The 72089-nt window shown below is 38.0% G+C and overlaps 3 protein-coding genes across 6 annotated transcripts; all 3 read right to left on the bottom strand.

Annotated features, from left to right (window-relative positions):
* Positions 1 to 26455: 26455 nt before the first annotated feature.
* LOC103999654 (nuclear pore complex protein NUP62-like) lies at positions 26456 to 33615 on the bottom strand. Its single transcript, XM_018819056.2, has 9 exons — positions 32476 to 33615; positions 30727 to 30904; positions 30532 to 30607; positions 30182 to 30304; positions 29377 to 29454; positions 29067 to 29170; positions 27532 to 27619; positions 27315 to 27413; positions 26456 to 26806 (listed from the first exon to the last, which is right to left on the bottom strand). Exons 1-9 carry the CDS (start codon positions 33587 to 33589, stop codon positions 26714 to 26716), a joined length of 1953 nt encoding a protein of 650 aa, XP_018674601.2. The 5' UTR covers positions 33590 to 33615; the 3' UTR covers positions 26456 to 26713.
* A 5155-nt stretch (positions 33616 to 38770) lies between these two features.
* LOC103999653 (RNA polymerase II C-terminal domain phosphatase-like 2) lies at positions 38771 to 47798 on the bottom strand. Its single transcript, XM_009421460.3, has 12 exons — positions 47192 to 47798; positions 46626 to 47096; positions 45708 to 45918; positions 43575 to 43732; positions 43420 to 43490; positions 43192 to 43297; positions 43032 to 43121; positions 42064 to 42124; positions 41028 to 41161; positions 40896 to 40949; positions 40376 to 40472; positions 38771 to 39571 (listed from the first exon to the last, which is right to left on the bottom strand). The coding sequence occupies exons 1-12, from the start codon at positions 47486 to 47488 to the stop codon at positions 39402 to 39404; spliced, it is 1920 nt and encodes a 639-aa protein (XP_009419735.2). The 5' UTR covers positions 47489 to 47798; the 3' UTR covers positions 38771 to 39401.
* A 959-nt stretch (positions 47799 to 48757) lies between these two features.
* Positions 48758 to 54935, bottom strand: LOC103999652 (protein yippee-like). Of its 4 annotated transcripts, none has more exons than XM_009421458.3 (6): positions 54607 to 54748; positions 53230 to 53410; positions 52798 to 52841; positions 49319 to 49427; positions 49179 to 49234; positions 48758 to 49001 (listed from the first exon to the last, which is right to left on the bottom strand). In XM_009421458.3, exons 2-6 carry the CDS (start codon positions 53278 to 53280, stop codon positions 48917 to 48919), a joined length of 345 nt encoding a protein of 114 aa, XP_009419733.1. In that variant the 5' UTR covers positions 53281 to 53410; positions 54607 to 54748; the 3' UTR covers positions 48758 to 48916. The 4 variants fall into 4 exon arrangements, with proteins under 4 accessions (XP_009419733.1, XP_018675524.1, XP_009419734.1 ...); XM_018819979.2 differs by having other exon boundaries at positions 53230 to 53405; XM_009421459.3 differs by having other exon boundaries at positions 53230 to 53402.
* Positions 54936 to 72089: the final 17154 nt, after the last annotated feature.

Here is a 72089-nt window from a genome sequence, read left to right as displayed (position 1 = left end):
CGCGGAAAAGACTCTTGGATATCTCATATCGTTGAGTCCTTCCCTGTTCCTCAAACAATTTGCGGACATGTAGGAGAATGGATCTGGCATCCATCTTTTCATGTTGTCTCTGTAACTCTGGAGTCATAGAGCCCAACATATAGCACTGAGCAAGAGTGGAGTCATCAATGTACTTCACGTAGCGAGCGATCTCATCCTCGTTTGCCTCTTCTTCGGGCGTAGGTATCACTGTATCAAGGACGTACACGAATTTCTCCGCTGTGAGAACAATTCTCAAGTTACGGAGCCAATCCGTATAATTTGGACCAGTGAGGCGGTTGACATCAAGTATGCCACGTAAGGGATTTGAAAGCGACATTTTCTGGAAATAAAGATGCAGCAGAAATGAATAACATGCAGATTTTGCAAAAAATAAACTATCAAGATATGGACTTCTATCTTAATATGCTCCCACTATTTTACTAACGAGTCACGCGACACCCTCAGCACGTGAAACGGAAGTCTCCGGCAGACTTCTAATGGGGATCAGGATTTAATCAGCGTCTTAGTGTAACCTCGAGGGACTCGACCAATCACACTAAGCCTAAAAGGTAGGCAACTCTTACCAATCACAAATCCTTGTGATTCCCGTCCTGTTCGGCCTCCGAATCACCATGGCCTCGAGGGACTCGACCAACCATGATGCTCGGTTAAGTCAACACCTTCGTTACAAGATGAGTCTGGTTTGATGATATACCCTCGAGGGACTCGACCAAGCATACTATGCCCTCAGGTCACCGGTGACATCTCTATGTCGTAAGCAAGATAGCGAATCGCGATATAGGTGAGTCTCGAGGGACTCGACCAACTCAACCTACACCGGGAATCGGTTCCTACTCATAACGATAGAAGGCCACGTGGGTCAATCTAATTGCCTCACGTTTACCGACTTAATATTATCGAGAGATGTTTCTATAATTTGGTCTCCTAATATGACATGTCACACATATACATATTTAATATATATCTACATCGCATGCAAATATATATACATATCTAGTATGTGTGCAATCACATCAGATGATCATGGACCACAACCTAATATGATTAGGCCCGAGCCAATAGGCCTAATCACTCACATCAAGATCTATGTGTGCAACGGTGCATCTCCATGCCCTGTGATCGTTCATCTCGTCCTCGTCGGTTCCGTCGACATCTTGATGCATCTCCATGCATCACGATCGTCCGTCTCGTGGGTCCCGCTATCGCATCCACGCTCCCGCTGCGCCTCCTCATGTGATTACAACTTAATCATAGGCACGCAGGCCCGACAATAAACGAGAAATATAATGGAGGTTCGCAGACCTCAATAATAATAATCACAAGTACACACATCACACAGTCCATGATCATCCGTCCATACATCATACATCACATGTATAAATAATCATCATCATGTAGGACTACTAGATAATAATAAAAATAATAATCAACTAAACCTTTTAATTAATTAATATTTTTCTGAAATCAGGGACATGTAGGGAATTTCTCAATTCCTAAGGGTAATTTCATAATTTGGACAAAAGACAGAAACTGGAATTTCTCAAATTCCGAGGGGCAAAACTGTCTTTTTCCCAGAAAACCCTAATGCCCTTTCCCCTTTTCGCTGCTGCCGCCGCCGCCACCCTGCAGGTGGCTGCCTGTGCGGCGGGGCGAGGGCACTGCCCTCGCCTGCAGGCGGCACGCCCGCTGGCGGCGCTGCCGCTGCAGGTGGGCTCCCCTTTCGGGCGTCGCTGCCTCCGCAGGCGGTGCTGTCCCACCGGGTGGCCGCCCCTGTGGGGGGGGTTTCGCCCGCGGGAGCAGCGGCGGCAGGCGCCGCTGCCCTGCGGTGCCTCTGCCCGTGGGCTGCCAGCCCCGCCAGCAGCAAGCCTGCTGCAAGCAGACCGCCGGCCGGCTGCTGCAGGCACAGCGCTTGCGCATGCGCCGGCGCTGTGCTGCCTGGCTGCGGCTGCGGCTACCGCTGCAGGTGGCTGCAGGCATGCAGATCGAGGGCAGCAACTGTTGCTGCCCTTCCTCGCTTTTGCTCTGATACTACTATTGGGAAATCATTGGGGGCGACATCATATGCGCAGCGGAAGAACAAGAAAACAAAAATCCCCGATTCCCAAAAAGATGTTCATCGTCGTGCGAAGATTGATGCGCAAAAATCCGCAAAACACAAAAACTGCGTATAGAGATTGTGTTACCTAGGGAGATCGTATATCCCTGTTTCCTTACAGATCCTTAGGAGAGGGTGAAGGAGGTCAAGCGTCCTCCTCTTTAGTGGTGATCCACACAGTAGGGTTGCGACGACGCTCCTCAAAACTCCAGGCCTACTCTGAGGTGGAGAGGGAGAGCGACGACACTCCTCAAAACTCCAGGCCTACTCTAAGGTGGAGAGGGAGAGGAGAATAGGAAAGGCAAGCAAAGACTCTAGCCTATGAGGCTGTGAATCCCTCCTATTTATAGAGATCTCGTGTCAAACCCTAATGGGTCCTTCCCTAGTGGGTATTGAATCTGCATCCAATAAGACAAGGGCTCCGTCGGATATCTCATATCCGAACCTCTACTCATCGCAATGCCTACCATATGTGTGTGACCCTTTAGGCCCAATATCGAGCTGGCCGTGAGTCATACCTGTCAGAACTCCTTCTGACTGAGTGAATTATTATCTCTGTAATAATTCACTTGACTCATCGACTACGGACGTACTAGGCCACTACGCTGTAGTCCCTAGACGATATAGGGGAATCCAATCCATTGGACCTGTCTGTCCTCAGTTACCATGTACCTATAGTCCCTCATCCATCTAATATCCCAGAGACCGTATATCGAGCATGGTGTTGTCAGACCCATACGGTTTCTACTCGAGTCTCGCTCTAATCGGATTCTCCCGGAGAACTCTTTCTCTCTCAACCCGAATGACCCTGGCCAGGGATTTGTCTGAGCAAGAACACATAGGATATTCCTCTCATGACGCCGAGAGTGGATGATCCTCTATTGACACTCAATAGCCCTCGTAAGGTCGACTACCACTCCCAATGACCAGCTGTACTAGATCTGGGGACAGCCAAACCTATAAGTCTGGTATCAAAGAGTGGAGCACTCATACAGGACATCCTTGGTGTCTCAAGTCTAAGGACCAGATACACCACTAGGACTACGGAATCGCTGTCTGACAATAAGGCATCATCAACCATCCAGCATTCCGTAAGCGGATCAATCAGTGAACTCATTCTCCAATGAGCACCTGTACTATATCCCTAGTGTCCCTACACGAGCAGCTATGAGACCAGCTGCATCCATCATATGGACGGGTATACAGCACACCAGTCTATCCGGTTATCACGATGTCCCTCTCGAGTAACCTATGACCGGGATTATTTAGGATATGTGTTTAAAGGTGAATCGATCTCATTATCGTGATCTCATCACGATCCAATTCCCATTGCACAAATCCAAGGACATCACAATATGTATATGCATTTATGCAATAGTTATAAAGTGATATACGCCAAAATATAATAAGCAAAAAGATTCTGTTTCAAGTCACACGTGTCATCACTCACGTGATTGGCTTGTTGGGCACCTATGACTAGCAATTAGTACTGCCCATGTCGATGAGAACAGTGATCGATTGTTTTTTTATAAGGTCTCCAACTTTCATCGTTTGCGGGTTTGAGTAGCCGGCTAGTGCGTATACCGTAACGTCGGTCGGTTATGGCTCTTCTTTCGCATCTTCTTCTTCATGTTCAAGACTCTCTTCTAAATGTTCAATGACCTCTTCTACTATTGGTTCAATCATAAGACATCTCCCTTTTCTACAATGATGCTCGCGGCTCCACGGCTCGTCATAGTGCCAACATAACCCTTTCGCATATCGCTCCCAAAGCTCTTCTCTTGTCAACTTTTTTGGTGCAGGGACTCGATCGATAGTAGGGGGGCTGAGGGCTTCAATATTGCTGGTTGAAGAGCGACCCTAGTCCTCCAGGCTTCATGGTTCAATCGCTCCTCTTGAAATCGTGCGAAAGATATGGCTGCCATAAGCGTGTACGGTTGTTGAGCTTTAACTTCTCCCTAGATCTCCGGCTTTAAGCCCTCAATGAAGGTCCCCAATGGCTGTTTTTTAGACCAATCACGAGTTTGATTAGATAACCTTTCAAACCTGGTTTGGTACTCCTGAATGGTGGAGGTTTGTCAGATCTTTACTAGTTGTCCATCAATGTTCTCGTAATCGGTTAGTTCGAAGCGGATCAGTAGTCCTTCTTTGAATTGTCGCCATGAGAGGATTCCATGAGTGTGTTCAAACTAGTCAAACCACTATATGGCATCCCCTTCAAGATTTATAGTCATAATTTTCACCATAAATGCATCCGCGGTTTTGTGGTACCGAAAATATCGCTACGAGCGCGAGATCCAACAAATCGGGTCTCCTTCTTCCCATCTAGGGAAGTCCACCCTTATACGTGGATAGTTGAGATCAATTATAGAACCTCCCCTCTCTTGGAAGTCATCTCTTCAGGCTTGGTGCGATTGGTTAGATCTCTCCCCTTCATGTGATTTCTTCGGGCTTGGTGTTCAGCCCAAACTAAGTTTGGTAAAGAGAGTTTGAATCTTATCTTTCATTCGTGCCTCGAAGGCTTCGAATTTAGCATTGATTGCCTCCTTAGATGTCATAGTATATGCCTCTAAATCTGTGATGTTAAGAGCTCCCTTTTGTTATCGGGTTAAAGGTATGTATAGGTTGAGAGAAGTGATGGTCGAAAGAGTTGCTAGATTGATGGATGTAGGCTACGGTTTAGGCTTGTTTTATAGCTATTTTGGGTGCAGTTTGAGGGTGTGGTTTGGTGGAGTTTTAGGGCTGTTGATGATAGTTTTAGATCTGTGGTAGATGGCAGCAAAGGTTCAATAGAAGTTGCTGCAGGTATGTGTTGTCTTGTAAGAGTAGAATTGTCGTCGAAGAAACAGCGGTTTCTCAACGAAATTTCCAGCAAAAACCAAGAGATTTGAGGAGAGAATTAACAGAAAAATCTCAGTTTATATGACAGCAAGGATGACCAATTTAATCAAGAAAATTTTGGCAGTATAATAGCAAGGAAATTGGTGCAAATTGCGATAGCAGAATTCTTGTCGAAAAATTTCAACGGTTTACGACAAAAATTTACAGCAATACAAGAACATTTTTAGAGATGAATTCCTTAATAGATCAGTCTTAGTTGAAAGCCAAGATAATCTATAAAGTGTATAAAAAATTTCATTCAAAAAGAATTGTAAATAGATCGGTTAAGGCAACAATATGTGGTTGTAATTTTTTACAGCACAGATGTTCAAGTGTAGCAGATTGGATATAAAAGATCAGTAGTTTATATTGAGATTTTTTTGATGAAACCAAAGGAAAATCTACTGTTAGGAAGTGTTAAAGCTGTTATAAAAATTTTGTAGAGATTTGGACAGAAAAAACACAATAGCAAGATTAAACAAACTGTGCTTTGCGGTTGGAATTATGCAATGTATCTTTCATCGTAGAGATGAAAACTTTGTGATAAAAAGTTTATGCAGCAATATAGGAATAATTTTTTTTTAGATTTTCGAATAAGGATAACTAAATTGCAATAGCAGTAAGGTAAGAAACCAGAACCTATTATAATTCATGGGAAGATCAAAGGATGATCCGCGCTGGTAGAGATGACGGGGAATTTGGCGATGATCTTTCAAGCAATTGTGGGAATTACTTTGGACGACCGTGGAGGGCTGATGGATAGCTGTGGAAGGGCAACGAGACACCAAGAACGCTGCTATGATATCAGGTGTTAGAACTCTTGTAGATTTTAAGCTTGGGGTTGATCTCTTTAGGGGATCGGCCTCCTTGGAACTCTATAGGGGTTCCTTCCTCTAAATTGCTGCTCAAAGGCTGCAGAAAATATTCTTCTATTGCTTATCAAAAGAGGAGAAATATATGGCTATTTATAGGGCTTCTAAACTCTAAATCCTAATAGGACTCCTACTCAAGACTCCTATTCCTTTACAACTCCTAATATGACTCATACTCAAGTCTCCTATTCCTTTACAACTCCTAATTCTTCACCAAGAAACAACCTCCTAACCCTAGCCGACCTCTTCACCTCTTTAATAGGGGTCGGCTTAGGTAGGTTTTACATGAATACTCTTCTCAATTAGGACTCTCCTAGCTGGAGTCCTAACACACTGCTGCCTCTCAACCCCGGCAGCAACCTTCCCTTCTCGCAGCAACAGAAACGGAGCATTGTTTCCTATTTCGAACCATTCCACCACCGCTTCCTTTGCTTTCGGCTAGCGACCACCATCGCCACTATACTTCGGCCAGTGACCACCGCTGCCGCAACCGCCTCCAGTCGTACACACTGCAACCGCAGCAAGTTCTTATGCGGCCCTGCCTCAAACCCGGCAACACACACACCGACTCCTCTTTTCAACCTTGACCGCTTCAACGCCGCCCTCCCTCGTCGCTGTTTCTCGACCAGCAGACCAAACCCCTCATTGCTTCTACCGTCGACGACACTGCCCCCAGCCACGCCACCATCGCTGCCTCCCCTTGGGTCATAGCTGCAGTTGCTCGACCATCCCTCCTCACGGCGATCAAAACAAGGCAACCACGACCGTCGTAGCCACCGTCATTTTTTCAACCGCACGCGATCCCTCAACGTCACTAGCGCCTCCTTCTGCAGTGCGATAGAGATAAAGCAATGCTGCCTTCCATCTGCACCATTGTAGCCACCGGTGGTCTCACCCCACACAATTGCAACCACACCGACGCAGTCGCCTTCCAGTCCTCAATGCTCATACCCTACACAATGACAGAAATAGGGCAGCAACTCTTCCTCCAACACCGTGACCGCAGCACTGCCCTCGATGTTCGCTTCCTCGATAGCTTCGCATCGACAATTTTGATGCCCTTGACCAGACATCAGAAACAAGAACTGGGGATTACAGATTTGCAGTCTTACGTAATGGCCACCGATAACTCAGTGAAAACACAAATGAAAGCATTGAAAATCAGAATTAAGAATCGGCTGCAAGAAACACTTAATGATTTTAAAAAGAGCTTACTGGAGAGCCTCAGCAAATTTCAATAAGATGGGGGCTCAAGTTCTATGTTGCACAGATTTAAAAATACAAGAAAAGGGCCCCAAGATTATGACACAAACTACTCACAAATGAAGGTGGAATTTTTGAGATAGGAAGATGGAGATTCGACCAGTTGGATCTCTAGGGCAGAATTTTTTTTTCATTTTCATAAAACCCCAGAAGAATCCAAGGTAGAAGTGGCCTCAATCCAGCTCAATGGAGATGCAATCCGATGGTACGATTAGTATGAAACTTGCAACGGAGTTCCTTCGTGGGAGCAGTTCAAAAGAGGGCTTCTTGTTTACTTTGCCCATCTGAATATGAAAATGTTGATTGCTAGCTCACCAAAATTCGTTAGACTTCTACAGTGTTGGAATATCAGAGTAGGTTTGAAAGATTGTCAAATCAAGCTAGAGATTGGTCAAAGCGATAACTTCTGGGTACATTTATTGAAAGACTTATTCCAGAGATCCGGTGTGAAGTTAAGGCTCATTAACCTCGCACTATGATAGCTGCGATCTCATTTGTACATCTACATGAGAAAAAAATTAGCAAGGAAAGATCAGCAAGGGGTTTATACTATGATGAAAAGTGAAGTATGGAGCACCGATGTAAACAAGGGCAACTTCTAATGATTGAACCAATTGGAGAGGAACTGAAAGCTACTAATATGGACTCCGAACATAAAGGTATAAATTCTAATAAAGATGTTGGACCTACCATACATACAATACATGTATTAGCCGACTTCTCTAACCCGTAAACTATGGAAGTTGGTAGAACCCTAGAACATCAGCCTGTTATAGTTTTGATTGATATTAGTAGCATTAATAATTTTATGGAAAGGAAAGTTGTAGCTCGATTAGCTTACCACATTGAAAGCTGTGACAAATTCAAAGTAAAAATCGTTGATGGACAGATTTTAACTTGTGATAGCAAAAATTCAAAGATAAAATTAATTATATAGGGCCAGAAGTTTCTTGCAACGATTACTACAATGAAAGATCGACTTGTTGCTTACACAATCAAAAAGTGGAGACCATACTTACTTGATCAACGGATTGTGATACGTTGCAAATAGTCTATGACTGAAGTGCTGAAAGAGAAGCTTCCCGAGTTTGATACTGCTCAGCCTTGAGGACAAGGCTGATTTGAAGAGGGAGGAATTATTAAGACTCTTTTTCTGAACTTTTGAATAATGTTTATTGAGTCGGTTTAGTTCAGTTGTTTATTGAGTCTGTTTAGTTTAGTTAGAGTTAGGTAGAAGTTTATTTAATATTTAATTATTATTAAGAGTCTAAGTCCTGGTGGACTCTAAGGTGGAACTTTATAAATAGTGATGTAACCCTTTCTTTAAATCAAACAATCAATCAATGAAATATTATTTCAATCTGATGATAAACCCTAGGAGGTCGATCTCCTCAAAGTGATCAAGGAGGCCGATCCCCTCGAGGCCAATCCCCTCGAAGTGATCAAGGAGGCCGATCCCCTCAAAATGATCGTCCTCTTTTCTTTTATTTTTTTTACGATAAAACCTTAGAGTTCTATCAAGGTTCTTTCTCGGGAGGTGGTAGAGTTCGGTAAAGAGCGATCGTTGGCCAATGAGAATGGAGCTTACTCTAGGCAAGAGGCTCTGAGCCTGACAATGGATTTGACAATAGCTCCGGAGTTGAATTCATTGGAAGAGTGGCTTGGAGGAAGGAGCAACGGTCAGTGAGGAATGATAAACCTTGCTCTCAGACAAGAGGCTTTGATAAGTTGAATTATAATGATAAAAGTACACACTAAATAAGTGAATACAATATCTTATTTATATATAAGGGAAGAGAAGATTTTCCTCAACTGTCCAGCGAAATTTTATAATGCAGTTGAGGAAATATTAACTGTCTATCACCAGAGAGCGTTGCAGCTGGTGGAGGTTCGAGGAACTATCCCTGGAGCTCCAACGGCAACGAGAAGATGGCAGCGAGGACCCGGTGACAGGTTGCGAGTCGAGGAGGAGCGAAGGAGCTAGGTGATGCAGTGGTTTCCTGTTCGTCGTTTTGCTCCGATTCAAGCTTGGCGCCTTCTCCTCTGCCCTTGTCGGGGAAGCAAGAGCCGCCGTGGCTCCCCATCCAGCCGGAGCCGCCGCTGGTCTGGCTCGACCAGATCGTGCCGGCGAGCGTGGAGCTGCCGCTCTCGCTGCGTATCATAAAGCGGAAGAAGCGGTGGGAGGACGGGTGGCTCCCGGATGCGCGCGAGTTGGCCTGCTGCTCCGTGAAGCGGGCCTTCTCGTCCATGGTTTTCATGATCCGCGAGCTCCAGAGCTAAACACTCCAGATGCGGGAGGTGCTCTTCAGAGAGGACCTCCAGGGGATTCTATCACCGGTAACGTGGGAGATGAACTCCTCCTCCGTCTGGCTCTTCCAGCAGGTTTTCTCCTGCACCCCGACGCTCATGCTCGTGCTGGGCAACTTCACCGTCTTCTCCATGGGTCACCTCGACGCCGCCGCCCTGGCCGCACCAAACCCACCGACCCAGTCGATGGTCGATACGGTATTCGTGGTGGAAGACCGTCACCAGAACCATCACGATCTCTCCTCCATCAAGAAGTTGTCCTCGATCAACACCGTCCACGCCGCCAGCTAGGCCCATTTCTTGTGGAGCACCGGCGTGGAGGACACCTGCTATCGACGAGATCTATGGCCCGCCCGAGTAACCGGTCTACCAGCCATGTCACACGGACCACGTGAACTTGATCCGAGCAAAAGAGGTGAACCGGCCCGGTCCGGTTTGAATTTTGTTTTGTGTTTTGGCTCGAAGCAAAACGAGTGAGACATTTCGTAATTGGAATACGTCGCCTCCCACCTTAAAGCCACCAAAACCTCAAAACAGACACGAGGATATAGGTGCCGGTGATGATAACATTTGGAGAATCTTTAGAATCGGAATTAGATTTGGCAATCATTAATCATCCAATTTAATGACCATTAATAACAAGGATTAATCTACGTACTTGCTGGAGAACTTCGAGGAGGAGGGGCATTCTGGAAATACACGTAATGTGAGTCGACAGATATGAGAGAGGAGCTGAAGCGTTACGAGCCATGGCGCCTCCACAGCCGTCCGATGCGTGCTGGATCGACGGCCGTGTTCGGCTCATTACTGCTGCTAATGGTTACTTATGGTGGCAATGGCCCAAAGGCAATGAATCCTCGTTTCTTGCGTAACTGTAGCCTTCCCCATTGTCTTCCTCCCTCCTCCCCCGTTCCCACCCCGATGTCTTCCACAAACCCTTTCTTTCTCTCCCTCTTCCTTGACATGGAAGCAGCAGCTGGTGGTCGAGATGGCTTTGGAGGGAAGTCTTGGCCGCCGCCTCCTTTGATGCCTTTGGGAAACGTTCTTTCTGGTTCTTATCGAGAGGAGCCATGGGCACACCATCATGCGGACGGTGCAATAGGTACTCTTCCTGACGGTATTCTACTGAATGATTCCAGCTTTTATGCCGATCTTGGCAGTGGTAGCTGCGAGAATAAGGTGGTGAAAAGAGAGGCATGTAGAGAACGACAGCAGGCGCGAAGCAGCTCATCGTCTTCCAATGGTGACGCTGCGGCGGCAAACGTCGTTAAAGGGCAGTGGACAGCTGAGGAGGATAGGTAATGAGATTTATATTGATCCATTGGTTTAGAGCAGTATATGAGATCATCGAACGGACTTCCAGGCTCTGTTTGTTTGTGTCGCAGTTTGCTGGTTGGATTGGTGAAGCAACATGGCGTCAGGAAATGGTCTTATATCGCTAAGAACTTGGTTGGTAGGATTGGCAAGCAGTGTAGAGAAAGATGGCATAATCATCTGCGCCCTGACATCAAGGTTCTCCCTCTCTCTCTCTCTCTCTCTCTCTCTCTCTCTCTCGGAGCCTCTGCGGGTGTCTCATGCTTATTCTTTTCGCTGCCACTACAAAGTTTTGGGAACATCTCGTCTCTCTGAGGTCGTAAATGCATGATAACATCTCGTCTGTCTTCTTCATCATGTTAGGTGTTTGCCGATGTTGTGTCTGCAGAAGGATATGTGGACGGAGGAAGAGGAGCGGCGACTTGTAGAAGCTCACATGAAGTATGGAAACAGATGGGCTGAGATCGCAAAGCACATGCCAGGCAGATCCGAGAACTCCATTAAGAACCACTGGAACGCCACCAAAAGGAGGCTAAACGCCAAGAGGAGCAAACGGAAGACACCAAAGGGTGGAAGATGTCCTCCCTCCATTCTGCAAGACTACATCCGGAGTAAGACCTTCGACTTGAGCAAAACATGCAGCACCAAGACATCACCATCGACCATGTCAAACCAGTTAGATCATGTCGCTTATCCGGGGACGCAGAACCCCTCATCGGCTCACAACTCCACAAGCAGTGTGGTGGAGGATATCTTCCCGTACATGCAGAAAATTCCGGATCAGGGAGGGGAAGAAACCCATGATCCTTGCATGCATGACTCGCTCCATGTTCTGATCTTTAACGACGACGACGACTTCGACTTCCTTCCCATTCGCGATCCTCCAGCTCAAGTATTCGGCAGCAGCGGCAACCTCAGCGACTCCAATGGCAGCAGTCATCTACATCCGCCCTATCTCCTAAACGGAGCTCCAGCTTCGTCAACTGGCGTGCTGGTCGGCATGGATGATCTGAAAGCTCAGGCTTCTTGGAGTAGCAAGAGGGATTTGGATCTGGTGGAGATGTTGTCCCTACAGTTCTCTTCCTCCCGTAGCAGCAGCAGCAGCAGCAGCAACAGCACACCTCTGAACACCAATCCGAGCTCTGCTTTTGAATGCCGAGTCGGTCAAGTCTTCTCCACTCATCCTTGAGATGCCACACAACAGGTGGAGTTACGTGCATGCAGGGAGCGTGCGCCAGCAGTACAGACGTGACATAACCTTCCAAAACAAGACAGTACGAGTCGGTCGATTCGTCATGTAAATTCCGCACAGGACAAAGACTGTTAGAGAGCATTTCTTTGGTGTTTTATGCACGCCGTTGTCTCGACTCACAGCACTTTAATTATGATTAGTGTGACCTTATCATTTTTATGCTCTCTAATTTTTATTTCTTAAAAATTAATATTAGTTTTACTATTTAATTTTTATTTCCATTACATATATATATACATATTATTCAATAAAATCTACCTACGATGGTATAATTCTCAATCCACCTAATTATTTAAAATTATACATCAATTAATCAAATCGAATTAAATCGATTCAGTTAGATAAGGCCAAACGATCTCAATTGGAACCTATTTTACTCTAATCAAATCTAATAAAACATCCTAATACATACAACATATAATATATGATATCAGTAATTATAGGATGTTAGGAATTAAGTGGAAGATATTATGATATGACAGAACCTAAGGGATCCAAAACTACATTTTGATTAGCATATGAAGCAAGCTAATATTCTGATCTCCTGAGCTCCTCTATGCATTCGATGTTGAACGGTGACACAAAATGCATACCACACTTCATAGATATGCTGGAGACAATAGGCTAATCCTCGTGACAGCTTACATGGCACATTCATATCAATATTAGCTCTTCCCATCATTCCCTGTCATCTTCCATGTCGAGGGATGAGGCGAGCAATAACACTAAGGTGAATCCCAAAAAAAAAAAAAACAAAAGAAATTATTTGAATCCCATTTCTTACTATTTTATTATCTTAGATTTATCCCATAACAAATCATTAATTGTGTTCTACATCAAGGAATGGGAAGATTTATCCTATATCAGTAACAAATCATTACTTAACATGATACTTAATAAATAGAAAATCAATAATATCTTATAAATTCTGTCCTATAAAAGAAATAAACAACGATTCTTAATTGTGTTCCATTCCATATCTGGCTTTTTCATATTAAGGAATAAATAAAAGAGGTTTATATGGTTTCACGAGTACCTTTTGGGTTCCAACGCTGCCAATAGACACTCCATTTCTCCTCGTTCATCGACCTCCGAGGCCACTTCTATACTGCAAACACACGTACACAGAGAAAGGTTAGTGTTCGAACGATAAGTGTGAAGAAAGCGAAGGTTACAAGCCTTCATCCTTTCCCCTACTCGTTCTCGCAGCTTGGGATGCGGGGGTGATCCTGCAACTGTTCTACGGCTTCCTCGGCAGCTGGATTGCGTACCTCATCAGCGTTCTCTAAATCGAGTGCCGCACCAGAAAGAAGAAGCAAAACGTCAACTTCAAGAATCACGTCATCCAGGTCTGCTCCTCCTTCATCGTTCCCCGTTCATCTTCCCATTTGCTTCACCAACTTTCCTCTTCCTGCTCCTGATGGGCAGTGGTTCGGGGTGCTTGATGGACTGCCGGGGCTGTACTGGAAATCTCCTGATCGGCAGTGGTCCGGGGTGCTTGATGGAAAGCTGTCAGCCTCGTCAAGTGTGCTATTGTACTGCATCGAAGATTTTCTCAACTATACAAGGATATCTTTATTTAACTATACGAGGATATCTCTATATTTCATTGAGAGAAATCCTCTAATCTATTGAGAGAAATCCTCTAATCTATTAAAGAAAATCCTCCGAAGAGGAACATGTGAATAAAATCAAGCTTCTTCAATAATTTTTTTTCTATCTCTTTTCTAACATGGTATCAGAGCCTTCTCCCTTGCGGATGTAGGCAGCTTTGCCGAAGCCTTCTGCTGCTCCTTTAGGTGTTGGTGTGGAAGCTGGAAGGACTGGTGTTGACTTCCTTCCTCCACTGTAGAAGATCGGTGATTCCTCTCCTGCCACCTCCTCCTCTTTCTTGTCCGGCTAGAAAGGGCAGTGTCGTTGCTTACCTCTCCTCATGCGCCTGCGGGCTTCTTCTCCCGCCTCTCCGACTCTGTTACCCGCTACCACTCGGAGAATCGCAACTGGTTCGAACTCGCCGACCGCTCAGCCACCTCCCGCCCTCGCAAGAACCTCACCTACGCTATCGTGGTGGTCGCCGTCCTCGCAACTACTCCCTGGCCAGTGACCTCTCCTCCTCGTTCTCGCATCTCACTCGAGTGAGAAGTGTCGCTGCCGCCATCCTTACAATATAGCCATCATTGCCTTCCTGCGGTAGTAGGAATGATTGCAGTTCTTGTAGCAGCAGCCGCTTCCATCTGCCGCTGCATCTTGCTTCCTCTACCGTAGTAGCTTTCGCTGCATCTGCTGCTGCTACCACTTCCTGCATTAAGGCCGACGGATCTTTAGGAGATTTCTCACAAATTTCTCCTGCTACAGCATCACTGTAGATTTCTTTAACATCGTTGCAGATTTCTTTAACATCGCTGCAGCTTCAGCAGCAGTTTTCAGCAGCTTCTACAACCGTAACCGCAGAAATTTCATTGCAGCAACAATCTTCGCTGTTGCAACAGTCTTCAATAGCTACAACAGCTTCTGCAGCCATAGCCGCAGTAATCTGTAGCTACAGCAGCAACTACTCTTCTCACAGTTCTTCTTTTACAAGGCTTATCTCCATCAATGCAGCCATACTAATCCTTTTCAAGTTATCAAAGGGTGGCAACTATGAGTCTTGGCGGGCTTAACTTTCTAATCTCTTATTTGGATACGACTTGCTAGGTTACGTTGATGGCTCCTTCGGTTCTCTGCCAGCCATGCTCAACATCCTCGGAGAACCTAGTCCAGTACCTAATCCGGCTCACAAACTATGGCTACGTCAAAATTGTCTCATCCTCTAAGCTATTCAAGCCTCAGTTACTGGATTCGTCACTCCATTGATTTCTGCATGTGTGACTACTACCGATGCGTGATCTAAACTGCAAACAACTTTAGCGAATCATTCGCGTACTCACAAGCTCAGTCTTCTATCCAAGCTGATAGTGACCAAACAAGAGGGAAGTACTATCATTGATTATCTACAAAATATCAAAGTTATCATCGATGACTTGGCTTTGACAGGTCATTCCCATGTGATGAGAAGATCATCATTCATACCCTAAATGGTCTTGGAGACGACTACAAGGAGTTAGCGGCTGCAATTCAAGCATGCGACTCACCAATCTTCTTTGAAGAACTCTATGATAAGTTGACTGACTATAGGATGTATTTAAAGCGTGTGGACAAACTGCCCGGACTGTCTATCACAGCTCAAGTCAGTTATAAGTCTAAGACGAAGAACACTCGGTACCCTTCGAACGTCACCAAAGGTATTCTTGATCCTATGGGTCCCATGCAACTCCCCCCATTATCCTCCTAACTTCTCACAAAGTGGCAACTCCAATACTCATCCACCTTGGCATCCTGTCCCTTCAAGCCAACAACGACGGATCGTCTACCAATTGTGTGACAAAATCGGACACTCCGCTAAAGTTTGTCGGTCTCAACCCCGCCTTCCTGCTCCGTCACACTGGCCTCAAGCAAATCTCCTCACTACTCCGACGACTAGCCAGCCCAACTGGATTATGGACTCTGGTGCCTTCCATCACATCACCTCTGATCTTCAGAATTTATCTCTCCACAATCCCTATGGTGGCGATGAAAATATCATCATCGGTAACGGTAACAGTCTTCCTATAACTCATACTGGTTTCACAACGCTTACTTTTGATACTACTATATTTATACTCGATGATGTTTTATGTGCCCCTAATATTAAACGCAATCTCATTTCTGTTTCTCAGTTTTACAAAAATAACAATACTTCAATTGAATTCTTTCCTGATTCCTTTCTTGTTAAGGACTTGAGCACGGGGGCATCCTTGGTCCAAGGCCCGAATAGAGGAAACATTTACGAATGGCTGTCAGCTCTACAAATAACCCAACACATTGTTCATTCTTCCGTTGCGGCTCCAGTTAATATGTGGCATCGTAGTCTTGGTCATCCCTCGTCCCTTATTCAGTACAAATTACTTTCTAGTTTCTCTCTTCCTATTTCTAAATCACATAGTTCTATAACACATTGTGATGCATGTCTTAGTAATAAAAGTCATCGATAGCCATTTGGCCCATCTTCCATTTCCACCTCTAAACCATTTGAAATTATTTATACGGATGTTTGGGGCCCTGCCCCAATCCTATCTTTTGATAAATTCAGATTTTATGTCATTTTTGTATATCACTTCACAAACCCCCAAATCTTCGTAAACTCAGAGTATTTGGTTGTCTATGTTATCCATGGTTGCATCCCTATGCCTCTCACAAGTTAATATCACGATCTAATCCTTGCGTTTTTATATGTTACTCTCTTGAACATAATGCTTTCCACTGATATAATCTCCATACTCATAAAATTTTTATATCGTGTCACATTATTTTTGTTAAGTCTATCTTTCCTTTTCACAACCATACCTCTCCTACCATACAGACCACCTCATTAATCGGTTCTCATTGAGGTATACCTCCGATCCAACCAGACGAGTCTCCCATGACATCGTCCAGTTCCTCCTCTCATGAATCACACTATTCCACTCATCTGGTTCGACAATTGCCCATTCCTACTCCACTTCTCTTTTCTTCGATTATTGGGGTACTTGCTTCAAACCACAATCGTTATCTTTACCTCCTTCTCAGCCAAGTGACCCTGACGTACCTCCACCTAACCCAGCCTGTATCAATGACTCTCAACCACTTCTTCCAACAACACAACCTCACGGTCCCATAGTCTCCAACCATCCTATGACCACACGCTCTAAGAGTGGTATTTTCAAACCGCGTCAAGTCCTTGACCTTCATGGTATCGTGGATTCCTCATCCATCACCCCGTTAAACCCACCACCTTCACTCAAGCCCAAATATCTCCCGATTGGCGTACCACAATACGTGAGAAATATAATGCCCTCCTCCATAACTCAACATGGGATCTAGTACCCTTTCTTCATACACAAAACATCATCGAGTGTAAGTGGGTTTTTTGAGTTAAGCAAAACCCCGATGGCTCTATTGCCCGATATAAGGCACGTCTCATTGCCAAAGGGTTTCATCAAAGACCTGGAGTTGATTTCACTGAAACATTTAGTCCCATTGTTAAGCCCACTATAATCAGACTTATCCTGGGTCTCGTCACCACTAAGGGTTGGCAATTACGTCAATTGGATGTTAATAATGCCTTTTTATAAGGGACTCTAACTGAAGATGTTTTTATGCAATAACCTCCTAGTTTCACTCATCCTTAGTATCCAAGGCATGTCTACAAACTTCGAAAAGCTATTTATAGACTTTGTCAGGCTCCAAGAGCTTGGTACACTGAACTTGGCTCTTTTCTGACTTCAGTTGGCTTTCTCAACTCCAAATATGATTCCTCATTATTTTTTATACAACACCATAGCGACACAATATATATTCTAGTCTATGTGGATGACATCATTGTCACAGGCAACAACCCCATAGAAATCCAAGCATTCATCAAATAGTTGGCAGATCGATTCTCGCTCAAAGATCTAGGACCCTTGAACTACTTTCTGGGTGTAGAGGCTACATTCACATCTTCCACTCTCTTTCTGTCACAAAGAAAGTAAATTCAAGATTTATTATCCAAAACAAACATGCAGGACGCAAATGTGGTTACAACTCCTCTATATACTAGTGGCTCTCTTAAATTATCTGATAGAAGTCCTACTATGGAACCCACTCAATACCGACAAGTCGTTGGTTCCCTACAGTACTTAGCTCTCACCCGTCCTGACATCTCATTTACAGTTAACAAATTATCACAGTTTATGCATAGGCCGTCTACTATGCATTGGTTTACGGTCAAACGAGTCCTACGATATCTTAAGGGGACTCTCAATCATGGTGTCTTTCTTCGTAATACTCTCCACTTTAGCTTCATGCCTTTATCGATAGTGATAGGGCAGGCAACTTTGATGATGGAACATCCACATCGGGGTATATTGTCTTCCTTGGTGCTAATCCAATCGGTTGGAGTTCTAAGAAGTAAAAGACAGTCGCACGGTCTACAACTGAAGCTGAATACCGTGCCATCACCACTACCACTGCAGAACTCAATTGGGTCACAAATCTGCTCAAAAAACTCAATATCTACTCTACTCCTACAATATATTGTGATAATATCGGAACTACCTATCTATGCACTAATCCGGTGTTCCACTCCCGCATGAAACATATTGCTATTGACTTCCATTTTGTAAGAGATCAAGTTGTTCATCGTCAACTATGAGTTTCTCATGTCCATTCTGCTGATCAATTAGTTGACTTACTCACGAAGCCTCTCACTCGTCACCTTTTTGCATTACATCAGTCTAAGATTGGCGTCCTTGATAGGAGCACCATCTTGTGGGGGCATGATAGCAAATAAGATTTCCTCAACTATACGAGGATATCTTTCCTCAATTATATGAGGATATCTCTCTATTCTGTTGAGGGAAATCCTCTAATCTATTGAGGGAAATCCTCCCTCCTAACTTGTATAAATAGGAGAGGGACATGTGAATACAATCAAGCTTCTTCAGTAATTTTTTTTCTATCTCTTTTCTAACACCTTCCTCCTCGTCGGCTTCGTATTGTTCTTCTCTCCACTCCTTCCACCTCTGTGGATTGCTGTGGTTTGACGATGGCGTAGCAACATATACTACATCAACGATCGGTTGGACAAGAGGACACGGACGTATATATTTGGCGCCACCACAGTGTTCGTACCCTCCTTCCGCAACTATAGGATATGGTCCTTCCTCGGCCTCAGCATGACCACCTACACTGCTTGGTACCTCACCATCGTCGTCGTCGTCCACGGCCAGGTAATGTCATTCATCGCAACAACAGTTGATGTAGGAAGAGGAGAAAGGAATGATACCCGTCGATACTCTTCTTTGGATGGATGAAGCACTCGGGTCCGACAAATCTGGTGTTGTACTTCACCGACGCCTCTAACGTTCTCTACACTTTCGGTGGCCACACGGTAATAGTGCGAGTCCTCTATGTTAGCATAAAATCTATAATTATGCTATTAGTTATACAAAAAAAAATTTATGTCAAGATTGAAATCAAATAAAATTAGATCTAATAATATTACGATGCATACCTTTTTCATTGTTGTTCAGAAAAATAAATCTTATCTGATCTACAAGCGTCCCATTGTCGGATCTGAGATATCAAGGAGAACTAGATCATTCTCATCTCTTTCTATCTTTTCACAGGACCACCTAGATTGATGGATTAGGGAGATTGAGAGAAAAACTTTAATCTCTCAACTGCCCATCAAGGTTATCTCCTAAGGAATCTTACTTTAACATGAACTTCTTTTCTATTGGCTAATAACCATAATCAGAATCCAATCATATCTATAATATATCTTACCTAATTAAATAGGGTCACAATCTAACATTCTCCCACTTGGCCCAATAATTGGTAAGATACAAGAAGACTTAAAATTAAAAATAAATAAATAAAATTTATTTAAAAAATAATTTGACCCAATTGGATTCTGAATTTTTTAGAAAAACTATATACATACGCATGTATTTTTAAAAATAAACCAATAAGTCCAATAAATACAATAATACTATATTAAGTCTGACTAACAATATGAGTCATAGCGGTTGTATGTCATCAGTGTCACACTTCCTTCTATGTACCACAATACTATTAACATTTCCTAATACAGTCCAAAATAACCCCTATAATTTATTTTGTTAAGACAATCCTGTCATCACATTCAACTATAATATGTACATACATAATTGTAAACAGGATAGTAGAAATAAATAACTTTAAGTATGTAAGTAAGAATGTCAATTATAGTATCCACTCAAACATGCATCACCATATCCTTATGGGTTGTTCACAAACCCAATTATAAGAACATGTTCTTTTAAAATATTTTAGGCTGTAAGTCCTAAGTGAACGAATCAACAATCAATACAATGGAACTCAAGTAATTAATTGACATTGGATGTTTTTGGACTCCTCTTTTCTAATCTTCAAGTATTTTATATCATAATGCATAGAGATGCAATAGTACTTGGTCATTCTTAAAGAAGAAAACAACTACAATGTCACAAAATATCTTCAATGACTTCGCAATTGAGTTTGACTACACCAAGTCCTAAGATTAAATTTCGCAGTCCAAAAGTTTGATCAGTGGCCTCAAAGCATGCCACAAAATTAACTTCTATTAATAATAATAATAAATTGCTCCTCTACTTGATATAAATATTAACTGTCAGGTGGACTTCCTATTATTGAGGTAATTTATACAATCAGCATCTGAAAAATACCATAATTTTAAACTGATATAATTTCATACATATGAACATATAATCCTTTGTCCCTTTTGGTTATCCTATTACTTTCTCTATAATCCTTTAGTATTTTTTTTACTTCTGGGTAATTCTAATATATACCTAGTATTTTAATTATAAAACTGATATTTTTTTCGACACCGGCTTGAGCATAAACTTCCAATTACGCATATACAAAGAATATTTTCTTTATATGATTCTTTTCTAGTCATTTTCAAGCATTTACTATTGACTAAAATTTTGCTTTTAATGATTTATCAAATAAAACTATATATTAAATCTTTTCGAGACTCGGTTGATATATCATTTCTAAGACAATCTTCATAATCATTGAGGTCTATCCTTGAATTACTCAATGTTAATAATACAAGATGTCACATTCATATCAACAATCTTAAAACTCTTAGTGATAAATTTCTTGATTTAGTATAATAAACCAAGATCACTATTGGTAAGGCAAAATATTATCAATATACAAACCAATATAATAAACTTGCTCCACTGATATAAATACCGATCAATAGTATTTTCCTTAAATCTGAAAATAATGATATCAAGAACCTTTATATATCATTATCTTGAAGCTTATTTAAGATCATAAATGGACTCTTGAATTTGCATATCAAACTTTATATTTCTTTATAAATCATTTAGAGTAACCCATATAAAGTTATATTTTAAAAAAATATCTTTATATCATTATGATATAACTCAAACTCATAATGAGTCACTAATGTGATGATGATTCTTAACGAGTTCATTAAAAACTAAATGTCTCATTATAATCAATACATTTTTATGAGTAAAACTTTTAATCATAAGTGTGACCATTATATCGATTATCATTGTCCTTTGAGTCACATTTATATAATAGATTCTTTTACAATTATTGGATAATTCGATAAATTTATCAAATACTATTCTGGTTATTGATTTTAACTCTTCTTTTATTGCATCATATTATTTTTCAGAATCATTACCTTTTATGACCTGTGAAAATAATAAGAGATACATTCTGATTTCTATATCATAATATAATTCTTGTAGATATGTCATGTAATAACCATAAATGACAGAATTTCTTTCCCTTTGAAATATTCTCAATGTTGTCAATTATAATTGTTCTACAAGATCATTAACAACGATATCAATATAATGTGGGAGTTTAGTAATATTATTTTGTTGTTCACTTTTATCAAATCATTTAATAATTTGAGTAACAATAATATCTCGAATAATAAAGGAGTATCAACTTGTATCTCCTCTATATCAAAATTAAATTTCGAGATTTTCACTCCTACTGATTCGCTATTTTATATGAATCTCACGTTACCAGATTTAATTATCCTAATACTATAATTAGAGAAATAAGATATGTACCCCTTTAAACTTTTCTGAATAGATAATAAAATATTTAAAAATAGTTATTAAATCTAATTTTCTTTTATATGAGTTAAAGATCCTTATCTCTATAGAACAATCTCAAATATGTAAATATCTTAAGTTAGGTTTTTTATCATTTCATAACTTAAAAGAAGTCATATAATTTACTTAATAGGAACACCATTCAAGATACACATAGTTGTCATTGGAGCTTCTTCTCACAGATTTGGATACAAAATAATAACTTGCTCCTAACCATATCTATAAAGGTATGATTATATCTTTTAGTAATCATATTTTGTTGTAACACATCTAGTAAATCATATACTTTATTTTTTCAAGAATCTAACAAATGAATTTTAATTATAATTGGGTTCATCATAAATATCATAAAATTTATCACCCTCGTCAGATATGATGATCTTGACTTTTCTATTTAATTGTTTATCGATTTCATTTATGTACACTTTAAATGGTGATAGACTTTATATGAATTAAATATATATAATCATATCTCAACAAGATATCTATATAGTGATAAAATATCTCTTTAATGAGACGAAAGCATAGTGTGACCCACAGATATAAGCATAATCTCAAGAGATTATAAAACTATATTTTATTTTAATATTTACTTATAGGATCATTGTAAACTTAAGATTCATGTTAATTTTGTATAGACTATTATACAGAATTCAAAGGTTAATTTTATTGAATCACAATAAGTTTACAATCACCAAAAAGAAAAATAATATTCTAACAATTCTAGGTAAAGAACTCAAATTCTCATAATTATAAGAACACGGCATAGATCCTCAAGATCTATCAATTGAATCATCTTTAGATGTAGGCGATAAATACAAACTAATATCACTTTCATTTTAAGATGATTCACTATAATCATGAGTATCTCATTCTCTTTTGGTTTTATCCCCCTACATGAATATCTATTATTGATAACATATGTTGAAACATCAAATTAATCCATCAAATATTAAAAAAATAATTTCTATAATATTTGATTTGAACCATATAAAGGTTATATTTATACCTTTTCATTTAAAATCAAATCTTATAGTTTTTTTTCTTCACATAATTTTCTTTGCTATAGAAGTAACACTTTATTGTGAAGATATTTTTTTATAAGTTTATATAGTAATTATAAACTTAGGTGACTTACGCTTCATACTTATTTTAGTGTTACATACTCGCTGAGTAGTACTCAAAATATTATGAGTATTGAGATTACAATTTTATTATTTATATTGAAGATATAATCTTAAATTCCTCAAATACTATCATTTTAAGGTGTCAACTAATAACTTATTAGAAAATTTAAATTGATCCTTAGATATTTTAATGTACTAGTTGTAAACTATACTGAAGTCTAAGTATCATAAAATTAAATTTTTTATAACTTTCTTAATCAGTCACCTCAATTATTTATTCCACAGAACTTTTAGTAATTAAGTTTATGTTTTGTTCAATTAATCTAATCAATGTCTCACTCACTCAATACAACTTATATATATGCTCAAGCCATTTATTTCAAAAAGTATAGGGACATTTACATAAATATAATAAAGAAAGTACCATTGTTATAATATAACATTAATGCTTTGAGTTTCTAAAATATAATGAACTATTGATAATATTTCATATTTGAGTAAAATATTAATAAATCTAGTATTCACTCAAGATCATTTAAGGAGGACTGATACCATCCTTGTTGAATAGTATTATTACCTTTGAGTATACGGCCATAAATTACATATCCAAAATAGTATCATCCTACCCCATCACATAACTATTTGAAATAAATTCTTTATTGAGATTATCTAAATCTCCTAATTATATGTGTCATCGTGAATATTATTTTATTTAATGTCATTTAGGATCAATTCCATAATGTATTTTATAGATTATTGGTCCAAATCACTTTGGTGGCTACAAGACCAATACAAAAATATACAATATAATCTACTTTGGTAACTATTAGACAAAAAAAACTTAGGAAGATAAATTATAAATAATATTCGCTAAATTTCTTTATCTTGATTCATGTTGCTATTATGAATATTATTTTATTTAATATCATTTAGGACTAATTTCATAATATATTTTTTAAATTATTGATCCAAATCACTTTGGTGACCGTAGGATTAATACAAAATACAATCTAAAATGTCCTATAAATGACAATACCTTTATTATAATTCACATCTCATAAGTCTACAATCTTAAACTACTTTGACAATTGTCGATCAAATAAAACTTATAAAGATAAATTATAAATAATATTCATAAATTTATTTATCTTGATTTATGCTAAAGCAGTTTAATAATAGAATAACAGCCATAATAATTATTGAACATTAATCAACAAACGAAAGAAAAAAAAAAACTCATATGATAATCATGATAACATATAAATCATACCTCCATGTAAAAGATAAATATTTCTTTATAATTTCAAAATATACATGTGAATAACCAAATGAATACCCTAGATTTTATTTACCACGTGTTAAAAATATAATCAATAATTCATATTAGAAAACTATAAAAGTAAACCGTAATTTATAGTTTTTTAATCAAAAATTAAATCTAATTAAATAATCAAAAACATAATCATGATAAAATTCAATCATAATTATAATAAATCATATTTATCAATTTTATAATTGAGAATATAAATTAGAATTCTCAATTTCATAAGGGTAAAACTATAAATATGTTGACAAAACATAAATTAGAATTACTAAATTTATAATGGCAGAACTATAATTTAATAAAACCCTAGCCTCAAAGGTAAAACTATAAATATGTCAAAAGAATTAAAGGATATTAATAAAATACATAAGAGCAAAGCTGCAATTTGACCAAAGGGGAACCCTAGGGCAAAATTATAATTTTGCCCAAAAATTTGATCTATAGCACCGTCGCCTTTGCGCGTGTGACGCTGCCACGCCGCTGTTGGCACGCGACCGACGCGGGGCTGCTTCTGCTCACGCGCGGCCGTTGCGACGGTTCCTACCACGCGTGGCCACCGCCAATACGCGACTGCCATGCCGCGACGCTGCCTCTGCCAGCGCACAACTGCCGTCGCCACCTACGCGTGCGACTTAAGCCCGCGCGTGGCCGTCGCCTTAACGCGCCCTAGCCACGCGCAACCGCTGTCGGTGCACGGCTCTAGCCCGCGAGCGACCACCACCTGGGTGCGGCTTATGCCCTCATGCGATCGTCGTATGAACGCGAGTTCTGCCCACGTGCAACTGCCTCATGGGCACGATGCTACCCACGTGCGACCGCCGCTGCCTGCACTGCAGCACGCACGTTGCCCAACGCAGCCACTGCAACGCGCACACTGCATGGTGCAAGCATCGCTCACAAGCGAACCTCTACCCGCAAGCAGTCGTGATGCGAGGTAGTACACGACCCTTCAACACCTTTCATTATTCACAATTAACGATAGAGCAAAACAAATCAATAATATCTAACGAATCATTCACGCATTATAAATAAAAATAATAAATCTAATATATTTGATCTCAAGAACCTAAGCTTTGATACTAATTGTTAGTATAAAATTTATAATCATACTATTATAATACAGAAAAACTTTTATACCAAGATTAAAATCAAATAAAATTAGATCTCAATATTACGATGCATACTTTTTTTATTATTGTTCAGAAGAATAAATCTTATTTGATCTACAAGCACCCCATAGATCCTTCTCCTCTCTTCCTATTTTTTTCATCATAAGAAATCATATCTATAATATATTTTATTTAATTAAATAGAACCATATAATTTAACACTTAAGACGCCGTATGCGATCATCGAGGACCACATAATCTTACACTCCGTACCTGGAGACGTCGTACGCGATCACCCTGACGTTGCCATCGACGACCGCCGTGGAATGGGCCTTCGGCAACCAACTACTATCCCACTCCAACGCCTTCTCGCTACTGCCCGAATCCAGGTGGAGGGACGCCGCCGTCGTCCTCATGCTCATCCACGAGTTCATCACCTTCGGCTTCGCCTGCACCCCGCTGTACTTCGTGTGGGAGAAGGTGGTGGGGATGCACGACAGCAAGAGCATATGCCGGCGCGCCATCGCTCGCATCCCCATCTGGTTCCTTGCCATCATCTTCCCCTTCTTCGACCGTCCTTCTTCCCTCTGCATTCCCTGTGTGAAATCTTCATCGTCGTTGCAGAATGCGGCTGAGAAGCCACCCTTCTTACCGAGCTGGATGGCGATGTACGCGGTGAACGCCTTCGTGGTGGGGGTGGGTGCTGGTGGTGGGCGCGCACGACCAACTTCATCAAGCAGGTGGGACAACTTTGAGATCTTCGCCAAGTGCTACCAGTGCCGCAAGACCCGGCCACCCGCCACCCTCGCGCCACAACAGCGTCAGTGAACCAACCATGCCACGCATCAACCTGTGTTTCACAATCAACAGCTGGATTGTTTTAGTTGATTAACCTGAGCAGCAATATTTCCTCCAGCTTTAGGGTATGTGCACTTAAACAGGTTATTGCCTCTGCAGATTCTAAAGAAATGCATAGATCCTGATAAAAAGCAAACTACTCTGAATGAAATATACAAAATAGATAACAAGGCAAGAAGTTCAATTTCCATCCTCGTGAGTCACGAGAGAAGAAAAACGAAAGAAGAGAAGATTAAAAATATTAAAACGTCTAGGAAGTCCATAAACAAGTGCTTGATGTTATAATTGTTTAATGTCAACAACTAGAAGCCCATAAGTAGTTGACAGTAATCTGTACCAAAACTGGAATTCACCCAAAACCAAAATCTAGTCAGGAAGGATAAAGTGGTGGTTGATACATCTCTGCTTGGCTCAACCAAAAGGGTGATAGCCTGCCTGGTGCAGTAAGCTTTTACCAATTTGGCTATGGTAAAAGGATCGATGTAAGCAGAGAGGCTCCTTGTTGAAAGCTGAAGCTAATCCAACCATAGTCTCCTACCTGTCATACCATGTTCATCTGCGGCCCCACTTTTAGCCACCTTGTGAATCTGATATGAGAATTCATTTGCCTGCAGACACAACCTAAAAGCTAAGTTGAAAAGGATATGAGAACTAACATGATTTTGGATAAGAACTACTTGAACAACCTCACTAGCTTATCCATGAAAAAGTCAAAGGTGTAGAGATCAACAGCAAAAAGATTTGTGAGCCTTGCCAAATGAGGTACTGTGGATCTTTTAGCAATAAGAAAATGCACAGGAACATGCAGATTTTCAACTGAAAACTGTCACGTGATCAGAAGACTAAACTAGCTGCATTAGCAAGAAGATATATTCCCAACATGCCCACATGAGGAAATGTTTTTATCGGGCAATAAGATCAGACAAGTTTGAAAGAAGATTCACACATCTATTTGCCTCTTTAGACCACCGAAGAATCTTAGGGTCTTTGAAAAGCGGAAAAGTTATCAAAAGATCAACATCGTAACAAAAAAATCATATAGCTTTATGGAAAAAAAAAACATTGCTTTGTTTAAGGAGTTGAAATAAAAACACTCGGAAACCTCTTCAATCTAACCTTCTCGTCGATCCACATTAGAGTTCTAAGCTGATTGTCAAGTATTCGAACAACAATATCAAGCGGAGATGCAGCATCGACCATATCCAGATCACCACTCTAAAAAAGTGTGTATGTATATATATATATATATATATATATATATATATATATATATAGTCAGTATTGACGACAATAAGAAACGCTTTGTCAGACACAAGTTCTTGCAGGATAATACCTGAGAGGAATTCACAGTTTGAATTATTGATTTTACTTGTTCGGCAATCCCTTGCATTTCTCTTTCAATAAACTCTGCTTGGTCATACCTTAGGTTTAACAGACACAAATTAGAAAATGATAATACAATTCTGAAGTTTGATAAACAATATCTTCATAAAAAAATCAGGATAGGAAAACTCTCAATAAATTCATGTCTAATCCTGATTAGCAACCATACATAACACAGAAGAGCATCAATTCGTATATGGTGATGCTACTTCGAATAAAGAACACAGTAAAACTCATCCAAAATCTGATCCACCGAGTTAAAACCCCTGTTTTAAGTGGTCTTTAAGCTCTCCTTAAATTCACACATTATCTTAGAAGTGATTTGTAATATGTATTTTCACTTTTCAGCCACCAGTTATAACACTATTCATTAGCATTAGCAAAACCCATGGCATATAAACAAGGGACACACTGTATTTGCACAAATTCTGTAAGAAACAATGATGTTCCGCTAACTTCTAATCCTTTTAGTTTCATCATCAAAATAACCTAGACAACGTACATTATATATTTGGAAAAACAATGAGCACAATAGAAGATTTAACAAACTTAGTTTTCGGTAAAAATGCTGCCAAAGATCCAAAGATCACTTCCTATGATCATGGGAATAATTTACTCAGTGCAAGGAAACAAAAAGTTGAGTGATAATCTGGTTACACAAACAATGCAATACTAGTGTTTAGGATTTGGCACTTATATATGATATAGGAGCCCGTGCTTGCCTCAAAGTTTCTCTTGACCATCTCTCTACTTTTCCAGCATTAATCAAGTTTATCTCCCCTTGTTTCTACCTTTGAGGCACTACTCTCACAAAGATGAGAAACCCTTATTAGAGGGGGGTCAATCCTAACAGAACACTCTACATGCCACATAAAGAGAGCCAATCAGAATTCAAGGTTTCTGAAAGCACTTTCTTTCACTAGATGTTCACGCTAGGTCTGCATATCAGGAAGCTGCACCAAATTCCTTCAAAAAAACAAAATAAGAGATTCAAAGATTAAAAAATTATTCTAAACAACATAAGGAATGTTCATTTGGCATATGATTCTAATATTTTCAAAATAAATCAGCTCATTTGCTCCTATTTTGATAACTCAACAACCACAATCCTATCAAAACCATCAAGGTTTACTCTACTCAACCAGCTTTAAAATGTGGGCAAATGCCACACAATGTGGCTGACCTGGAATATTGAAGTTGTTCTAGTACTAAGAAAAGAGCTGCACCCTTTTAGGATTCAACAGGAAATTAGGCTTAGAACATTAAGTAATTTACAAGATATGAATAAGTACATCTGATAGTCCTATCTGTTGTACTAAATTACTACATCAGTAAATCACACCAATTTAATTTTACCATCTTTAACTACAAAGATATAAAATAATGTTCTTAGATGCTTTATTATGGACTCCCAAATTGAACACTAAAGCAGGAAAGCTAAAATGTTAATTCCAAAATTGCAGAAAGTTTAATCACTAGACTAACATTGAATCTCTCACAGATGTAGCCTCATCTTCCAAAAGTAATGCACACTCATCCTTGCATATGCACTCTGCTTCTTGTTCCATGCTCTCCAATGCCTTATCAACCTAGAGACTCAAAAGAGGGCGAAAAAAATCACAAGACTCATAGTTGCAGTACAAATGCAAAACTAATTTAAACAGGAAAAAGCACAATAAACAAACAGCTATTAGCTTCATATTTGTCCATTTCAGGCTATATTTAGTGCCCCCTGAAAAATTATTCAGCACCCCTATTAAATGAATTGAATTTTAGAATAGAAACATTGACAAACCTCTTGTTGATGAGTTTCAATTAATTCAAGTTGCTTCTCTAAGTTAGTTTGAGTCTCCACAACTTTTGCCATTTCAGCCTGCAAATCGTTCAAGAAAAACTGGTACTTAGTCACTCAGATGGAAATATGCAATCTACTCATTCATGATAAATTGGCTGTAACATAGGATTGTTGCATAAATATAAGACTGGACACACTGTCAATTAAAGTGACACAAGAGGTAATTGCAAATATAGAACTGGGAGCCTTCAAAAATGTTTGTCAGGCACACATCAATTCACATGTGCTCCAATCACAGTAAGATGGTCAACAGCAGAGAATTTTTCTTTAATTTATGCAATAAGCAAAATTATGAGACGAGTAACAAACCACAAGTTGTTGTCCAAAATATATGAATAAGATACTTGTTTCATGATAAAGCAGAAAGAATGAAAAACTATGTAAATTTTAAGTTCATGGAGATCACCAAGAAATTGTTATAAATGCTAGAATGAATTTTGTTTATCTTATCGACTGGTGCGCTTTTTTTTTCTAGATCAAAACAAAGTCACAACAACTAACTTTAGGCCTATGATTCTAATTAGCTGGAGTCAAGTTAAATGGATCCTATCCCACATCCAGCTCTAATATGGACCAAATGCTTTAAATGTAATTTGCATTTATAGGAGATAAAAAGAAAATCCTTTTTGTATTTCTAAAGAACAAAAAATTTCATAAGAAAAGCTCCACTCATATGAAAGAAACACACAAAATATTTAACAAACAGATAACTGACAAATGATAATGCACTGTATCAAATAAATACCTCCAGCCAAATGAGAATATTTTGGTTTTGTAGGATCCACCTATCCCATTCAGCAATTTCTGTAGCCTGATTTTGGAATTTTGCAGTACGCTCTTGCAGCTCAGTATTCCAGTCCTTAAGAATCTGGTTTAATTAGGTCAATTAGTTGATGAGATGATTCCACAAGCATATACAGGACAAAATGAAGGCCATCAACAATCTTTGTGAGACTTTTGCTGTTGTTTTGGGTTAATAAGGTAACAACATAAACATTAATATATAGCCCCTAGATTTGAGAGCATTTCAGGAGCTTGCCCACATATCATTTGGCTATCATTCAATTTCCACAGAATTTAGTCAAAGAATAGTACCTCCTCAACAGTTTTTCCAGTGATCTCTGATGGTAGCTTAGGTGCCTGAGTTGTGACTGAATTGGTAGTAGTAAGTCTAAAGTCCATTAATAAAAAGAGAGCATGAAAAAATCAAATTATAAAAACATACAAATGTAAACTCTTAGAATCCAAAAAAATCAAGGACATAAAGTTAGAAAATAGAAAAACACAAACCCGCCACTACTAGCTTGGACAACTGAAGGCAAAGCTTGACTTGTGGCAGCACCGGAACTTGAATCGCTAGCTAATGCTGAAGTAGAGGAACCTGAGGAGGAATTTTGTTTAGATACTATGGCATCAAAGTTGGTTCTTGGCATAAGCTGCATGTGCAGCCTTATAAAATGTTGATCATCTTAATGCCAAAATGAAAAACAAGAAAGATGTCACTTTTCAGCTCCTAAAATCAAGACAACAAAACCCAGAGCATAAGATATGGTATGCAAATTAAGTTTCTAAACCTAGTTAATTTTAAAATATTAATTTTAAAATAGAAATGGAAATATATATACTGTAAAGCAAAAGAGCTCAGCATGTGGCTACCGAAGAAAGACAACATTTTATGACATAAATCTCATGCATCCAGGACGTTGTAAACATCTGACACAACGTGATCTCCAAGATAAAAGAATTCTCAGGCGAGGAACTCTTTTAACAAGGTAAACAGAAGCCCCTGACTGCCTATTCTTAAGACAAGTTGATGATAACCAGAAATCTAACTCACTCTTTTATCAAATTCTGAATATTCAACAAATATGGAGGGACAATAAATCAACAAGAGAACTGACTATCTATAACATATAACAAAATTCATTAAACAAAGCCTGACGTGATAGAGGGTAAAATTAAGGAGATATCCTAATACACAACCAAGTGTAGAACAGAACAGAGTAGAAACCCAATAACAATGGATATTGGTAAGCTAAATTTTATTAAACAAACAATTGCATATATTGACGATTTGAAAATATGAAATGCATGCAATTACAAGATTACTGGTTGCATAGTAAAGAAAACAATGCTTTTGTTGGCATCTAGTTCATTTAAATAGGTACATAAGCAACAAGACAAATCAAAATGACAACATGGAGACAACAATCTGTCAACTAAAAATTAGATGGACAAATATTGCTCATCAACATTGACTGGAGAGCAATGCATGCCAGAGTTCACGAGGTAATGTGGAACAATAAATTTAAGAGCTTGACGTAAAGCTGGAGGCAAGTGTAAAAAGCATCGTCAAATAGTGGTTGAAACACAATGTCTACTATATCACAACTTAGATAAAAAGGACAGCTAAAAGCTTGCAAGCAATCCCATTGGAGTGCATGCTCGTTGGCCACATTTTTCTTTCATGTTAGCTATGCATTATTTTAATATTAGGGGCAAGCTATGATGGCAAGAATACAAGATAAAAGTGCAACTTAGCAAATTGGGTGATCAAGGTCCGAGCCATAGAAACAACCTAGGTTGAACTACTTATACATAATTGGCCATCCTTTTGTTGGCCTATTCCCTTCATATTTGAGAGCCTAAAACATAGGCTATCAGATAGTAAACATCAGTACAACCTGCAATGCGGCCTGAAGCATATCTAATAGAAAGATACATGGAAGAAACAAATGATACAGGTTGACTACATTTCATTTTTCAACCTTTACATGACATCTTTGTGTTAAGATACCACTGAATGTTCATTTCAACACAGCTAAGAGATCATCCAAATAAATTAGTAATAAATCTTTCCGGATGCATATCAACAGCTCTCCTTGATTTTCACCGTGTTCGGAAGAAGTCTACATGGACATAAGTGATGACCAAATCGTAACATATATAGCAGATTTGGTATCTCGATTTTTGCAAAAAGCTAATGAAGCAGATTAAGAGATCAAATATGCCCAATTCTATATAGAACATAAAAATTACCGAACAAAGAAGCAGCCGTTGTTGATGCTGTCGGGGAGGCTTCTGTAGATGATGCAGTGACAGCTGCAGTCGTTCTCGATGCCAAAGCAGAAGATGCAGTGACGGATGCCGCAGCTGCTGACAATGATGAAGAAACTGAAACCGACAAGGGAGATGCAGCAGCGAAAGATGATGGTGAAGCAAACAAAGAGGAAGCTGTAGATGGGGCCGTTTCAGCTAGGACAGAAGTCGTAATGCTTGTAGCTGCGAGGGATGGTGCAGCAGCCGCTGATGGAGTCCCAGATGAAAAGCCAATTGCTAAGGTAGATGACGAGGAGGTTGTGATTGCAACAGGCGCGGATGAAAAGGTACCGGCAGATGAAGCAGCAGTGAAGGAGCTCTGCGGAAAGGATCCGCTAGTTCCAAAGGAAGGCGATGAAAAAGTACAAGAAGAAGACGATGATGAAGAGAGGGGCAACGCAAAGGAAGGCGAGGGAAACAATGATGAGTCGGATGGAATTGTCGTTGCCGTCTCAGCCATCCCTGCAGTAGTAGGGCCTGAGGATGAAGCAGAGGAAGCGAGAGAAGGGGCGGTGCTAGCTGCAGAAGTCGCTGCCGAAGGAATGAAAACCGGCGAAACCGTGGAGAACGAAGGGGCCGTCGTGAAAGAAGAAGAAGGGGAAGACGAAGTTGTAAGCAACGGGAAGGAAACAGAGGAAGATGTCCCGAAGCCGAACAGAGAAGATGACGCGCCGGAATCGAAACCGGAACCGAAACTAGGGTTTGGGGTGGAGGAAGGAGCGGCGGTCGAGAAGGACGAAAAGGATGTCAACGACGAGGCAGAGGTGCCAAAGCCTGAAGCAAAAAGAGGGGAGGAGGAGGGTGCGGTGGACGACGAGGACGAGGCGGCCGACGCTGTGGGAAGGGAGAAGGAGAAGGGGAAGGGGTTGGGTGCGGAGGCGGCGGTCGACGCGGAGAAAAGATCGGCCGTGGTCGCAGCAGATGAGACCGATGAAGCGCCGAGGTTTGAGAAGCCGAATGGAGATGGGGAAGACGCCGAGGAGGAAGGCGTTGGAAAAGAGAAGCCGGCAGAGGGAGACGAAGCGGTGTCGAAGCCAGAGGAGGAGGAAGCCATGGGGGGGATTCACCTTTTGCCGCTCAACGCAGACAATGCGAGGGCGCGTTTTTTCGAACCGTCACCGGGGATGCGATCCATTAAAATGGAGGGAGCGACCGCAGCGCGCCGAAGACGACTCCCCAAGTCTGAGCTCCATTCAGTGGGCCGCTAATACTGGCTGGTTCGTACCGGTTCGAGTTCCCATGGATCTATGTGGAGCCAAGCCCAAATTACATGTATGTATGCATGCATGCGTAGGACAACGGATGCTGTAAGGAAGCTTTTGGCCCCCTTGGAATGGGAATGCACGCATAGGAAAAAGGAGGACTATTTTTAGGTCGATTTCCTCATCCTACAAGAGAAGAAAGAAGGAAAAAACTTTACTGATTTAATTATGATATTTTATAATCCTATTTATAGGGTGAAAGATAATCTAATCAATAATAATTAAATTTAGTACGCTCCTACAAATTTAAGATTAAAAATTAAAAAAACTAAATTTGCTATAAATGGATTAGGTAGGATCTTAACTAATGTTAAACCATAGAGATACAGGGTTATATTTGATATGTGATTTATTGTATATAAGACATGCTATGTGAGGGAGGAATATGGTGCAAAGTAAATCAACGATGTGTAAAGAAAGACTATTATCACGTGTAAAAAGTCACATGAGGAAGGCTATAGAATCTATTGATGAACGAGTATGTCGTGGCTGATGTGTCAGCACGACTCGGTTCGGAGGTCAATGTCAGGAGTTTACGTTCGGTTAGGCGAGGCATCGAGGTTGATTACGTCTGCAAGTCGAGATGCCGACGTCATATGAGGGAAAATACCTCTCGGTCGAGACACTGGCAACATTAGGGGAGAGGCGTTTTCTTAATCAGGATGTCGACATTGTTTTTGGGGAGGGCATCTCTTGATCGGGGTAGTCGTATTTCCGAGGGCGACAACGCTCCTACACAGAAAGCTCTCATCGGGAAGTTCCTGACTTTGGCCCCTCGATGACCAAGTTAGTGATTGGTTTCCTTTTTTTCTTCTGTCTTCCCTAGCCAGATGTCGGTCAGGGACTTTTATATTACTGTGCAAGGATCGATTGTACACGGGTTTGGCATGGCGACCGATCCCCGAGAAGCGAGGTAGTACCTTTGTGCGGTCGCCATCCCAGAATGCGCGGAACGAAATAATATTTTACACATACCATCCAAGATTTAGATCATGATGCTCGATGAAGTATTGGTCTAATTTATGAACTACGAAAGGAAAATGGGAATGTAGTAGATGATTTTGAATAGATACGACGGAGCATACACCATGTAGACATATAGTAAACCTCATTGTATTCACAGTCGTTGTATTATGAAAAATCTTACGACCAACAAAATATTTGGTCATACTTCTCCGAGCAATAGTATAATAATCAATCTTATGATATAGAGTAGTAGATCAGTAATGAAAATAGAAGTTTTAACATTCTCTATGTACCGTACCAATACATGCTCAATTTATCCTTACATCAGGAGTTGCCTCGGACATATGTGGTTCATGAAGATCAGACTATGATCATCACTACATTGATGCACTAATAATATATGATGTATTAGTATACTATATCATGAAATCAATTTTAGAATTGGTTATGACAAACATATCATATTAATATACATATACATAGGATTGAGGACCCTAATCCATTGTCAATGGAGTCTCGTCATTCTTTTTTTTGATAGAACTAAGTATATCTATCGATTGATTACTTAATTTATTTGAATCTTAAAGTTTAGATTATTTAAAAAAATAATATAATAATTTAAATTATTTCTTCGTAGATAATTTAATATTAACGGATGGACAATCTAGAACGTATCACAAAACTACTCCTCAAAGTTTGAAAAAGACATATATAACTATTCATTCATAATTTATATTATTTTTACTAAAATTATACTAAATTTATATTTATTTCTAACTTAAAAATTTTAATCTAACTTTTTTTTTTTTTTTCTATTTTTGGATATTTTTGGAGCTATTTTTATAATTTTTTCTGTATCGTCGGTATGCCTCATTGTACTAATGCTTGATCAATACACTAATATAGACCCAAATTATAAATCTTGATCTGTATGATCAAAAGGGATGTCTTTGATAATATTGAGAGATATAAAACCCAATTTATAATTAAATATTTTAATCAAAATTTAAAAGGAATCTATTGATTATCATGACATGGTCTCTCTTGTTTCTAAGAACGAGTCATTTAGAATAATCACGATAACTTATCTTAACTCAGAGTTACATCAAATATATGTGAAATAATATTATTAAATAAAGATCTTAGGAAGAAATTTTTATGAACCAGCCTAATGACTTTTGTGATAAAAATTATTTGGTTTGTAAATTTAAGAAGTTAATATACAGAGCTTTCCGATAATTGAACACTAAATTTCATAATATTGTTTTTTTTTGTTTTATTGAAAACATTATAGATCAATATTTGTATGAAAATATTAGTGGTAGAAAAATAATTTTTCTAATCGTATATGTTGCCGACATCTTACTTGCAACTAACTAATGATTTGGGTGTGCTCCATAAAACAAAACACTTTCTTTTTCAAAATTTTGAGATTCATAGAGATGAATCTAAAAGATTATTATGATTATCTCAAAAGATTTTTATCAAAAAAATTTGAAAAAATTAAAAATGTAAGATTATCTCCTTCGATAATGCCCATTTTAAAAGGAGATAAATTCAGTTAGAATCAATTTAGAAAAGGTACAGATGAAAAATGTGTCATATGTGTTGTTGGAAAGAATGAGGTATTTGCAAGAAACTAATGATTATAGGTTAGGTTATAGACATTCTAATCAGTGGTGATTGGATATTTATATTCAGATTTTTTTAGTAGATGTGTGGATACTAGAAAGTCTATCTATCTCTGGATGTATTGTTTTATTAGCTGGATGTGCAATGTCTTGAAGAACCAAGAAGCAAATTATAGTTGCTTCATCACTATGGAAGCTAAATTTTTTAGTTACTATGAAGCTACTACATAGGTAATATAGTTGCGCAACTTTATCTCATGATTGAAAGTTATCGATTCAATTACTTGACTTATAATGATTTATTATGATCACTCAGCCATTATGTTATCGATTAAAAGTCATAATAAGCATATTGATATAAAGTATTTCTGTTAAGATCATTCATTATGTTAGCAATGAACCGACGATTGTGGATCAAATGAGCAAAGGTTCGTTGTACGAGGATTATTAATTAGTTCATTTAGTTTTGATGTAATACATTATTTCTAAATTCTTATAAATAAAATATCATGAATAAAATGATTAAGAATCATTTATAAAGTAATTGACTAATAAAGTGCTCATATTTTTAAAGAAAATATATATAACCGCTATGATTTATGTATCATACATATTCTTGATATGAGAATATGAGTTGTGATGTGATTAGAATTTTTTTGTCATATATATTTGCCATGAGAGAATGTTAGAATTCCAAAGGTTTGGAATCCCACATAGGTTATTTTCATATTTTTCAAAGACTGTTCTTCCCCTTGTAAAAAACATCAAAAAGTACCTTTATTATCCCGGGAAAAAAAAGGTGATTTCCGATCCAATTCAATTCGGGTTGAACAAAATATTTAGTTGAATTGGTTTAATGTTGGACCAAATCAGTTATAATTTTTTTGATTGGTAACCTAAAACATTGTAACCATGTAATGTAAATTTATTAAAAAAAATCACCATTATATAATTTTTATTTTTTATAGTCATTATTTCACAAAAAATGGTCATAAATATTACATATTTTTTAAAAATATGTAGATCTAAATTTGAAACTAAGTGAGGAAAAAATTAAAATTTTTATCACCATTTGTTTAAAATAAATATATCAAAACCTTCATTGTTTTTAACCAAAACCAATTCGTCATAATAAAGTTGATAGTCATTATTAGTAGGGAATTAAATTAATTAAGACTTGCCTATAATAATATTCTTCAATAGATTTGTAGTGTTTGGTTCATCGAACAAATAACATAAAACTATTCAAAAATTTTATAATCGAGTGATGTCTCATATTACTTTTACTATCATTCTTAGATAATAAAGTAAACATATACATTATAAGATTTTTGAATAAATAGACCTAAATTTAGGACTAAGCGAGAAGAAAATTATGACTTGTCATCCTTTATTTTGAGATATAATAAGACATTTCTATTTTTATTTAAAACAAGTGAAATTCTCAAATAAATCATTTCACAAAATCTAAAAATTTATAATAAATTTAATAATTAAGGCTGATGAGGACTTGAACTAATTAGAGTTCAGTTACAATATTTTAAAAGAAAGAAGATACAGTGTTTTGTTTTAATAATTAATGATATTGTAATTAAGTAATGTTTCCTTATTTTATAATAAATAAATACAAATATTTTAAGATTTGAAAAAAAAAAAAAAACAAACGTAGACCTTACTTTAATGCTACGTGCAAAGAAATAAGGGTTTATCATCCTTAATTTTAAATATGTCAAAACATTTTTAATTTCCATCCAAAATCAATTAAAAATTCTCAAATAAAACATTCCGTGATATTTTAGAACGTACAATAAATAAGGTTGCCAACTAATGGGTAAAGAATACAAACAAACTAAAGTTGGATTACAATAATTTTATTTAACTTAGTTTAACACTTAAAGATAGTTTGGTTGATTGGATGAAATTTTGACAATGAATTTTTTAATTCTAAAATAAACTCTTTTGTTGTAATTTGAAAATAGGGGGATGCCAATCAACTCTTTTTTTTTTCTTTTTTGTTTTCTGTGTGTATGGCCCTTATTTTTGTTTTGTTAGAAAGGGTTTTTGGTTTTTAATTTGATAATGTTCCCCACCAATCACATTTGAGAGAACCTCTTCACAGGTTTCTGGTTTCTAATTTGTGAGCATCCTCAATTGAAGAAAAGAGTTTCTTATACCATAAGGATATGCCATGCAGTGCAACAACCTCTTGTAACTTTTCTAACTTAACCTGATTGTATCAAATACTACAATAATAAAACCTTTTAAGTCTCAACTATTTGAGTCCGCTCCGTTATGGACAACACAGAAAGTATAATGGTGGAGCACTTGCTGACACAAATTTGAAGAAACCAATGATGTTGTTCAGCAGAGCCCATCTGCAAAGAAGAAGCTTGCAACTCCTTTAAATTACTACCTGAGAAGCATCATCAGTCTACAGGATGTTGAAATCTTGTACAAAATCTTAACACTCCAAAATGAAGCATGGTAAAAGCTTACAATTACAGTGGAGATGTGAAAACTCTGATCAGACAGATGTGAGTGAATGGCATCTGATGTTGAAGAGTTTTTTGCATGCCTGTCATGTTGAAATGCATAGCCTCTCCACATAAACCATCAATGTTTGGCTAGAACTAACAGGAATATCTTGTGCCAGATGGTCTACCAAAATGTGACTATACTCACAAGTCAAAAGAGCCGTAGACCGGTTCACTAATCAAGAAAAAATAACCTCTCTGCGATACTGGGCCCGGCATGTTCAGACAACGATGACTTCCCTCCTGCTCTATAATGATGTTAAGGCACCAAGCATAATGCAGGAGACAAGTGTTGGCCAATGGATCAACTGTAAGAACCACATACTATAAGGACTTGCACCTCGTGTTGACCGCCTGATTCTCTACGCTGGGGTACAAAAGGCAAAGAGTAATTTCTGAAGTTGCATCATCCGATCAGTGGAACATTTTAGTCATAAGCTACCGGATCTGAATGCAAAACTGACTGAAATGCCTCATTTTGAATTTTCTGATGTACTGGCAACAGGTAAGTCTTCTTTTTTAGCTGACTCATCCTGAGAGCTGTAATTCTCCTTTAAGAATCCATTCTCATTCCCACAGGGATGCTTAGTGATTTCTGTATCCACACCACTGGCGACAGGTGCAATAAATGATACATAATCTCCTACATTTACACAAGTAAACAAAAAATGATGAAGCACAGGTAATACGTTATGGAGGCATCTTTCAAAATAATCTCCTACGTTTACACAAATAAAAAAATGATGGAAGCACAGATAATCTGTGATGGGACAAACACTTCAAAATTTTTGTCAACTCACAACTTGCTGCATGCTTTTTCAAAGGATACAGTAAAAAATAGTAGTAAACGAATGTTGTCAACAGATATACTGATTTCCATCAGCTGATTCGGCAAACACAATATAGTGGGGATAGATATTCAGTTGCAAGTTGAGGTGAAAGCCTCAGCTGATACAGTAATTTCCAAATAACAAAATATAATCTCATCAAAATGGTTTGACTTGAGGGATAAGGCATGCCAGGCTTCAATCAAGTGTAAATTTATTATTCACACAAAATGAAGATATGCAAGGCTTTTCAACCTCATCTCTGAACAACCAAAATGACAAAGAAAATAGATGAAGTTCAGAAAAATACAGGAAACTGACCAACAAAATATTAAATTATACGAAACCATACTTATTTGGTGGACCAATTCAAGTAGAGGGATATTAAATTGGAAAAGGTGAAGAAGAAAACTGAGGATGAAGCAGCATGAAGATATAGATAGGGAAAACTATATTGTCATTTTTGAGAGTAGAAAACAGGTTATAATTAGTATCTTCTCTTATTCTCTTCCAAGGAGTAGAGAAAATCAGCACAAATAAATTATGCGAACATTGATAATTGCAATAGACTGAATTTTTTAAATATGCATAGTTTCATATACATTAGAAGTGGCTCTTACTTGCCAGATTACGTAGAGCATTCTCAGCAGCTTGTGACTGAGCCTCTTTCATTGTCCTTCCCATACCAATACCAATCTTCTCACTACTAAATAAAACCTGCATGGTAAATGTTAGATTTCTATAAACATAAAGTATGGTGTCTGTGCTTGATGAACATAGACCAGTAAAAATTAATTAAGAAAAAAGGCATTCATTATCAGCTTTAAGACCAAAAGAAGCAGAAGGGCATTCTCGTATGGCTTCAAGCTACACAAAATTACAGCCAACTAAAAGCCAGGTGAATACTTAAAATAAAACATTTATAATGCTCTAATTAGTCTACTTAACAGAAGCTAAAGAGAAAGAAGCGGACTTTTAAAGAAAAAAATAATGGTATTAGTATCTCACTATCCTTGGGAAAGTGAGAGGACAAATAGAAGTAGAGAAGTTTGATATTTAGCAAACAGAATTTGAACAGAAATGACAAAGTCCAATAATCCAGGTCAACCAGCTTCCAAATTGGATAAAAATTAAACTCACTTCAACAGAATACTGCAAGTCCTTATTGCTTCCATTAACAAACCTGAAGTCCACCTGTCCAGTGCACAAAAAAGAAAAATAATTAGAAAATATACCAAAATTTTCTTAAGCTCAGATAGCACAAATAGGTACCTTAGAGTCACATCTCCTGCCTATTTCTTGCAAGACAGAAATGAACATGGATGGGGCAAGTAAATTTGATTGTCCTGATTCATTACACAGATTTCTGTTGCTTGCAAATGGTTGATCTACCAGCATCTCATCATCTTCGTCAGAAGCAAATCAGGTGAGGGAAAACATAAGAATGCATCACATTTCAGAAGGCACTATAAATTAAATTGAGCAATAATTAAGATAGTTTTATAGTTTTGATGGTAATTATATTCTATTGGGAGCCATCTTTAAGCATGCCAAAGCTTATGTAAAATTACTTATACCAATGAATTCCTACTGTATTCCTTAATTGATGAGAAGCTTTTTAGTGGCACATGAGATAAGGATCAACAAAAGCGGGTAAAAAGGAACAGAACATATCACTATCATGGCAGTCAAAGCATGAAGAAGGTTAGAATTGGGTCATAATTTCTACCACATGCCTTAAGCCAGCCAACTCAATCAGGAAACAAAAGAAAAATCAGATAAATTAAAAACTCTCAAAGCAAACAAAAAGAATTCACTTGCATCTTAAAAGTTGCCTGCCTTTGACAAACCTCAGTTCTGTTAATGAAGAACCCAGTTTAACTCACCAAGTTGCAACTACCTAGATCACATAGGCATTCCCAATGATCTAATATATAATGAAACCAAACTTGTGATATATATTGCAGGAACAAGTTTTGCTTCAAAAAGGTAATGCACAAATGAGTAACATCCAAATGAACAGAAAGGATAGGTTATAGTTCTCAGGCAACTTTAAATATTGAGTTGAAGCTAGGAGAGAGACCAGAATCGGTTATGTCAAGGAATATTTTGTATAAGGATAGACAACATTGTATGAGAACAACAAAAATATCATAGAGGTTGTCCCAATCAAAGAATTTTTTTGGAAATGATGACCTTGTTCTTCTTTTCATGAGAGGTTAACAAAAGATACGGTGAAATTTTGATAGGAAATAATTACAAGACAAACCAACAAATGAAATCTACATCTACATTTTAGAGAAATTACCTGGGGAGGAACGGTTTGACAGTGTTTGAGGTTTTGTTTGTCGTTCATCACTGATATTTACCTAGAGATAAGAAAATTTTGACCTTGAATTTTCTGCATAATAGCAATGAAATAACAAGCAAACACATCATACCCACGAGCACCTACTACAGATTGGAACTTCTATCTTCCAACTTAAAACATGTTATATGCCCTTTAGATCAAACTAACTTTTAAAAGTCTGTCATGGGTTGCAGACCTAGTCTATTATTTGTTGTAAGGCCTGAACCATCAGAAACAGGATGTTCTTTGTCAACCAAAATGCTAAAAATATAGATAATTTAGGAGCAACTACAATCATATAGAAATGACCACAAATTATTGTCATAAAAGGTCATTTTTTATTTACAATAGCTACATGAGAGAAGAAAACTACTGTGGCATGCATGGCTACCAAATCAATTATAGCCATGCAAATCAATTATAGAACATGTAACTGAATAATTTTTTTTAAAAAGCAAGAAAAGAGGAGATCTCATGCAATATATATCATCAAGGAACAAAAAGGAGCATTAGATTAGAAAACTTTATCAAGAAGGTTACCACATCATAGACATACTGTAGCATGCAAATCTACTTGCATGCAAAGAGACATGTAAGCGTACGAGTGAATGAAAAGGCAAACACATGTAAATACACGAATCAGGCTCAACTATGCATGTAGAAACAAATTCTAAGCTAAAATCACATTGAAGCCCAGGACTGCATGAATAACTAAGAACGTATTGCACTTATATTGTTTGACCAATATTGCACTTATGCACAAAAGTGAAGCTTATGAAATTGCATATCACAGAAGTGGCAAAATAATAACTGAAAAGCATGATTTGGTCTTAATCACTCAAACACCAAATGTGTCAACTACTTTTCAACTTTAGATTTAGTAACGTACAATTGGAGCAAAGAACTTCAAAGACAAAGAAAGATACCGGCCGATTCATTCGATGTTCTGCTTCAGAACCAGTCATTCCCTCTACTACAGGACCTTCTCTATTGTTGTTTTGTGCACTGTTAACATCCTGAGAAAACACACTTTCTGAGTATTGGAAATACAAACTAAATCTTACAAGATATATAGAAAGAATATACCTCTGAGATTAAATAGTTGCTAACATCAGGAGCACTAGGTAAATCAACTATTTCATTTTCATAATTCACTTCATATATTTTCTGCAGTAGATTCTCATCGAATTCTCTGTCAAAAACAGGAAAATTGATGGCAGAAACTTAATATTAATAATATCAAGTAAATTATATGTCCAACATCTCATGCTAAAGACATGGAAGAACAACAGAAAATTGATCATCTTTAATTACTTGAAAAAACCACCACGGACATTGCACGCAACATTTCTTGCGACACATAGTACAGGAACAGCGTTGGCCATCTACAGAGAGTATTTTAAGGTTAATATGGACCTTCACTGCAAGTAGCATTGTGTTTAACAAATGACCTAGATATAAGCAAGAACCTCTGCTTGAGGAGCATAATATGGAGTAAATGGAGGGACAACATGAACTCGAGGCTGATCCTTGTCATCCCAAACCTGCAACCTGTCATCAATTACCATAGCCATTCTTGGATGGCAAACACTATCCTGGAAAACATGCTGCAACGATTTCTTCAAGCCTAGCAAGTACAAAGACAATGAAGGATATGAAACAACAATATTAAGAATAAGAAACTCATATTGCATGTAAACTGCTAATTGCTACAAGTGTTAAATATTTGTGGTGGGTGCCAAATTTCATACTCAAGGGTAAATCACATGCTGTCGTTTCATGAACTTTGTAAAAAAAAATTAATTAGATCCCTAAACTTTAAAATTTCCCAATTGGCTCCCTACGTTTTCGTTAATGCTTCAATCAAGTCTTACTATTAGCTTCAATACATAAGCATAGCTGACAAGGTTGCAAAACAGGACTTGGCTTGCCACCGTAAAAAGCTTTCCAATCACCCATATCAGTTGGCAAGTCAAGTCAAATTGATTTGCTCAAACTTTAATTTTTCTAATCATATTGGGAACCAGACAACAGTTTTCACAAACATTTATGTCAAATAGATAATTCAAGTTGTATTGTGCAATCAAGTCAACTTTCCATGAAGGTAGGACTTGATTGAAACATTCATTAAAGTTCATGGAATCAATTGAAGATATAAGTCTGCGAATCCAATTAAATTTGCTCGAAAGTTCAATAATTGGCGTAATTTACAAAATATAACACAAAATAGTAACCAATGATTTAAAAAGCACTAGGCGCCAAGATCTCAAAATGTCCGAGACGCTAGGTGCTCGTCCAAGCGAAGTGAGGCACTCTGAAATATTAAAATATAAAAAATATATAATATAATTAATAAATATAATTATTTAAATAAAAATATGATATTAAATTAAAAATCAATTGTTAATAATATATTACTTACTGTTAACAGTATATAAAAGGGGAGAAAAGAACTATTAACAATAACATATGGGGATAAAAGGGTCGCCAACAGTGAAAAGTAACAGCAGCAGCGGTGAGAAGGCAGCAGAGAGAAGCTGGTAGCAACAGCGATGGAAGATTAGTTTACGATAGCCGCGGCAGCGCTGCGAACAACAACACCAGTGGAAGCTCTAAAGGGCGTCCGTTGGTGGCGGAGGAACTTGTGGTCTTCTCCCTCGACAATGGAAGGAATTGCACACAAAGTGATGACAGAAGGAAGCTACGAGCACTTGCTAGACCGTTGGACCCATCCGTCGGTGTTAGAGGAAGGCTCGGTCCGCTGCGTCTACGGTGGAGGCAGCAGCAAAAACCGTTGGCGGTGGAGGTAGAAGTAGCACTAGGGTTGGCTCAGGGTCGCGCGGGCATGAAGAGTGGCTTTTGAGGGTAAGAAACTAGTTAGTTGGTTCAATCGAACCAACTAACCACCGTTGAACTAAACCAGACTTAAAAGTCTGGTTCGGTTCCCTTATTTGAATCGAGCACTCGCCCGAGACACCCAACGCCTAGGTTCGAGTGAGCGCCCAAACGACGCCTCATTGAAGCATGCCGCATGGTCCACCCACAAGGCGCTCGAGCCTCACCTCGCCTGAGCACCTAGGCGAACACCCGAGCACCTATTTAAATCACTAATAGTAACAAAACACATTCTTTATTATGACCAAATAAAAATGACTGTCAAACTGTACAAAAGCATGTCTAAGAGATGAAGTTGATCAACTACATGACAAATTCAATCTATCATAAGGACAATACTGTCCAAGTGAAGAATCACAAGCCCAAGACACAATAATTACAATTGATATTAGTACATTATTTGATTATAAATTTAGGATCCACGATACAACATCCATATTTAAAAAATCAGATGCCCAATTCTTAACACAAGCAAAACTACACCATGAAATTTAGAACATGCATGATGAGTACTTGTCAAAGAATCTCCAACACTGATAAAAACACTGCAAACATCCATTAGAAAAAGCACACACAGCAAGCTGTTAAGTACAAGATCGAACAAATATAATAGTGGCATCCAAGAATTACGAATATGACTCAGTATATTATCTTTTAACATAAGAACTAAATACCAAACAGAATTTAATCCACATGGAAATTCTTGCCTGATTTTACGCATACTACACGATCCACAAGTTGCTTTGAGCTGATCAAATGGGCATCCGGGTCAAGAAGCCTCCACATTTCCAAAGCATAATCTCTTTCAGCCATTGTACAAACATAAACTTCAAACCTTCTGCGTCCTTTGGCAGTTAAGTAGCTCCTTAGGTCCTCCCATGCAGGCCTTAGCCTTACAATAACACTAGTATCACGGTTCTGTAGAAGAAAGCATTTAACCAGTTCTTAATAGTGAAATGAATATATAATTTCCTACAAAAGCATAAAGAGATCAGGGTAACATTCAGAAGTATTAACAACTTCCTCCAGTAAGGTGAAACAAATAGAATCAGGGACAAGAAGAATTACATCCTATGTCCAGCCATCATCAAAGGCTTTGAACTTATTGTGACTCGAGATTCATACTTCACCAAGGTTTTAAATATGAGTCCAGTACCACTTAAAAAAATCTAATGGACTGTGTACCAATGTACTGGCAGTATTTAAAACATTGTACCTCTCTAATTAAGCAAGAATGTCAAGTATACAGTCTTAACGAGGTAGGTATTTTTTATGGCACAAAAATGCAAAATTTCTTCAATGGACCCTATTCATGAAGAACCTATAGCAATATTGCATCAGCACAATGATCAAAGCATTCCTGTGAGACCATTGATGATTTAATTCTATGATTCAAAGTAACGCAGATCAGAACCAGGGAAATTTCAGGATACAACACAAAATAATATTTGCTTTTCCAGAATTTAAGAAACATAGAGGAGGAAGCACAAATATCACTGCCGAATATTTCATCTGGCCAAGCTAGTGGGAAAATCAAGATTCTTTAACTATATAGTAAAATTACAGATTCATGTTCTAACAGCATTAACCCATATGAGAGATTCAGTAAATGCACAGAAGTAAACCTCGGGATTAATGCGAGTCAAGACGATGTTCCTTTCTAGCAACCGTATGATAGGCCGAACGATTTTCTCCTGAATACCAGGTACAGGCGGAACTTCCTCGTTCTGAGCACTAATCGACCTCCCACCTTCAGAAACAGTATCCATCTCTATGTACTGCTTCAAGAGATCTTTATCCTCGATATAGCGCTTCAATTCAGCAGACATTCCAGAAACCCTAATCGGATCATTCTCCCCATCAATCCTTCGTGAAAGGGCCTCGATTCGGTCTTCAAATGACTTCATGGTGTTGGCAACGATGAGCGTCTCATCAAGATCAAATACAATTGCAAGGCACCGGAGGTTGAGCATGCCCAAACAAGAAGTATAGCGCCCAGTCTGAACCGAACAGCACCAGAAGCACGAGACCTTCTCCACCTTGCTCGGCATTGCCACCAGATGCAGCTCTTCGTTCCCGATGACCACCACCGCACTCTGCAAAAGAAAACCAAAGGGGCACAGTGGGATTCTTGCGGGCAAAATCAAAAGTATGGTCGAAAAAGGTAAAAGGAAAGGGAAGAAGAAGGAACCTTGCGTTCTTGGAAGCAGGATAGGTAGAGGCGGTGGAGAAGGGAAAGTTCGGAGAGGGACTTGGCTTGGACTTTGCAGCGGACGGCGAAAGGGGAGATGGTTTGGAGGACGGAGAGGGGAGGGCACCGCTCGCTGGGAGGGGCGAGGTGATCGATGCGTATCTCGCTGCTGTTGGGGAAGGGCAAGCCTTGGCCCTTGCTGCTGCTGTTATTATTGGTGATCGGAAACGCCTCGGCTTCTCCGAGAAACATATCTCCGTGATACACCTTGCAGCTGATCCCTACCCGACGTCCCATCGCGTCGAGATCGATGACGGGCGAGGGTTTCCCCCACCAGATGTATGAAGAAATGACTGAAAGAAGTAAACAGGGGAAAAAAAGGAGAGCACGCCCTTCCCTGCCTTGCAGACGCTGCAAGTTCGTGTGGTTATTTGGCTGGAGAACAACGACGTCCGCAGTCGTCCGGCGACTGATGGAGATGTTGTCCTCCTTTTATAGAGAAAATTTCTGCAAATATTATTATTTATCTGCAGCAATCTATTGAGAAAGCATATGACGAATATCAGACTGATGTAACTCGGCGAATGGGTGGAATTAAGGAGAGTCGGTTCGCAGTGGTAACGAGGCAGATTGGGATCGATGCAGACGATTGCAAGTAATTCTTTCTAAGACCCTAAACGAAAGTACCATTGGTACTCGTTCGAACGTTCCCCACTGGCGTTGCTAGTCGGGGAAACGGTGGACCCATCCTGGGCCCAGCAGTGTTCCACCAATCATACGGCAGGTAGTCCAGCGGGTAGAAAATAAAAGTTGTGCCGCGACGGGAGCAAGTTTCACGCTTCCTGAATGGTTCCAGTTGGGTGCATTAGAGAGAGATGAGAAACACTTAATGATTGGTTTGGGATTTAAAAGATGAGGTTGGATTATACTCATAATTTGATCTTTCTTTATTCCTTTTAAGTTTAGTTTTCCCGTTGAAATATAGCATTACTACATGCTCATAAATTCTGCTTCATGTGACGCTTTCATTATCGATACCAAGGTTTGTAACACCGGACATTACGGACATTGTATTATGCGCACCACATTAGATATTTCTTTTCCATTTTAATTTTTTTCTAAAAAAATTACGAAACTCGACCTGTGCATCGAGTCTTAGTATGCACCGACCGGTACACCATACACCATAGTATTGCCCAAAAAGAATAAGCCCCAACTTGCTAACAGTAAACAAAGTAGACATGTAGATGATATTTCAAACAAGATAATTAAACTAATACTGTGATAAAAGATGAAGGAAGACCCGAGAGAGATGTGCAAAAAACAATACAAGAAGATTCAGTTGCATTTGATTAATAATATTATCATCAATTTTACCCTTTGTTAGTGTAGCTTATAGCTCTCAAATAATTAGGACATTATGCATTAATGACAGAAAAGTTCGAATGCTGCTTATCCAGTCCTTTCCCAAACATTTCATGAGTGACATTGAGGAAGGTGACCATAATATTCAAAAAGCAAGTAAGTTGGGAACTATCTCGAGATAAATAGTTCAGTAAAAGATCATTGCAGGCAAAGAAGCATGAGAACTATATTGCTTGGTATTTAGTTCAGCTGCCGGGAAGATGCAGACAGCAAGCAATTGCTAGAATTCACATGAATGTCTGAAGCAGGGAAGAATTTACAATCAGATGATTTAGTGCTTTGCTTGGGGTTCAGAAATAATCATGCATCATCAGCATCACTGCCACCCATATGTGCATCATGAGTTACCCAGTATCGACTTCCATCAGGCCCTGTCAATTTAAACCTGCTCCAGGGTAAGAGCTGAAATTAGTCAGTTGCATATTTCAGCGAGAACATAACCCTCCAGCTTAACCGTGGAAGCAACTTGATATTGTCATTCTTCTGTGGTATTAGTTACCGTTCCATGTTTTCATTTACTAAGTTGAGAAAATTAAAAGAATATAAATCATCTTAACATCACCTCTCCAGAACAATTTTCCCTTCTTTGTACTTCTGGGCCTTTTCATGAGCAGCATCCTGAAATGATCAAGTATTGGATCAACAGTAGCAGTCATAAATACAGAAAGATTAAGCCAAAAGGGAAATTGAAATTAGCCTTACGTATTTCCATCCAACTATAGACCCACAACCAACACAGAAAATATCAGAAACAGTGTGCATCCCTGTAATCATCAACCGCTCCTCTTTAATTCCAACCGTCACGTTCACCCTGTCAAGAAATGAAAGAATAAATGGCCTTTGATTAGTTGATAATTGGACACATGGTATATGACCGTCCCACCGAATACCACAAATCTATCATATTATAACATGAAATAGCTAGAAATGTTACTCAATGTTCTTACAGCAAGCTAAAGATAACATGCGCCTTTGGCATTTCTGTGACATAATAGAACTTAGACGAGCTGGAACAACTGGTTCAGCATACAAGGTGCATGAAATGGTTCAATCTTTGAAGAATATACATGCACAAAGGCAAAAATGTGCATCAAACGCACCAACATTTTGGGTTATCTTTAATCTCATATGACTATTGGTCACTGTGTTCTCAAAGCAGATCTCATTCATATGCACCTGGCTTTATGATGCAACCCATGAAATTTAGTGAGAATAAGGTATCACCATATTGGTGAAAGTAAAATTGAGTTGGTAGCATTCAATGATCAGATGAATGCAGCACAGGCTCTCTTCTTTTATATTAATTTGACCTTGACAGTGTGGTCGCCGAATGCTTAAATTACAGTCATCAATAGACTTAAAGCAAAAGGAGCATATTATGTAACAAGGAGATCGAAATGGGTTTAATAAAGATCCTATTCTTTTTGTACTGCACCTAGTTACTTCCGGTACCCCTACAAAATTCAAAATTTTTGTGCACTTAATGAAGTTCAGAACTATGATAATGAAAAGAAAAATATAACATACTACTAATAGCAATGGTTCTGAATATTCAATATTTAAAACCAAACAGCACCATTGACAGGTAAGAATGATCAGTCTATCAATCTCTATAATTCATGCACCAACATTTTCATTCAATTGGCAACCAATATTATCTCGACCTTTTTGTTAATTTGCTTATTCTTGTAAACATTAAGAAAATCCTTCCCTCGAGACACATCTTGGGAACCAATGAACATACTAGAATAAGGAACTCACATAGATTAGCAAGATCCCCTTAATGGTTTTGGCTTGACCTTGAAGAAAATAAACCTCCTGAAGCTTAATACCAAGACACTCTTAACTTAATCCCTCAAAGAAACTACACTTAGGCACTTAGCATGTCCCAGTAGTCATTGTAAAGTGTTCATGTCCCTGCTGAATCATTATTGGCCTAATTCCTCTCCTTAAAGTAATTAGTTCTGCCAGATTCTGCATATGTTAACTAGAAGAACCCTTGATAAGTCTGAAGGGTGTGTGTATATAAACCCAAACTATCCAGCAGGGAATATAGAATGCAGAAGATCAATATCATACCAGCTCCAAAATCAACAAAGATATTATCAATAGATTTGAGATGACCAAGTTCAATAGTGCCAACTCTTTGACCTGATCTCTAACCTGCTATAGTTGAAAAAATGATGGGTCCCGTCATCAGTTCATATTTCTCGAAAATGACAACCATTTTAGCTATGTCTATAGACAAAATCAAGCAACATCTCCAGTATATTTAATAAGTTTGACCTATTGCTATATAAATTGAGTATATAAACATACAAATAGGAACATGAAGTGGCAAATTACTCCCCATCCACTTTAGAAAAATCAGAGAGTTGCTCATATACATCAAGTGTATCGGCAAGTCATGCCAGGCTCCTAGAGCCAAGTATACAGGACAACAAAGTTAAGTGATTACTGTTTCCTTTAGTCCTTTCATCAGTTTCTATATCCTATTCCCATACATACATAATACCACTTTGACCATACTCAAACTTTGGATTTTAGAGGTGCAACATTTTCTTCTGAGAGGAGAAACATCTTACTATAATATGCATGGCACTATCTTATAATTACATTAACTAATCTCTAATATGGCCCACTACTTAGCAAGTTTGTTTAACCAATTAAGCAAAACATAATTATGTCAAATTTCACAATTCACATACAGCTCACTTTTCACATGATTTGGCCTCCTCCATTAAATGACTCTCTTGGAAGCTGGTCAGAAGATCCATATCTTGTCTAAACGACTAGAAAGTGTGCCAGACTTTTAAAATACCTCAAGGAACAATTATGAAATACAATTGCATCATCAGATATCCATGCATACAGCTAGATATACTCAAACCCAAAAAAGAACAGGCCATCGTGTCCGCACTCTAACATGGTAAACTGTAGTATTTAGAAGTAGACAAAGGATCGAGAAAAATTATCATCATTAAAATAAATATCCCAAAATTATCATTTCAAACAAACACTACATGGCAGGACACTATTTAGAGCATGAACATTCAACATGTGTTTCAATTTGAGCTTCATACATTTAAATAAGAGTGACAATGACAATGAAAATTTTAGCATGTCCATCTAACATAAGGCAAAGTAAATTGCAATCACATTTTATGGTCTTACCCATAATATACAAACACAACCCTGTTATCTTTCACAATATCTTTTGTCATATCAAAGGTCTCTCAGTGCACCTCACTCATACGAGCTACTTATCTACAGATCCGAAATTCTCTAATCTTGAAATGATAATTGTTCATCGAGGGCTAAGTTCAACAAGATTTTCCAATCTTCAAAAGCACAATCATGTTTGAATAAGAAGAGAGTTTCCCTTGCTTTAAAAAACCTTCTCTTTGGCTAGTTCCAATAGTTCATTAGATGAATCCATATGACCAAGTTAACAAAAGATATGTTGTGAAAAGTTTTAAAAAATCCTCATGAAGATCATATTTACTAAGACCTACTAATTTAATCCCAAGCACTCAATCAATTTGAAATATATACAACTTCAATCTATGCCCTTCACCAAATAGCATAATGCTACTTCAAGATTATGAAATAATTTTTCCAAGAAGTCCAAGGTCACCTATCCTAAGTAGCCTTAAGAAGAATGGGATGACCATTGAATAAAGTATTCGTAACAGTCCTCACCAACCATAAAAATAAATCCTGTGAAATTGAACTTGTCACTTATTGATCAAATGTCACAAGTCCCACTATGTATAAAAGTATTAATCATAAGAAGTATATTTGATAAGATGCCTGAGACATGAAGCCACCTGTTAAAAATAACTGACAACCCAGCTATACTTCCTCTTTTTTTTTTTCAATCCAACCATCTCTTTTCAAAAGAAAAAGAAAGTATTCACTATTCAATAAAAAGTATTTACATAAAAGGGTACTTGTTACTATACAAAAGACATGTGATGTGATATGTAGTTTGGTCCATAACAGTGTTGACTAAATCCTATTGCACAAACCATAAAGAAGAAAGCAAATGAAAAAGAAACAGAACGAATGGATCAAACCAAAAAATATCAGAAGTATTTGAATTTCACCAGAGCACAAATATGATTTAATAATACAAATCGGAAACTTGAGCAATGCCAAAAATAGCCAACGCCACTTACGCCTTATTGAAGAGATAAGCCCTCCCGTGCTTGCAATGGAAGGCCTGTATGTAAAAATAGAGAAAAATAGTCATAAAAAAGGCAAATAACTTGTTGTGTGCTAGATAGTATCACTCTATCAAAGAAAGCTATGAACTCAGAGGAAAGGTGAAGAAATAAATTTGTAGAAACTCATGTATTCTTTCCTTTTTCATTTAACAATTTCAAGGTAAATATCTCAGGTTTACTTGAATCTAATAGCAGCAGAGAAGCAATTGATGACCTACAGGATGATATCAAGAGATAAAAACACAATTTTGGAGAAAATGACAACTTGAATACAATACTCAACCAATCTTCTGGAAATATGTAGTCAACTGAATCCAGTTCAACATAGAAATAGAAAAACAAGAGCAACAAAATAGTTTTTGAAGTAAACTGTTCTGTAAATACCTTTGATTCATCGTACCAATACAATTCCGCCCAAAGATCCACCACAACCATTCCGATATTTCCTCCCCCCCTCTTGTCCAACTCTCCCTCATGCACTCTCTAAACAATGATGGTTCTTTCTACACCTTGCTCAATGCCTCTGCCACGTTTAGCCACCACAGGCCACTCATTCACTGCTAATCTGTAGGTTAGTGTTCAGATGGCTGTGTGCAACTCACTTATTAAAGCAATGCTAAAAATCTTATAACCTCTGTCTGTAACAGAAGATTGATGCATGCTACCAAAGAAGGAATGCTTAAATGGCCTTAGCTGATGAGGAATCACAAGGATATAAAGATCCATCTGCTAAAGATAACACTAAAATGTTGAAAATATAAAATACATTTAAAGAAGTAAATCCTACAATGAACTTGATCCTTCGTCAACCTATAAGCAAACTATTGATCACATGGTAATCAGTCAAACTATCAAACAAATATAAAAGCCATCTTACTCAAGACTGGACACCCTTATCTGTATAAGTATGCAATCAAGATAACATACAGATTTAGAACTTGGCTGTGGTAGATGGTTGGGTAGTAAATAGTGATGCTGGTTCAACTGGATGATGCTTAGCAATTACCAGTGAGCCACTGGTGCTCTTTCTTTCTTGACATGATTAGTTAATTTATGGAACATATGCAATGATCTGGTAATTAAACAAGAAATTTCAATCAACTTCCGCAGACTGAAAACACATGGATGGGGGAGGAATTCCCACTCTTCCAAGATGGCCAACTTTCTCATTGCACTCATCCGTTTTACAAGGTCATATGTCGATTGAAAACCCTAACAAGTAATCTAATATTATGGTCATTCGTTAATTGTATCTTATTCTAGTTACAACTCATTAGTCTCATTGAATCGACATACCAACAAAGTCATAAGTTCCAGCTATTTACGGTCCTCATGTTTGGATGATTCTCCATTGAGCAAAGAAAGAAAGAAAAATAAAAGTGTGGTTGATTCTCCATTGAGCGATGTTCGATCAGTAAGAATTGGAAGTCTCATGCTCAAAAGACCAAATAAGCCATGGAAATACTTTCTCTCTCAGACAATGTAGGTAATTTACTTTTGGACATCCTGAGTTGAGTCCTTTTCGATCCTATCCTTCTCATTCTCCTCAACTATGAAAACTTCTTGAAGAACTGTGAACCATTAATAGGAAGTACGATGGAAGATTTTTGTGGCCCGTTATAGAAAACTTGATACCAAGATCAAAAGCAGGTAGTTTTCGAACAAGCAGAGAACGAACAGGAACGAAGTTTCCCTCAGAAATCGCAATGAACCAAGAAAAAACGCCTTGGTCGTGGCGTGGGATGGAAGATTTTGACGAACCTTGGAGACGATGTCATCGGAGACGGCGAGATGAGCCTGGCAGTGCTTACAGCTGTAGATCTTGCCCTCCAGACTAATCAGAAACAGCCGCCCCATCTCTTATCTCTACCTCTTGACCTCCTCGGTGTCAAGCCACCGCTCCTCCGCCTCCAACTTCTCGGCTCCAATAATGTCGATCAAAAGGGAGAACGCCCTTCCCACGCTCGTCCCTGCCCGCGACGAAAGATCGATGTGCCGATCGCTGCAATAATCGGGAGAGGGATGGAAGATTAAACCAAGGGGAAAGAGGGCGGAAGAAGGGGGAAGTTAGGAGAAGGCGGCGACGAGGAGGTAGGATATACGCGTCGACCGAGCACCTGGGTGAGAGCACAGCGGAGGCAATCGAAAGCGTGTAAAGGATGGAAAACACGGTACAGACGACACAGACATTGAAGTCGTGACAGCTGTCGGTGCTGGTTGGTTACGATGACCGAAGAGAACAAGAGGTCGAAAGGTAGAGAGGCGTTTCGGTGTTTCGTGTTTGGCGCCGAGAGAACGCCAGAATCTCGTGCATAATATGTATGCCACAAAGCTTCAAATATATATAATGACAAATTTATCCCTGCCGACGGTGCTTGTTAGTGAACCAGGGTGGAGGACATGTCCAACCCGACCCAAATCAAACCCAATCCTAACCCGAACATCCAGCTCGCTCTCAAATGTGATCCAAACCAAGCTTGATTCTTCTTGAACCCGACGAATTGATTTCATCTCTTTCATATGAAAATTTTCCTATATTTTTATGATGCAGCACAATGTTATAATCCTTCGTCATTAATATGAAATATATCTCGACAATAATTATAATGTTCGAATCTCAAGCACATTAAATTATAACTAATATTTTAATAAAAATATAAATAATATAAACATAAATAATATGTATATATTATTTTCATAAATAATATGTTTATTTTCATATGTATAAATAATATGTATATCAGTTAGTGATATGATTTGTGATGTTTATATTTCATAAATATGATAAATAATATATTCATATTTTTTACTTTTAAAATTGTAATATATGTCTTCCAAAAATATTATCCTCGGTATTTTATGAAATATTGGTTTAGCATGTCTAACAATCAATATTTAATTTAAATATATTTTATAATAAAAAAAGTATGATCCTTTGATTAAGTTGTGATAATAAACATATATATATATATATATATATATATATATATATATATATATATATATATATATATATATATATATATATATATATATATATATATATATATATATATATGGATTGAAGTAGTGATTGAATTGTTGAATGAATTTGAACATGATTAAAATAAAAAAAAGTTTAAGTTTTAAACATACATGTGGAGGATAATAAACAACTTAGGCATAGATGAAATAATAAAAAAATAAATTAAAATATAAATAAATGAGGGTTTGAGAGATGAGTTTAGATAATAATGTTGAGATATATAAATGAGATCGAGGGATGAGTTAAGATCAAAAATATTATCTTTGTTAGGTCAAATTAGACTCAATTAAAATTATCAAAATATTATAATTATATTAATAAAAAGAAAAAAAAACCTTGAAATAAGGTCCAATGGAATTAGACCCTAGATCTCAAGGTAACCTATTACGCACCTTTACTTTATTTTGACCTCATCCTCTATACCAACCTAATAACCCATGTTTCTTTCTCTTCTTTTTCAGTTATTCTCTTAACTTTTCTCATTAAGATTAAGAAACCCTAACTCTAAGAAAGGTGAAGTTAAAAAACTTAATTCTTTTCCTTGTTATACTTTGGAATTTCTGTTTTAAAAATTATAGATTAATCTTTTTAGCTACTTTGAGTAATCTACTTCAAATTAATTTATAATTTTTGGATATATTTTGTATGAATCTTTTATAGTTCTAAGGCCTCTAGAATCACTTTAATCTAAGATTGATACATAAAACTATGAGTGACTTGTTAAGGAGATTTATTTGAGCTAAATTGATCTTTTAGGGATATGATTAGGTTATATTTTTTTAATATTTTAAAGGGTTCCTTTAGTGTTCTATAGAATTTTGAATCGAGTAAATACCACCTTTATAAACCAATATGTGAGTGAATAACACTTTTTGTTTTTAGTCCATTGACAACATCTGAGTGTACATGAATAGATTTGCTTAGTTTCATATTAAATAACTTATAACTATGAACAAAAATATTAATTTTAGTTTCTTTTACTTTATTTATGCCTTCATTTCAAGTTTATGTCATATATCATGTGCAATATTATAAATAAAAAACTTTGATTAAACTTATTTTTTATCTAAAGTATAATAGAAGACATTCATAGTTTTAGCATTAAAAAAATATTCTCTTTTCAAAATCATTTCATTCATCTATTGGTTTAGAAGATTTTTAAAAACCAACTTCGACAACATTCCATAAATCAAAATCCATACAAAGCAAGAAAATTCGTATTCTAGTTTTCTAATAAGTATAGTCTATTCCATTAAACATAATAGGTCGAGTGATGGAGTGATCCTCTTGATTATCTAAAAATATCATTAGATCTTTCTTGTTAATTCAATTGAGAAAATCTTGCTTTGATATAAACTATTAGGATCTTAATGATACTAAGAGGGGGGATGAATTCATACTATAGAAAATTTTAACTAAAGCTTTATCAAAAAATTTGTATTAAAAAGATGATTAATCAAATACTATGTGTGAGTAAAGTTTGTGATTAAAGTGAATGATAATAATTAAGTATCATAAACAAAAGTTATAAGCCGGAGAAGGAAAGCAAATTGATTTATAGTGGTTTGATCTTCTCGACCTACGTCTACTCTCGATTCCTCTTCCCTTAAGGCCATTGGCTTTCACTACCAATTCTTTTTCTAATGGACAAATATCACCTACCCTTGTTATAACTTTTCTCATTTTTATAAGCTTACGAGAGAACCATCACACTTGCTTTTTTACAAGAGATCTCCCACCTACTACAACTTAGTATCACAACTAAACTCAAAAAGGAGGAAGAGACTCAAACAATGCCTAAAGAGATATCTTTATAGGCCTATTAACTAAGCTTGAGTAGGGTATTTATAATCCCTAAGAGGGTTTAAGAATGAAGCTAAATATTTAAATCCCTGAAATTTCAAAATATGAGTGGTACTATCGTTGACATTGGGCGGTACTACTATCGTAATGAGGCTGCAAATATGTGTTAGGAAACCTGAGGCAATATCAAATACACAGTGGAAGAACAAAAAATAAAAATCTCATATTTTCTATATAAAAAGGTTTCTCATCGTCATGTAAAAATTGGTGCGTAAAAACTTACAAAATCGAAAAACTATGTGTATATGAAAGATATGCTACCAAGGGAGATCGTATATCCTTGGAAACCTATAGATCTATGTGAGAGGATAAAAGAGGTCAACTATCCTCCTCTCTAGCAATGATCCACATGGCAAGCGTTGCCAAGACACTCCTCAAATCGCTGCATAATCCTCCTTTCCATATGCACCACATGATCAAGAAGGGGCCAACCCTTCTTACCGTCTACATGTCCCAAATTGGGACAGTCGACTAAGGAGGAGAGGGAGAGAGGAGTATAGGAGGTGGTACCTAAAAAGACTATAGTTTATGGTCATTTGGTTCCCTAAATAGAGGTCTCTATAAACATACCCTAATGGATCATGTCTTATTGGTACTAGTCATAGGTGCCCTACAAGCCAAACACGTGAGTGATGACACATGTGACATGGTATGCATTTTTTTGTTTATTATTATTATAATATTTTCTCACTTTATATTGCTTATTGCATATATATATTATGATGTCCATGGTTCTATGCAATAGAAATCAGATTGTAATGAGATCATGATAATAAGATCGATTCACCTTTAAACACAAACCATAAATAATCCTGGTCATAGGTTACTCAAGAGGGACAACGAGATAACTAGACAGACTAGTGTACTATATACCCATCTATATGATGGAGGCAGTTGGTCTCATAACTGCTTGTGTGGGGACACTAGGGATATAGTGCAAGTGCTCATTGGAGAATGAGTTCAATGATTGATCTGCTTACAAAATATTGGATGGTTGATGATATCTCATTGTCAATAGTAATTTTGTCGTCCTAGTGGTGTATCTGGTCCTTAGACTTGAGACATCAAAGATGTCTTGTATGAGTACTATCCTCTTTGATACCGGACTTATAAGTATGGAAGTTCCAGATCTAGTACAACCGGTTATCGAGAGTGGTATCCAATCTTACGAGGGCTATTGAGTGTCGATAGAGGATCATTCGCTCTCGGTGTCATGAGGGAAATATCTTATGTATTCTTACTCTGACAAATCTCTAGCTAGGGTCATTCAGATTGAGAGAGAAAGAGCTCTCCAGGATTTGAACGAGACTCGAGTAGAAACCATATGAGCTTGATAGCTCCATGCTCGGTATACGATCTTTGGAATATTATATAGATAGACTATAGATACATGGTAACTATGGACATACATGTCAAATGAATTGGATTCTCCTATATCGTCCAAGGACTGCGACGTAGTGGCCTAGTATGTCCATAGTCGATGAGTCGAATGAATTATTATAGAGGTAATAATTCACTAAGCTAGAAGAAGTTCTGGCAGGTATAACTCACGACCAGCTCGATATTGAGCCTAGAGAGTCACACACATATATTAGGTATTGCGATGAGTATAGGTTCGAATATGAGATATCCATTGGAGCTCATATCTTATTGGATATCTAATAAGCCCCTGAATTATTGGATCCTATGGATAAAATCTAATAAGAGCCAATAAGAGATTATTGGGTAGAGATTCATTAATCTAGGAGGCTTGGGTAGTTGGATGGAGATCTAGTACCCAATAGAGTAGAATTCATTAGGGTTAAGTTGATAGAGGGGTCTCAATAAATAGGCGAAAACCAAAAGGCCATAGGCTAGGCCTTTTTTGCTGCCACCTTCTATTTTCCTCTCCCCTTGTCCTCCTCAACCAACAACCTCTATTTCGGGCGTGTGGAGATTTGGCAGCGAGTTGAGAAGCGTCTTCGCAGCCTTTGCTGTGTGTTTCATCGCTAGAGAGGAGGACATTTGTCCTCCTTCATCATCTCTTACAAATCTATAGGATTTCAGAGATATACAATATCCCTAGGTAACACATATTTTTTATATATGTAGCTTTTGATTTTGTAGCTTTTGCGCACTAATCTTCGCATGACGATAAAACCTTTTTGGAAATCTGGGATTTTTCTTTTTGTTCTTCCGTTGCGCATGTGATGTTGCCCCTAGATTTTCTAATATTGATATCAGAGTCAGATTGTTCATGCAAAAGATTGGATTTTAAAATATGTGTATTGTGTTTTAGAAAGGCTTTTGAAATTAAAATTATTGACGCAAAGGTGAGAAAGGGCAACAATTATTGTTGCCCTTATAGATTGGTTAAAGGTTGCTTGCAGCCTTGGCTACCACTTGCGTGCAAGCAAGCTGCCTGCAATTGCAAGAGTGACGCTTGCAATGGTGGTGTCCACGAACGAGCCGCCTAAGGGAGCGGCACTCGCCCGCGGGCAAAGAGGGGCACTCACCCGCAGGGGTGGCGCCACCCGCGGGCACTATTAGGATCAAGTCGGCACTAAGAGGGGGGGTGAATTAGTGCTTACGAAAAAAAAACCGTTGGTTTTGAAAACTTTGTTCGATGAAATCGTATCGGAAAGACATTTAAATTTAAAATATTTGTAAGAGTAGTAATGAGCAGGTAAAGTAGTTACAAAATAAGTAAACAAGTAGAGAAAGGGAGGCACACCAAGTTTATAGTGGTTTGATCGTCGTGACCTACATCCTCTATCGATTCCTCTTTTGTCAAAGCCACTAGCATCTACTAACGGTCTTTCTTCAATGGGCGAGGACCAACTACCTTTACAACTCTATTCTCCTTTTGATAGGCTCATGAGAGAACATTAACAACCCCACTCACTCCTCTCTTAAATAGAAATCAACACTTAGATTGGAGGAGGAGAAATCGCTCGCTACATGAAGTAATAGATGACTCCACTCTTGCTTAGTGTTATATATTGGGCTCCAAGACTCCCAAATTATAGAGATAATATGAAAAGATGGATATTAGATCCATTCTCCTATATGTCCGTAAATTGTTTGAGGAATAGTGAATAACTCAACAATATGTTATATCCAAGAGTCTCTTCCATGCTAGGATGACTGAGGGGACACCAGTTCAGAACTATGTATTTAAGATAATTGAGTGAATAGAGAAACTCATATGTTTAGAAATTGTCCTAGAGGATAACCTATGTATGGATCTTGTACTTCAGTCTCTACCAGATTTCTTTTCTCAATTCATCATTAATTTTAATATAAACAAGCTTAAGGTGACTCTCCCTGAGCTCCTTAATATGTTGAGAGAGGCTAAGAGCACCATCAAGAAAGAGAAGCTAGTTCTCTATACTGGTGAGACCAAAACGAAAAGAAATGCAGAGAAGTCCCTTAAGAAGGGCAAGGGCAAGGGCAAACCAGGTAAAGCATGTTGAATCTCGTATTTTGATGATGAAACTACTTGATATATGTTTATGATTTAATATGTGTTTTGAGTGACGCAGGATGCTTTGATCAGGATGAGACAATTAAAGCAGGAAAATCATGTTGTGCCGGAGGAACATGTCAGAAGATTGGACGACGGGCCGGTGGATCGGTCGACGTATCGACAAAAGGCTTCGGGCCGTGGACTCGGGCATCGGGCCAAGAAGAGCGGATATTGTGCTAAGGATATCGGAGTTGCGGAGTCAATTGGCCGATTGGGCAATAGGCTACAGGAGAGGACGATGCGCCGAAGAATCGGACGAAGCGTCGAGGGACCAATGACATGCCGGACAACTTAGTTAATTGCTTAGGATTAATTGTCTCGATCGAAGTTTTGTTTTAAGTGTGCAGGATTAACTACGATGGAAGAAAGACATGCAGCAGGAGTTGCGTCGGAGTCAAGACAATGATCACGTTGGGAGTTCGAGAGTTCGACGGAAGTTCGGACAGTCGTCGGAGGTTCTACGGGAACAAATCCGAGAAGTCCATGAGCTTGCCAAAGAAGCTCGTCGGAACTCGCCAAGTGGATCGTCGCAAGTCCAGGAGTTTGCCGGAAGTCCGCAGGAGCATTACCGAGGGTTCATCGGATGATCGACGGAAGCTCGCCGGAAGAAGCGATTGACGCACCGGAGCAAGTTGCAGTAAATGTCTTAGGAAATATCGTAGTTAGCACAATGATTAAGTTGGAAATGGGAGGTGATCCCATTAACTTAATCTTGGGGCAATTGGGCCCTTGAAAAACCCAAATTGGGCCGAATGGATCAACCCATTCGGACCTTGATCTCTGCCAGGTGGTTGAACCGCCCAAGCCAAGAGGTGGCACCGCCTGGGCTAAGTCTCCGAGCAAGACCGGGTGGTGCAACCGCCCCAGCCAGGAGGTGGCACCGCTTGGGCTCAGTCTCCGAGCGAGACTGGGCGGTGCAACCTCCCCTGACAGGAGGTGGCACCGCCTGAGCTCGGTCTTCGAGCTCTGGTAGGAGGTGCAACCGTCTCAGTCAGGCGATGGCACCGCCTGAGCTCGGTCTTTGAGCTCTGGCAGGAGGTGCAACCGCCCCTGACAGGAGGTGGCACCGCCCAGAGGCTCAGTCTTCGAGCTCTGCCAAGCGGTGTAACCGCCAGATCCCGGAATTCCGAGAATTGACAGTTTTGAGCTCGAAATTCAAACTGGGTTGGGGCCTATAAATACCCCACCCATTCAGCACTGAAAGGGCACCCAAAAACACACCGAAATCCTGATCTTATTCTGTGATTCTTAGAGCTCAAAATTGTTGTAAAGGCCAAAAGTTCTTCTCCCTCTTTTCTTCCAAGTTCTGATCTTTAAAGAGATGAGAAAAAATTATGTAAGGGTTGTCTCCTAAGCCCGTAAAAAGGAGTGAAAATGTAAAAGGGTGGTTGGCCTTTGCCTATTGAAGGAAGGCCTCTAGTTGAAGTCGGTGACCTCGTCGGTGGAGGAAGCCAAAAGTGGAGTAGGTCAAGATTGACCGAACCACTCTAAATCTCGGTTTGCATTTACTTTGAGCATATTATCTTTACTGCAAACCTCCTCAAAAGCTTACTACTTTCTGCGAATATACGATTGGGTTTCAAGCTTTGCACTTTTCGAATCGGCGTTTAAACGTAAATTAGTTTTATCGTACGATCATCATATTTCAGTTTGCGCTTACGTTTTGATTTCTATCATAACTGCAAACTGCCTTTATATCCTTGCTTTAAACTGCATCTCGCTTAATCAAGTGATTTACGAATCATCATTTAGATGTAAATCAGTTTTTTCGTACGAATATCATATTTCAGTTTGCGCCTACTATCTGATTTTAACCATAACTGCAAACTGCATTTATATTTTTGCTGCATCTCGCTTAATCAAAAGTTAAAGTGATTTACGAATCGGCTTTCTTACTAAAATCACTTTTATCGTGCGAACACTTTTTTAATCGTCGAAAGTTTTCCGCTGCACTAATTCACCCCCCCCCCCTCTTAGTGCTCTTGATCCTAACAATTGGTATCAGAGCCCGGTATTTCTCATTTTGGATTTACACCCGAGAGAAATGGCTCTTCATGGCTTTCAAGAGGGCTTATCGGTTGTTCGTCCACCGTTGTTTAACGGATTGGACTACACTTATTGGAAAACTCGAATGAGAGTTTTCTTGATTTATATGAATTTGGATTTATGGAATATCGTTGAAAACAGTTTTCAACTTCCCGATGAACGAATTGTCGGATTTGGAGAAGAAGTATTTTTCTTTAAACGCAAAGGCTATGAATGTCTTATTTTGTGCTTTGGACAAAAATGAGTTCAATCGGATTTCTACGTGCGAAACGGTTTTTGACATTTGGCGAACACTTGAAATCACGCACGAGGGAACTAGTAGAGTCAAAGACTCAAAATTTAACATTTTATTGCATGATTTTGAGCTTTTTCGAATGCAACCAAGCGAGACTATAGGCGATATGTACACCCGTTTCACGGATGTCGTCAATAGTTTAAGAGCTCTTAGAAAATGTTTTTTGGATTTTTAACTCGTAAACAAGATTTTGCGTTCTCTTTCTAAGAAGTGGGATTCAAAAGTAACTGCAATACAAGAAGCTAAAAACTTAAACAACTTACCACATGAAGAACTAATTGGTTCGTTGATAACATATGAAATGGTGCACAATGCACATGATGAACAAAATCACCTTCCAAAGAATAGGAAGGATTTGGAACTCCGGACAAATGAATACCACTTGAGCGATGACTCAAGTGATGAGGACAATGATGAACTTGAACTTCGAACACTAAATCTTAATAAGTTTATTAAACAAAAATCTAAAATAAATAATAAACTTGAACGAAGGAAGAGGCCAAAGAAGAAGAACACAAAGTGGGATGAATCGAGCTCATCCGAAGACGAGGAGAAAATCAAGAAAGGCGAGGTAGCAAACTACGCCTTAATCGCTTTCAATGATGAGGTAATCGAAATCCCCCTAATTTATTTTGAAATTACTTGATGCTTTCATGATGTATTTTCTTTTTTGGTTTAGAATTAATTTTCTTAAAAATTACATGTTTTAAAAAAAAATTATGATCATGCTAAGTAATTTCGAAAATGATAATATTGTATATTTTATGATAAACAAATAAAATGATCTTGATTGAAAATATGAAATCATGGTTAAGAAGTAATAATGTGTATTACGTTGATTTCCATTGTTATTTCTCGATTTTGATTAAAAAAAATCATGTTTGATTTGAAGAAATGCATAATGATATCTTGATTAACAATTTTATGCATGAGATTTTAAGCTATACATGATGATAAGCATGTGTTATTTTCATGAGTATATTTGAAAAACTATGACTAAAATGTGCTCGAATACATGAATGTGTTAAGATTATTTTTCATACTTTCTTGATTCAATGTTCAAATCATTTAATTGCCATGATAATTTTACACTATTACATACCTTAATAACATGTTGAAAATTATGTGTTTTGGATACAAAATTTTTATGATCATGAGCATGTTTTATCTTCATGATTGAACTTGAAAATCTATAGCAAAATCTTGTCCGAATGCATGAAAGTGTTAATTTCATTTTCAGATTCGCTTAACAATTGGTATCATAACAATCGGATTTTCTCATACACTTATTATAAAATATTTTTCTGAAATGGATTTGATGAAATGATTCCTGCTTATAAATTCCATCTTGAAATATGGATGATAGTGTTTTTACTTGCAAAGATTTGTTTCACATACATATCTTGATCCTAACAATACAATTAGATTTCTTATGCAAAAATAAAGTGCTTTTGTGATTCTTTGCTAAAGAAAATAATTATTAAAATCATGATCTTGATAATTATAACATGAAGTTCTTTATAAATCATGATCGTTCATTATGCTCCCTACATTTATCAAAAAAGAATTCTTCAAATGAAGTGTAACTTGTCTTTTGATTTCTCAGAATCCAATGAAGTGTCATATTGATATCTTGATACTTGAAATATTTTAAAATGTGATCTTGATAAGAATGTTTCAAGTTGCTTTTTGTGCTATATCTTTTCAAATGAATCATGAGCCTTGATATCATATATTTCATAATATAGAAATAACAAGATTTCTTTGCCTTGTATGTCTTGTGTGATGATTGTACATCAATTTGCTTTATTATGAATTATATGAATCTTGATCGTGAACTTGTTAAGAAGAATTTTAATGAACCATGAATCATATCTTTGGTATTCACGAATTGATCCTCATTGATATCTTTCATTGATATGATAAATTATCATCTCATGATATATTGCATAATTATATCATGCTTTGCGATTGTATCATGTGATCTTTGCTGAATTTTCACATTGATATTCTTCATGACATGATTTCTTTGCATTGTTGTCTTGTATGCTTCATGTGATAATATGAATACATGAAACACTTATGATATGATTTTTATGTAATTCCTTGTATTCATGAAATGTTTATCTCATCACCTAATAATTCTTCTTGATATTCCTTATGTGATGATAAGAATACATGAAATATTCAGTAATTTATTTTGATGTATACAAATAAGAAGTTTCGATCATGTATGATAGGATGTAATTTGACAAATTTGGTACCATCATGTTGCAAAATAAATGATGATTGGGAATCATGCATTAATGATGATTGTATATTTTTCGGTATCATGCATGAAAAATAAGGTTTTTGAAATTGTGTATGTTTTAATTTGAATATATAATGATGCACAAATAAAATTGATACTTACTTTTGTCATAATCTGAAAATTAAAAAAAAAATCTTCCCTTCTTTTTGACAATGACAAAGGGGGAGCAAGAATTTCTAGCGTGGACATCATGAAAAAAGGCAAACTAGCTAGCTTACATAATTCAAGATGAAAGCAAAAATTACACTCCTCTAAAGAGAAGATGCAAATGTAACATTTGCCAAATTATCTGCTTGCCTCATGTAAAACATTATCTCTTGCTAGTTTGGCATTTTGCTAGCTTGCACTTTGCAAAGAAAGCAAAAATGACACTTCTCAAAAGAGAAGAAAGAGCTTGTTATCTTAAATATCACAAGCTTACCAAACAAAAATTGCAAAAGTGTTATCTTGCCTATCTCAAGAAGCAAAACTTACAACTTGCACATTGCAATAGGAAGCAAGAATCATAAGCTTACATAAGAAAGCTATCTTGCATTTGCTTTCAAAATTTTTGCTAGCTTGTATGTAGTAAAACTTGCATATCGTAAAAATTGCTAGCTTGTAGTATAAAGAGAAGCAAATAGTTGCTATCTCAAGAAAATTAAACATGCTAAACTTACACCTTGCAATGGAAGCAAAAATTTGCTAGCTTGCAACTTGCATATTTCAAGAAGCAAGAGTTGCCTTCTTGAATATCTCTAAATTGCTAGCTTGCAAGTTCTAAAATATTGTAACATTGCTAGCTTGCATGTTCTAAAAGTGCTATCTTGTATGCTGTAAAACTTGCATATCTAAAACTTGATAGCTTGAATGTTCTAAGCATGATGTAACATTTGCTGAATTTTCTGGCTTCAAAACTGCATGATGATAAAACTTGATATTATGTTTTTCATGCAATAAGTTAAACTAATATTCCAAACACAAGAATAGTTGGACTTCTCCTTTTTGTTGATGACAAAGGGGGAGAAGTATGATGTTATGCATAAGTTTATGCATAAGTTCATGATGACGTGTTGCAAGTATTCATGATGAATATTGCAATGACTTGAATTCAGTTTGAATTCAAGGTTCTATCAATATGGCATATTGATAGGGGGAGTTTGTTTAAACTCCGGGAGTTAAGTTTAACTCCGTCATCAAGTGGTTGTCATCATCAAAAAGGGGGAGATTATTGAATCTCGTATTTTGATGATGAAACTACTTGATATATGTTTATGATTTAATCTGCATTTTGAGTGACGCAGGATGCTTTGATTAGGATGAGACAATTAAAGCAGGAAAATCATGTTGTGCCGGAGGAACATGTCAAAAGATTGGACGACGGGCCGGTGGATCGGTCGACGTATCGATAGAAGGCTTCGGGCCGTGGACTCGGGTATCGGGCCAAGAAGAGCGGGTATTGTGCCAAGGATATCGGAGTTGCGGAGTCAACTGGCCGATTGGGCAATAGGCTGCAGGAGAGGACGATGCGCCGAAGAATCGGACGAAGCGTCGATGGATCAATGACATGCCGAACAACTTGGTTAATTGCTTAGGATTAATTATCTCGATCAAAGTTTTGTTTTAAGTGTGTAGGATTAACTACGATGGAAGAAAGACATGCAGCAGGAGTTGCGCCGGAGTCAAGACAATGATCACGTTGGGAGTTCGAGAGTTCTACGGAAGTTCGGACAGTCGTCGGAGGTTCTGCGGGAACAAATCCGAGAAGTCCATGAGCTTGCCAAAGAAGCTCGTCGGAACTCGCCAAGTGGATCATCGCAAGTCCAGGAGTTTGCTGGAAGTCCGCAGGAGCATCACCGAGGGTTCATCGGATGATCGACGGAAGTTCGCCAGAAGCTCGCCGGAAGAAGCGATTGATGCACCGGAGCAAGTTGCAGTAAATGTCTTAGGAAATATCGTAGTTAGCACAATGATTAAGTTGAAAATGGGAGGTGATCCCATTAACTTAATCTTGGGACAATTGGGCCCCTGAAAAACCCAAATTGGGCCGAATGGATCAACCCATTCGGACCCTGATCTCTGCCAGGCGGTTGAACCGCCCAAGCCAGGAGGTGGCACCGCTTGGGTTAAGTCTCCGAGCGAGACTGGGCGGTGCAACCGCCCTAGCCAGGAGGTGGCACCGCCTGGGCTCAGTCTCCAAGCGAGACTAGGCGGTGCAACCTCCCCTGAAAAGAGGTGGCACCGCCTGAGCTCGGTCTTCGAGCTCTGGTAGGAGGTGCAACCGCCTTAGTCAGGCGGTGGCACCGCTTGAGCTCGGTCTTCGAGCTCTGCCAGGCGGTGCAACCGCCTCAATCAGGCGGTGCAACCGCCAGATCCCGAAATTCCGGGAATTGACAGTTTTGAGCTCCAAATTCAAACTGGGTTGGGGCCTATAAATACCCCACCCATTCAGCACTGAAAGGGCACCCAAAAACACACCGAAATCCTGATCTTATTCTGTGATTCTTAGAGCTCAAAATTGTTGTAAAGGCCAAAAGTTCTTTTTCCTCTTTTCTTCCAAGTTCTGATCTTAAAAGAGAGGAGAGAAAATTCTGTAAGGGTTGTCTCCTAAGCCCGTCAAAAGGAGTGAAAATGTAAAAGGGTGGTTGGCCTTCGCCTATTGAAGGAAGGCCTCTAGTTGACGTCGGTGACCTCGTCGGTGGAGGAAGCCAAAAGTGGAGTAGGTCAAGATTGACCGAACCACTCTAAATCTCGGTTTGCATTTACTTTAAGCATATTATCTTTACTACAAACCTCCTCAAAAGCTTACTGCTTTCTGCGCATATACGATTGGGTTTCAAGCTTTGCACTTTCCGAATTGGCGTTTAGACGTAAATCAGTTTTATCGTACGATCATCATATTTCAGTTTGCGCTTACGTTTTGATTTCTGTCATAACTGCAAACTGACTTTATATCCTTGCTTTAAACTGCATCTCGCTTAATCAAGTGATTTACGAATCAGCATTTAAACGCAAATCATTTTTTTTCGTACGAATATCATATTTCAGTTTGCGCCTACTATCTGATTTAAACCATAACTGCAAACTGCATTTATATCTTTGCTGCATCTCGCTTAATCAAAAGTTAAAGTGATTTACGAATCGGCTTTTTTACTCAAATCACTTTTATCATACGAACACTTTTTTAATCGTCGAAAGTTTTTCGCTGCACTAATTCACCCCCCCCCCCTTCTTAGTGCTCTTGATCCTAACAAAGCAAAGGTTGCCAAGAAAGACTCGGTAAATGATAAAAGTAAGTGCTTCCACTATAGCAAAGACAAGCATTGAAAGAGGAACTACAAAGAGTACCTTATAGAGAAGGCAAAATAGAAGCTTCTTTAAGCACATTCATGATCAGTCTCCATTTGTTAGACTCTTATGATAATACATGGATATTGGATACCGATAGTACATATCAGATCTGTAATTCATTGTAGGTTCTGGTAAGACCTAGGAGATTGGCGAGAGGTGAGATAGATCTCAAGATGGGGAATGAAGCAAAAGTTGCTATAGTGGTTGTTAGCAAGGTCACCCTATACCTGCTTGGTAGAGCTACTATTGCATTATATGCATGCTATTTTGTTTTTTCTATTATCGAAAATATTATTTTCATTTCATGTTTTACAGTTAGTAGATATAAATTAGTTTTTGAGAATAATAGTTATTCAATATTATTAGATGATAAGATTATCACGAGAGAAACATTATATAATGGTTTATTTATGCTTGATATTGTTTCACATATCATGAATGTAAGTGTGTCCAAAAGGAAACGAGATAAGGTGAACAGTACATACTTATGACATTATAGGTTGGGGTCATATCCATGAGAGAAGGATTCAAAAGTTATTGAAGGATGTATACCTAGATCAATTTAACTATGAGTTATATTTGCGAGTCTTGCCTTCATGGAAAGTTGACCAACTCTCCATTTAGTGGAATTAGAGAGAGAACCACTAAGTTACTAGAACTCATACATAGTGATATATGTAGTCTTATGTTAACTCAGGCCATAGGTGGTTATTTCTGCTTTATTATTTTCACTGATGATTTTTCTAGATATGGACATGTGTACTTGATGAAGTACAAGTCTAAAACCTTCAAGAAATTCATAGAATATAAGAATGAGGTAGAGAACTAGACTACAAAGAGTATCAAGACTCTTTGATAGGATTGATGAGGTGATTACTTGAGTACGAAGTTTACCCAATTCCTCAAGGACCATGAGATTCTATTCCAATGGACAACTCCTTATACACCTCAGCTCAATGGTATATCTGAAAGGAGGAATCACACATTGTTAAATATGGTGCGGTTCATGATGAGTTTCGCAGACCTACCCATCTCATTTTGGGGATACGCCATAGAGTCTATAGCTTACCTTCTAAATAGAGTTTTAATTAAGTTGGTAGTGTCTGCATTATATGAGATATGGAAAGGGAAGAAGTCCGATCATAATGTTGTTAAGATTTGGGGTTGCTCCGCCTATATTAAGAGACACAATCCTGACAAGTTAGAATCCAGGACAGAGTGGTGCAAGTTTGTGGGATACACTAACGAAACTTGTGAGTATTATTTCTATTATCCCGAGAACTAAAAGTTCTTTGTAGCCAAGAGAGCAGTGTTCCTTGAGAAGGAACACAATCTTGGTCGATACAATAAGAGTGTAATAGAGTTGAGCGAGGTTGGAGAACCTAGCTCAAGCACTATTCTGCAACTAGAGTATGTTCAGGTACCTAGTATATAAGTTCTGACTTTACATAAGCCTAATAGAATATCACATCTATTTGAGAGATATGTGGGACATATCAATAGAGAGGATGTTGAGGATATTGATCCTCAAACCTATGATGAGGCTATTATGAGTATAGACTTCGATAAGTGGCAAGAAGCAATGAATTCTAAGATGGATTCCATATACTCCAAGGAACCTAGTTGATGCACTCAAGGATATTGTAACCATTGGTTGCAAGTGGATCTTCAAGAAGAAGATCGGAGTAGATAGAAAGGTGGAGACTTATAAAGCAAAGCTAGTGGCTAAGGGGTATCGTCAAAGGCAAGATGTTGATTGTGACAAAACCTTCTCACGCATAGCTATGCTAAAATATATCTGAATTCTATTAGCTATTGTAGCACACTATGATTATAATATCTGGCAGGTGGATGTAAAAATCACATTCCTCAACGACAACCTCGAGGAGGAGGTACATATAATACAACATAAGGGATTCATGTTCAAAGAAAGTCTAAATAAGGTGTGCAAATTACTTAGGTCCATCTATGGACTGAAGCAAGCTTCCCGAAGTTAAAACATTAGATTTGATGAGGCAATCATATGTTATGACTTCATTAAGAATGAAGATGAGCCTTATAGGAAGATAAGTGGGAGTGTTATCACCTTCTTGGTGCTATATATGAATGACATCCTGATCATTAGGAATGATGTAAGAATGCTATATACAGTAAAGGCTTGGTTATTTAGATATTTCTCCATGAAGGACTGAGGGGAAGCATCGTATATCTTGGGGATTCGGATCTATAGAGATAGATCCAAGAGGATAATTGGTTTATCCCAATCTCGATATATAGATATCATTGTCAAAAGGTTTGTCATTAATAATTCCAAGAGAGTTCTCATACCGATGAGATATGAGATATCTTTTTCTAAGAGTATGTCCCCAAAAACTCTTGAAGAAAGGACAAATATAGATAGGATACCCTATACCTTAGTGATAGGGTCTATCATGTATGCTATGCTATGTACCAAGCCTGATATAACACATGCTCTAAGTGTCATAAGCAGGTATCAGGCGCCAAGCTTAGAGCATTGGAAATTAGTAAAGTGTATCATAAGTACTTGAGAAGGACTAAGGATATTTTACTAGTATATGAAGGTAGTAGCCTTAGGATTGAGGGCTACATAGAATCAAGTTTCTAGTTCAATATTGATGACAACAAGTTTAATTCATGTATGTTCACCTTGAATGGAGGAGCAATATGCTGGAAGAGTTCTGAGCAAGATACTACTACTGACTTAATTACAAAGGTGGAGCATATTGCTGCAGTAGAGATAGCAAAGGAGGGAGTCTGGATGAAGAAGTTATATTATAAATCTGAGAGTCATGTCGGGCAATGGGAGCTGATTCCCTTATGTTACGATAAATACAGGGCAATTGCT

The sequence above is a fragment of the Musa acuminata genome, chromosome BXJ1-10 (genome assembly GCF_036884655.1).
Source record: "Musa acuminata AAA Group cultivar baxijiao chromosome BXJ1-10, Cavendish_Baxijiao_AAA, whole genome shotgun sequence".
Lineage (NCBI taxonomy): Eukaryota > Viridiplantae > Streptophyta > Magnoliopsida > Zingiberales > Musaceae > Musa > Musa acuminata.
The sequence above is the reverse complement of the archived record's forward strand: the minus strand, read 5'-3'. Positions and strand labels throughout refer to the sequence as shown.

Excerpts from the sequence above, each read along its gene's own strand:
- LOC103999654 (XM_018819056.2), bottom strand. The coding sequence starts at position 33,589 with ATGGCTTCCTCCTCCTCTGGCTTCGACACCGCTTCGTCTCCCTCTGCC. Across the intron at positions 29,455-30,181 it reads ATATTCTCATTTGGCTGGAG|GCTGAAATGGCAAAAGTTGT; the intron begins GTATTTATTTGA and ends AACGATTTGCAG. Across the intron at positions 26,807-27,314 it reads TAATGTGGATCGACGAGAAG|GCAAATGAATTCTCATATCA; the intron begins GTTAGATTGAAG and ends TTGTGTCTGCAG.
- LOC103999653 (XM_009421460.3), bottom strand. The coding sequence starts at position 47,488 with ATGGGACGTCGGGTAGGGATCAGCTGCAAGGTGTATCACGGAGATATG. Across the intron at positions 45,919-46,625 it reads TGACTCGCATTAATCCCGAG|AACCGTGATACTAGTGTTAT; the intron begins GTTTACTTCTGT and ends TTTCTTCTACAG. Across the intron at positions 43,122-43,191 it reads GCAACTATTTAATCTCAGAG|GATGTTAACAGTGCACAAAA; the intron begins GTATATTCTTTC and ends GTGTTTTCTCAG.
- LOC103999652 (XM_009421457.1), bottom strand. The coding sequence starts at position 54,702 with ATGGGGCGGCTGTTTCTGATTAGTCTGGAGGGCAAGATCTACAGCTGT. Across the intron at positions 49,235-49,318 it reads CTATAGTTGGATGGAAATAC|GATGCTGCTCATGAAAAGGC; the intron begins GTAAGGCTAATT and ends TGATCATTTCAG. Across the intron at positions 49,002-49,178 it reads GGGAAAATTGTTCTGGAGAG|GTTTAAATTGACAGGGCCTG; the intron begins GTGATGTTAAGA and ends ACCCTGGAGCAG.